Genomic DNA, 72089 nt, shown 5'->3' on the forward strand with positions numbered 1-72089 from the left:
ACAGCTTGTGTGAGCAGACCTATGAAAGTGAATAGCTCGACAACAAGCTTTTATGTGAAAAATGATGTGAAGTAGCTTTTGCTACAAGTGAGGCACTTATGTGTAAAATTCTGACGTATCCAATAATATTCCTAAGTGTTCAACCGGAAAATGATTAAGTGTAAAAGAATGTGAATATGTGGTGGGCAATGTGCGCGATATGTGGTCAAACTTGAATGAAGTTGATATGGAACAAGTGTTACAACGAAGATTTGTAAATAATTGATGATAAATAGCTATTGGCATGGCTAATTATGAATATACTTTAGTGTTATGTGAGTGTAAGTGAGAATTAATGCAAAGAAAACATGATTGAGTAAAATTAACAATAAAAATTGTATGGACAACATGCAATGGTATCACTTTGGAAAATCACCAAAAATAGTGGAAAGTGAATTAAATGTTGAATAAAATTTTAAATTCAAGCTTACTGAGTCTATTTTTATATGGAAGAAATAGAGTAAGTAAAAGAGTTATAAATTTTGAGATATTTAAATTTTAGTAAGATAGTGTCAGAATGATTTCGAAATCCCTGTTTCAACTTTTGAAAATCACTATAAATTGTAAAAAATAATTATGGTTTGTAATTTACATGCTTAAATTCCTAAATGAGTATATATTTAAGGAAACAAATTAGAAAACCATTTGAATTCTTTACTAAGAGATAATTAATTTTTAGTGAAGAGAGGTTAGAGTTGTCGAGCAGTGGAACAGGGGAACTTTAAAGAATAAAATGTATCAATTGGATACACCAAAAATTCTGAAAATTTTATGGTAAAAATATATATGAGTCTAGTTTCAGAAAAAAAATACGGATCTTAATTTGAAGTTCTGTAGCCTCAGATAAAAATAATTTAGTGACTGTGATGCAGAAAAACAGCTTGCTGGAATTTGAATGTATAGTGAATTTATAAGTGATTTAAATTATGTATCTATGGAAACGAGTTAAAGACTTGTTTATTGTTTACATACTTACTTACTAAGCTATATGCTTACTCCTCTTTCGTTTTCCTTATTTTATAGTGTTACCAGTCAGCTCGGAATTCTGAAATAGTCAGGAACTCATCTACACTATCCACAACTTTTGGTATTTTGTAATCAATATTTCTAAATTATGGCATGTATAGAGACTTGATTTGGATGTTATATGTTACAAAGTATTTAGCCTAAATGTTAGTATATGTTATTTGATAAATTATTTTATACAATGCTAATGATGATAGTTAAAATGATAAGTATGATTTAAATATATTTGAGAATATAAATGTTGGTTGAAACATTGGAATTGGCTGGGTTACGATCTGAAAATTTGCAGGTGAGGTTACATATTTATAAAGGGGATTATGTCAAAATTTTCGTTAAAAAAAACCAGTTGGAACGATAACAAGTGTTTGTGTCTAGTAATACCCCATACTCTGTTTCGGCGAGGAACACGGGTAAGGGGTGTTACAACAGGGTTGACTTGATACAGTTGATGCTATTAGTGACACAGACCACGAGATCTTTACTAATCTTAATGTTGAGTTATGGATCACTTGGAAAGTTAAAAATGAAAAGATATTTAATCATATAACTCATAATCCTATTAGCACTGAATTAATAAACTTTTAACAATCATTCTAAATGCCTTCAATCAGAGTAAATCTGAGTGTTTTAAAACCTAACCTCCTAGCCAGAATCTCCCTATAATTTATTCTAACAAAACAATATATCATTACAATTATGACCTACAAAATAACAATATAGAACACAAAAAATTTAACGAGGCTCAGCAAATTACGCCTACGTCATCTAACAATACCAAATATATTTCATTACAAAAGATATAAGTGGGATTGTGCTATTTCAACTATACAAGATATTGATACTTTTTTTATTTTTGGAAACTCTGCCATAATCATCTTCCCAAGTGAATGGAGCTACAAAAGGGCTCAATTAATGCACTTTCAGGATGTCTTTTATTTTAGGAGCATAATGAAATTGTCGAGAAGCTATTCAAGGAATGTAATTTTGCTAGGTAGTTTGGTTTTGATGCCATCTGTCACTCAGGTTGGATGTGTTACGTCACATGACATTATTTCAAAATCTACAGGGTTGACTTGATACAGTTGATGCTATTAGTGACACATATCACGAGTTCTTTACTTATCTTATTGTTGGGTTATGGATCATTTGGAAAGTTAAAAATGAAAAGATATTTAATTATATCACTCATAATCCTATTAGCATTGAATTAATAAGCTTTCAACGACCATTCTAAGTGCATTCAATTAGAGTAAATCTGAGTGTTTTAAAACCTAACCTCCTAGACAGAATCTCCCTTAATTTATTCTAACAACACAATATATCATCACAATTATACCCTACAAAATAACGAAAAAAGAACACGAGAAATTTAACGAGGCTTGACAAATTACGCCTACGTTACCAAACAATACCAAATATATTTCATTAGAAAAGATATAAGTGGGATTGTACTATTTCAACAATTCAAGATACTGATACTTTTTTTATTTTTAGAAATTTTACCATAATCATCTTCCCACATGAATGGAGCTACAGAAGGGCTCAATTAATGCACTTTCAGAATGTCATTTGTTTTAGGAGCATAACAAAATAGCCGAGAAGTTATTCAATGAATGTAGTTTTGCTAGGTAGTTTGGTTTTGATGCCATCTGTCACTCAGATTGGATGAGTTACGTCACATGACGTTACTTCAAAATCTACAAGGTTGACTTGATACAATTGATGTTGTTAGTAACACAGATCACGAGTTCTTTACTTATCTTATTGTCGGCTTATGGATCATTTGGAAAGTTAAAAATGAAAAGATATTTAATCATATCAATCATAATCCTATTAGCACTGCATTAAGAAGCTTTCAACGACTATTCTAAATGCCTTCAATCAAACTAAATCTGAGTGTTTTAGAACCTAACCTCCTAGACAGAATCTCCCTATAATTTATTGTAATAGCACAATATATCATCACAATATTGAACACGAGAAATTTAACGAGGCTCGACAAATTACGCCTACGTCATCAAACAATACCAAATATATCTCATTACAAAAGATAAAGTGGGATTGTGTTATTTCAACAATTCAAGATATTGGTACTTTTTTTTTATTTTTAGAAACTTTGTCATAATCATCTTTCCACATTAATAGAGCTACAAAAGGGCTCAATTAATGCACTTTCAGAATGTCCTTTGTGTTAAGAGCATAACGGAACTGTCGAGAAGTTATTCAAGGAATGTAATTTTGTTAGGTAGTTTAGTTTGGATGCCATCTGTCACTCAGATTGGATGAGTTACGTCACACGACGTTACTTCAAAATCTATAGGGTTGACTTGATACAATTGATGCTATTAGTGACACAGATCACGAGTTCTCTACCTATCTTATTGTCGGCTTATGAATCATTTGGAAAGTTAAAAATGAAAATATATTTAATCATATCAGTCATAATCCTATTAGCAGTGAATTAATAATCTTTCAACGACCATTCTCAATGCCTTGAATTAGACTAAATCTAAGTGTTTTAAAACCTAACCTCCTAAGCAGATTCCCCCTATAATTTATTCTAATAACATAATATATCATCACAATTGTACCCTACAAAATAACAATAAAGAACACAAGAAATTTATCGAGGCTCGATAAATTACACCTGCGTCATCAAACAATACCAAATATATTTCATTACAAAAGATATAAGTGGGATTCTGGTACTTTTCTATTTTTGGAAACTTTGCCATAATCATCTTCCCACATGAATGGAGCTACAAAAGGGCTCAATTAATGCATTTTCAGAATGTCCTTTGTGTTAGGAGCATAACGAAACTGTCGAGAAGTTATTCGAGGAATGTAATTTTGCTAGGTAGTTTGGTTTGGATGTCATCTGTCACTTAGATTGGATGAGTTACGTCACATGACGTTACTTCAAAATCTGCAGAGTTGACTTGATACAATTGATGTTGTTAGTGACATAGACCACGAGTTCTTTACTTATTTTATTGTCAGCTTATGGATCATTTGGAAAGTTAAAAATGAAAAGATATTTAATCATATCACTCATAATCCTATTAGTACTGAATTAATAAGCTTTCAACAACCATTCTAAATGCCTTCAATCAGACTAAATCTGAGTGTTTTAAAACCTAACCTCCTAGAAAAAATCTCCCTATAATTCATTCTAGTAGCACAATATATCATCACAATTGTACCCTACAAAATTACAATAATGAACATGAAAAATTTAACGAGGCTTGACAAATTACGCCTACGTCATTAAAGAATACCAAATATATTTCTTTACAAAAGATAAAAGTGGGATTGTGTTATTTCAAAAATTCAAGATACTGATACTTTTTTTATTTTTGGAAACTTTGTCATAATCATCTTCCCACATGAATGGAGCTACAGAATGGCTCAATTAATGCACTTTCAGAATGTCCTTTGAGTTAAGAGTATAACGAAACTGTCGAGAAGTTATTCAATGAATGTAATTTTGCTAAGTAGTTTGGTTTTGATGCCATCTGTCATCTAGATTGGATGAGTTACGTCACATGATGTTACCGCAAAATCTACAAGGTTGACTTGATACAATTGATGCTATTAGCGACACAGATCACGAGTTCTTTATTTATCTTATTGTCGGCTTATGGATCATTTAGAAAATTAAAAATAGAAAAATATTTAATCATATCACTCATAATCCTATTAGCACTGAATTAATAATCTTTTTTCAACGACCATTTTCAAATGCCTTCAATATTTTAGAATTATAAATCATTCACCTAATTAAAATTATAAATAATAGTAAATGATCTTATAGGGTTGAAAGATTTTAAAAAATATATTTTCTTTATATTTTCCTTATTTATTAAAATTTTCAACCTAATATATCAAATGGCCCATGAAGTTAACCACCTTTTTCAATTTGGTACCAGTGTATTAGAAACATGTCATCATATTGAGCCACATTGTTCTTTGATAATTTTAAGTACCAAATTAAAAAAATATATCAAAATAAATCTAATTACTAAATTCATGATAAAAAATCACATTAATTATTTTTCTAAGATACAATTTGAGACGGATTAATTTTTGTAATTACAAAGGAGTATATTTATTCTTAATAATTACACATTTTACTATTGTTTTATGTTGTACGAACACATTCTATATTTTAATACTATTTATGAAAAAAATGAATAGTATTTATAAACATTACATTATCCACTCAAAAGAGAAATGTTGTTTCACAGAATCTGAAGAGAAAATCTATGATGCTTAACAACTGTAGAAGGAAGGTCATAATAAATCCATTAGCTTCAAATAAGGCAAAGACAGAAAGTGGAAGTGGAATGAAGAAGGAAGACCCACCAGATGAGGGGGCGATCCGATAGGACAAAAGGGATAAGGTCATAAAGGAGGGTGGTCACTGACTCACTGGTCAGATCAGGTCAGGTCAGGTCTACAAGCAGCCCAGTCAAAATTGAATTCAATACTGAGAAGGTTCTTCTTCTAACAATCCCATCCAGTAGACACAGGGGAGAGCTTGAAAACAAGGGTGACTGGGGGAATTGTTATTATCCATTAGGCTACTCGTGGCAGTAAAAGATTGGAAGTTGGATCCCCATACCCCCTCCCACGTACCAAAAATTTCAAAGCACGATAAAAGGCAACCGGAAAACATAAAACGCTTTTTAAGGTAGCACAATGAATGATCGTCGTCAGCCACAACTGCCTATAAATTGTCATTAATGACCCAAATATGAGTTATTTTTCTTGTGATTTCTTTCCCTCTTATAAAACAGAGCTCAAGCTTCACGTGTATTTCCCTTCTCTTTTCTTTTTCCCATCCTTTATTTCCGTTGTGTACTGTTTTCTTCTTCTACTCATTTGCTTTGCTTTCCTTTCTTTTTCCTCTTTTCCTCTCAAGTTCTATCCCTCTCTCTTTCCGTTTTGTTTCTTTCCTTTTCTCTTAACCGTTCATCTTTCAAACGTTTCTCTTTCTCTCTATATATACGTGTCTCACCTTGTTGAAGAGTACTAACAAGAGAATGGAGGGAAAGAAAAATGTCGAATCGTCCTCTTCTTCCATCACCTCAAAGCTCTTCGGTTCAAAAGATTCACCACCTTCATCTTCCGCTGGAATTTTCGGCTCTATATTTGCTCCTCCATCGAAGGTATTTTTATCGCCTTTGGAGATTCTTTCTTTCCCTTTAATCTTTTTATGCATCATTTCTTTGGTACTCCATATTCTTGGCAATGGGGTTTTCAACTTTTTATTGTTTAGGTTCCGTGGAGGTTCAAAGATTCAATCTTTTTTCAATTGGGTAATTTGAAACGGTTTAAGAAACTATTGTTCCAAAGTTGTTTGTTTTATAATCAGAGCTTTACGAAGGGTGGTGAATTTGAAGGGCTTTTTGTTCTAAAGGCTTTTGATGACTTGACACTCTTCTCGTTCTTGGTTTTGTTCCTATGCTTTCTTCTTTTGCAAATGCATGCAAGTTCTCTATCAAGACAACTTGACCTGTTCTGCTTCTCTTTTGTCTGTCCTTATAGATTTTGTTCAGAAAGTTTTAATTTCTTCAAGGTGGTGTAGGCTCAGATTTTCGGAAGGGAGTCTCTACGTCCTGCTGGGGCTAAAACCCAGCATTCTCCAAATGAGCCTTGGAACACAAAGCCCGGAGCCTCTGGTTTGTGCATCAGTTTTACCTTTTACATGATTTGCTTCTATGAGTAGGGCATGATTTTGATATTTGAACCTATTATTGCAAACATGAAAAGATAAAAGGTTTTACATTCTTGCTATTTTCTTTCCCTTTTTGCCGTTCCTTCCTTCTCTTGCAAGAGCCTTGAGATGACTATGGTAATTGAACTAACACTGTTTTGTCAAATCATATATTGTTTCTAGTTTTATTTATCTAATTTCCACCTTAACTTTTAGTTTTTAATTATATAGATATAATCAGAAGTTTAATGTCTTTGCTTGATTATACAAATTAGTTCTTTTATTATGTCCATTGATTCTGAAGCACAAGGTGTAGTTGTTGAAGGTGAAACTGGCAATACGGGAAATCAAGACAAGAGTGACAAGTATCAAGAGCAACGAATATATCCGTGTCATTTAAGTTCATCCATCTACTATGGTGGCCAAGATGTGTACTTGTATCCCCAGGGTAGCCAGAGCTCTGAACTGGACTCTGTGGTGAGTGTATCAACAGCATTGCTCTCTTTAGTTTGATGAGTGTTTGGATTTAGGAATCTGTTAACATGTTTGCATAACTTTCTAGTTCAAGAAAGATGACGGAGAAGACGATTCAGGGAGTGCAACAAGAGGAAACTGGTGGCAAGGTATGAAATTGTCTAATGGGGTATACTGGACCAGTACCATACCGAATAACATTTTGAACTGTAAGGCTGACAACTTTTTTTTTTTTTTTTTTTCATGCAGGGTCTCTATACTACTAAGAGTTTGATCGCCAGTCAACATGCTTATATCAAGGTACCTTTAGTCACATATTCATAGTCACTGAGGTTATACATCATCACATATATGCTTATTCCATGTTGTTGCTTTGTTTGTTGATTTATCCTCGGCAGGTTCATAGGAAGATATAGATATATGGGAGGAGGATTATAGTTATCAAACGTTGCAGACAGTTAGCCTGTACTACTTTCAAGAGCCAAGCAAATATAGCTATTTGGTCTCCCTTCTTCTCTTTAAAGGATAATGAAACTTGCTCTTTTTTTCTTGTTATGCATATGCTTCAGTGACTTTGATATGATAATACTATATATGATGAATTTACTGCTTTTGCTCCATTTATCACTCGTTTCTGCTTTTCTATAATTAATATGAGTTTACGTTTCCATTAGGAATAATCTTTATCTTGTTATCCAAGTCTTGTCATGATTTTCTTATAAAAAAAAAAGTTCTACCTTGCTTGATTAAGAAGTTGGGTTGATTTTGGATAAGATGAATTTGGGTTGAGTTTAAAATCAGCTTATGATTCGGGTTATTTCAAAATCGGGGTACTTTGGGTTCGGGTTTTTCGACTCAGATCATTTCTTGGCATTTTACAATCCAAAAGGAAATTAAAGAAACAAAGTTTTAGTTTTGCTTTCTAAACAAGTCAAAAAGAATGAATCAGGTACATAGCTTTCACTTTGAAACTGTCATTGAGATACCTGAAACCAATGAAAACCCCCCATTCTCATTTCACGACCCTCAGATGGTATCTAAAGATGCCACGCACCATAAACAGTTAAAAGCAACCATCAATTAAGCGTGGCCCATATGCCACAATTATCTACCAATCCATCCAAAATAGTCTGTCTACTCTACAAACTGCCCTTTCAATTTCGACTCTTGAATTAAAAGCAGTCTCAATCAATCTGTGGGGTGGGACAAATGCTTATGCTTTACATACAATGGTCGTTAAAGAAACTTCTGGTTCGTTAAATAAGACTTGATAAAGTCAGGACAAAAACTATGCAACCACATTTTTTACTCTTTTTTTTTTTTTTAATTCAAGTACTCTTTTAAGCATCACCTTGTAAATGTCAGCTTGAATTTGATATGATTTCTCTTTCAAACATGTATCTATTAGGAATGATATTTTAGTTCGATAAGCAATTGGAATGTTTTTGTTTCCATGTTAGTTGAAACAGTTTTGATCCAGAGGGTAATGTGGCAATTAAAAGCAGAAACATGGATGATTTTATTGAACTTCAAGATTGGATATAATATAAACATGCTTTAAGCTGTTATTCATACAAAGGTAAGCTTAAAGCTACATATTAAGTGGTACAACAAGTGAGCTCCAGCACTTTTTATGTCTCCCAAATTTTCCATTCAAGGAAGTGTATATGCTGCAAAACAAGCAATTATAACATCAGAAAATTTTCTAAAGGGAGGAGTGAAAATGGAGCAATGAGAGAAATCAAGACTCACCTCCACATTTGTAACCGACTGGACGGTTGGCTATGTTGCAGCGTTTAGGGATGGTTACGGCAATCTCAGGCTTGATTCCAGATGCTTTAGCAGTGTTAGAGAGCATAACGGCACAGAGACATTTCGGACTTTGGCCGATTTTCCTCACCTGGGCGCAGCAACTGGTTGAAACAGGGGCATTCTCGTCTTGTGCAGCTTCAGCACATGGGGCTAGCTTCATTGCCTCATTATCAGGAGATGATTTCCCACATTCCCCTGCTGCATCAACCACCTTTCCCAGGCTAATAAGCACAATCAATCCCATAACAGAGATGAGTTTCATTGCAGCTGCCATCTTTTGTTATCTGAAAATAATCCAACAACCCTCAGCTGAACCTGAACCTGACTCTGAAATCTGAATGCAGATTGGCCTCTTCTGAAGGGGGGTATTTATACTGAAACTTGAGCATGTAATGGAATTGTAGCCTCATCCACTAATGGTATAATGGGGGTGGCACTACAAGGAGAGACAATTTTATAATTGTAGCACTTCGGTTTAAGAATTATATATTTGTTGTTTTAATAGTTTTAGTCCCATCATATGTCAAAGCATTCATCCATCTGTAATCATCTCAACGACTGTGTAAAACCCTCAAAAGCTTGACATTTCGACACTTCAGCTGCTATTTCTGGAACTCCACAATCCATTGCTAACAACAACGACCCAACAGAGTGCGTGTTCCAATCATGCAACTTTTTGTTGTGGCTACGTGTAATCAACTTATAAGCAACTACTCCCATCTTTATTACCAGTGTCATCAGGCCACCTAAGTAATGATATTGTATATGTAGATAAGTAATAGGTAGTTTGGCAATTTCTATTCTATGTTTGATCCTCAAAATATTGAGCTATAATCAAATTTGAGACCATAAATGATGCCATGACAAAGCATGAATCACTCAACTTATTTATCATTTACAATAACAGGGTGAATGTTTGTCATTCTCAAGCATCTTCTAATTCCTACCAAATTTAAAACTTAAAGAAAAGATATAAAATTGATTCATGATGTGCAACATTAGGGCTCTTTCTCAGGAACTGGCTCCAGTATCGATAAGCTCACCGCCTCTTTTAGACATTCAAAAGATACTGATGCTTCTTGAGTTATGGTTGAACCTGATTCTGTTCCTTCATCTGGATTACTGTATTCCTTCGGCCTTAAATCGATATTAAGATAGTCTGTCAAGACCTTTGTCACGCCCATCCCACGCTGAGGAACTTTGCTGCTTGAAAGAAATGGTGATCTATCACCCTTTGCAGGGGTAGCTAGCTGTGCTGGTGAAAAGTTCGGGGTTGAAAAAGCTGTTCTATAAGGAGTGCTGGGGAAGGGCACTGAGTAAGGAACCGAAAGACTCTTCTGACCAATAAGTCCGATCCTGGACAGTGAAGAGAATTGATCTGAATGCTTGGTCAAGTCATCCACATAGAGCACATCATCAATACGTGCGATAATGTTGAATGCAAGACTTTCCAAAACTCTCGAGTAGCTCTCGATTATGGATTTTCCAACATCCTAGTTAACACCATAATGTTCATTTATCAGCATGAATTTTGTAATTAAAAGCATTCATAAGAACAAGTCTCAAATTCAAACTATTGACACAAACCTTGTTGTACTGAATTTTGCTCATATCTAAAGTGGTCTGGGGAAGACCGGGGAACCGCTGCTTCAAGCAAAGCAGGAGGCTCTGTGCTCGATCTGCAAGCATTTCTCTTTTGTCAGAATCGATCATTAGGTCCTTGACCAAATCCCATGATGACTTAGAACTGGACCGATTTGTGCTAATAGGCTTGGAGTTTGATTTTTTCCGCCATAAATATATTGAGGCCTCCACTCGGTTGGCAATCTCAATAGCTTGATGCTCGGATGACAAATCAAGGCAATCAAGAAGGCAATCAGGTGTAAACATATCCGATGAAATATAGCGATAAATGAGATCTCCTAAGCTCGTTCGGCTATTCTGAAACAAATTTGTACCAAGATTTTAACAACAAAAACTTCCTAAAATACATAATGCCAAGTATTTATTCATTGTCTTTTACCTTTGGAAGAGATTCCAAATATGATTCAGGGACTTCCATGTCAGCTAGAGTAATACTATTGATTGCCATGGCAGCTTTTAGGATCTGGTTTGTGCAGTCACGTTTGTGCTGCAACTGCTTCCTTGAATTTTCATGGAGTCCCCCCGGTGGCACTCGAGACACAGGAAGCCACCATTTTTCCTCTTGACGTTGAAAAGCTTTTCGGAACGAGGTGGATCCATCAGCCTCTGGGGCTAGAATCCCTTGATCAACATACCAGAACTCTGTATCGGTGAAAGTATCTAATATCTCCTGTAAAAATGATTGTTATATTAAAAATACAGTTCTGTCAACAGAATAGTAACCACATTGTTATAGAGTAAATGGATCTCACAAGTAGCATGTTGTCCAATTTTCTTAAAGCCGGGAGATTAATGTAAAGATCCGAACGAGGTCTGCAAGTCATGACCTGAAATCACAACAAAAACCAGTCATGAATTCGAATTAGACTATATAATTATAAAACCTTTTTTCATGATTATATAACTATACAAGTAGCTTAGGGAGGCTCTCATTACCAATAGCATTTTATTTGAATTGCCAGAAACTAGACATGGCATTCTAAACTAAAAATCTTTCATTGGATACAACTTGTTCCCTAGAACTCAAAAACTGTCCTAATGTCACATTTTCAAAACATGGGAGAAGTTTATGGGGAAAAGTATTGATAGCTTTACCTCGAGCTTGCTTCCATCCGGGAATGTCTGCCACGAAGGTATCAACTCAACAATGTGATCACTAACAGAAAGAAGCCATTCCATCTCTCGACGCCACATTGCTTTCTTCTCAGGAGGAACTGGTTCTAACCTCCATATTTGCCCAAATAACGTAGCTTCAAATGGAATTGAAAGGGAAATAACCATCAAACTAGAGAACCAATAGCAATTGACCAACATAAAATCAGAAACAAATGCCCACATAGGTAAACAGAATAGAAGAAACAGCATACCACAAAGATTGGTGATGGCATTTGAAATAGCTAGGGCTGTGCAAACGCCATTTCCACACCCAGACATATCTTCTCCAAGCAACAATTTTGCAAATCTTTCCTTCATCAGCTCAATCTCTGAAATCCCCATTATTAACCAATAAAAAAGAAATTCAATTGAGAGACAAATTCATATGATAATCAATAATAATACCTGAAATTGTGGAGCCTTGTTTCTCTAATTTCCTATTATCCAATGGGGTTTTCTTTCCATCTTCACTACAATTAGTACTGGTGCAGTCTTCTGTCCCAGCATTTTCCTTTACAGGCCAACCTAATGAAGGTGGTGAAGCAGACCCTTCCTCGGAACTACTGTGACTGTGTTCCTCCTCATGCCCGGTTGTTTCAGATGTTAAAAAATCAGAACTTGAACTACTTTCCCTACCCTTGTCTTCAAGCAACTCGGCAAATGTTCCCATTTGAACCCCATTCTCACTAAAGCTTTCATTTTTCTCTTTAAAGCTTCCTTCTTTCTCAACCAAACCCTCCATTTCAGTTTGCTGTTCTTCAAAAGGACCAGGTGAAGGACAAAACACAGAGTTATTTACTATCATACCACTATACTCTAACCTCTGTGAGCAACACACATTGGACTCTATAGCTTTGTAACACAAGCTTCTAAAAGATTTTGAAACCCAAAAGCTCTTAGCTTTTAGCTTTGGCGCAGGCATACAAAGCTTCAACTGGTGATATTGTTGTTGCTGCTGCTGTTTGGTAGAGCCTATTTACTCTTGGTTGGTGAAAGCTCCTCCACCCATAAGGTCGCCAACATGTCTACTTCAATGGGGTAAAGTGGAAGCAAAAAAAAAAAATGCAGAGAAATTTGGTGTGGGGTTTTCCTTCTTTTTCCTGTATCTTTTTTATGTGACAGAAAAAAGGCAGAAGCTTTATGTTGTTAAATATATGGAGTCAAGCTATTGATGATTACTGAGGCCTGCTCAAAGACATGACTGGGGAGCCTTTTGCTTCACCTATAAAACTATTTAAGACCTCCTCATATTTCCCATTTTTTTTTCCATTTTCAGAATTTTAAGCTACTTCCTGTTAATATTTTCTAACCATATCAAAACAAACAAATCTTAAAACTTTCCAGGCTCTGTTTGAAAGTTAAAGATAAAATGTAAGTTAATGAGGAGTCGTGTAGGGGACGGATTTATCATTTATCCATGATATCTAACCTCTTTTTGGCAAAAAAAGAACAACCTTTTTAAAATTCTAAACCTTCAATTAAGTTGTTAAGTTCCAAGGACACCAAATTTTTGGCTTTCAAAAACTGTTCCATTGCCGGGTTCTCCAAGTTACTTAACCACCCTCTTCATGGCCATGTCCCAATGTATTAAACAAAACCATGGTATCTATATGCTTGGGAAGTATAGGAAAGTAAATTACGAGCTGAAAATTCCTAGAAAGAGGTGGTGGGTTCTTTGGCAACCACATTGTGATGGATATACTAAGGATAATGGAAAAGGATGCCTTTGTCTCTTGGGCAGCATCAAAATGGAATACTATGCAGGGCAGGCGAGTTTAGTAATTTCAGAGAGGGAATCAGGGACTATTTTGTAATTTTACAGGATCTCGATCCCATTTGAGGGGCAACCGCATCATGGGATATGATTATTTAAATAAAAATCACTTTTTTTAAAGAAAATATAATATAAACATAGTTAGGGTTTTAAGGAACATCTTAGGAAAATGAAAAATAAATGTGAGGGCTATATATTGTTTCATAAAGAAATCATTGTTCACTGATTGCAGACATATGGTGTTAGCCTTTTTATTATTATTATTTTCCTTATAAACTATGACATTTTAGGGACATTTTTTTAATGGTTTTTTAGTTTCTTAAACAGGTTTAAGGATTGGGAGCAGAATTGAGATAAGGGAAAGTGACAATGGAGTTTAAGTGAAGTTGTCATAATTGTTAAATCATTCCTTCCCTCTCTTTAAAACACTTCTCACTATGCTCTTTTTCAAACTTTGCTTGCAAGGCTTAAGTTTGGTTGTTCCAACTTAAGATTTTGTTTGCTGATGTTGACTTCCTAATTGAAACCACTTATCAAATAATTACTCAACAGTATTCCCTTTCTCGCTATTTATTTTGGTTTAAATATGCTCTCTATACTCTTTTGAAATATAAATTTTAGTCTATATACTTTACTTTTAAGACATTGAATCCTACTACTTTTTTTTATTTAAAATCTTCATCTCTCCATCTAATTTTATCGTTAAAGTTAATGATGTCCAAGGTAAAATAATTTGTTAGCTCTCAATATTTACATTTTTGTCAATTTAGTCCTTACCTTTTAAAAGTACTTAGAATTTTTTAAAAAAATTAAAAGAATGAAAACTCTACAAAGTTATAAAAATAAATTAAAATAAAAATTCAATGTTATATTGACTAGATCAGGCCGGCCATTCAAACTAGGAATCGATTGGAGCATGGATCATGCGAGAGGTAAAAAACCAATTAACTCGTGACTGGTATAAACTAGTTGAACCTATTTTCAATTGCCAGTTCAATTGATTCTTGATCCAATTCGCGACTGGTAAAAATTTTGAATTTTTTTTATATTTTAAAATATTTTTAAAAACAATCTTTTTATGTTTTATTTTTGAATTTTAAAGATTTTTTTATGTTGTTTTAAATATTTTTTAAATCATAATGGTTTTTGTTTAAAATAAGAAAAAATATTTTTCTAAAAAAATACATTCGTTTCAAAGTTATGGACCAAATTGACAAAAACTGTAAATGTTGAGGGCTAAAAAAGTTTAAAAATTTTAAAAATTAGTAGACCTGTGAACCAATACAGACTGGTTGAACAGGGCTAAAAATTTAGTTGAATTGACAACTGAACCAATTTTTATATATTTTTTAATAATTTATTTGCTTGAGCCAATCAGACTAGTCGTTTTGGGAACCAATTGGTTACCATTTCGAAATTGATTCAATCAATTTTTTAGCTCGGTTCAATCAGTCCATACCGATTTACAGTCAGTTACTTTTTTACCTCTCACCAAACTAATACCCCCAACAAATTCCCAGTCCAACTGGTTGGTATAGTCTAGATTAGATAACATTGAATTTTGGAATTTTTGTTTATATTCTTAAAAAAAAATTTATTCTTATTTTTTTCAATTTTAAAGAGTTTTTTTCATCATTTTTATTTAAAAATAAAATTTTAATTAAAAAAATATTTTTTATTTTTATGTTTTATTTAAAATATGGAAAAGGAATTTTATGGATCAAATTTACAAAATATATATATATATATATATATATATAAAGAGGTAAAAGGATTATTTTACCTTAGAAATTGTAAATTTTAACGGGAAATAAAAAAAAATAGAGAAAGTTAACATCTGGAAACTAAATTTTAAATTCCAAAAAGTAGAATAAAATTAAAGCCTTGGTATTTTATGGTCGTCTTCTTTGAAATAACTCTCAAATATTTGAAAATTGAAAGCAAGGCATTTAAGAAAGGGAGCCTTTTTTCTGTTAGAAGCATAAATCGGGTTGTTTAGAGTTATTGCTTTGTGTTGAGCTGAAAACAAGCTTTTGAAATTTGAATAAAATTGCTTGATTCTATTTTTCACATTAATTACCTCAAACATTCAACCCTTGGACAAGAAAAGCCCAACAAAAATTAAGGTCTCCAAGGCCCAATTTAGTCTCAAACCAACACAAAAGCTGATTTCAACAAGCATATGATTTATTTTAGTAATATTGAGTTAAATGACATAATTCAGTAATAAAAGTATTTTGTCTAAATCAACAGGTTTATTTATCAAGTTAAATAAACTAATATGAATAAGATTTTAAGGCTCTTGTATTAGACAAACCAAAAATGAATAAAGCTTGTTTAGTTTATTTATTTATACTCTTGAATAAGCTCGTTTATGTTCGCTACAGCTCGTTTAAAACTCATTCACTATTTGATTATTATATATTAATACAATTATTTCATTATTTGTGTGCTTGCTTTTTATTTATAATGTAGTTATTAATATTTATATTTAACTATTTTATATCTAAAAGCTAAGATATATACTTATTTATTATTAATGAATATTGTTCATGAATATATTTACAAATATGTTATTTTAATTTAATTAACCAAACATAAACATACATTATTTTAAATAAACAAATGTTAACACCATTTTGAAATTATGAACTTTAATTTTCAACCCTATGACTATACTTTAAAAAAAATTATCCAATATTCGCTTTGTCCATGACCATGTTCATATTGCTTTGACTGAGCTGCATTTCTTAGACAACTATAATTTTCAGAGTTGAACTTTTCCTCCATGTCCATGTTCATATACCTTTGTCATTTGTTGACTTTCCATTATGTCCTTAACTTGAAGATTCTAACTAGTTGGCTCTCAATTGATTAGGTAAAGGATGACTAAGTTGACTAAAGCAGGCGTATATCTCCGTTCCCAATGAAACTAGCAAATCCTCCCTCTATAAGAAGCAAGAAACCAAGGTCACCCTCCAAGCGAGGAACAAAGGTAGCATAATGGGCGAAGAAGTGAAGGTTTTTGGATTTTGGGCAAGCCCTTACAGCCACAGGGTAGAGCTGGCTTTGAGCTTGAAAGGTGTTCCATATGAATACATAGAAGAGGATATCTTAAAGAACAAGAGTGATTTACTTTTGAAATATAATCCCATTCATAAAAAAGTTCCAGTTTTTCTCCACAAAGGGAAACCAATTGTAGAGTCTATTGTTATACTTGAATATATTGAGGAAACTTGGAAAGCCAATCCCATTTTACCACAAAATCTTTATGACAAAGCCATCGATAGGTTTTGGATCAAGTTCATCGATGACAAGGTAAAATTTATTTATTTTTAGTTTAATCTTTCTTATTCAAACTTCATATTTGTTTAATCTCTCAAGTTCATTGGGCCAGTTTTTAGTCAAAATGTTGTATTTTTCTTTCAAAGTTTGGGTGCATATAAACTTCTGTAGGTCAATTTCGTCTCTCATGAAGTTGAATTGTGTTATTTTAGTGATAAAATAGTAAAAAATAACTATTTTGATCATAATAATTATTTTATATTTTAAATGAGATCAGAAATTTTGAATTTTGTTTTTTTATAAAAAAAATTTAAGTGCTTTAGTGATTTGAATTTTAGACTAAAGAATAATCAGATATTATATCTCAAACAGTAATTGATCCATTTGTGCCTCACTTCTTTTTGTGGTGTACATATAGTGCTTGCCTGCGATTAGGAAAGCTACATTTAGCCCTGAGAATGAGCGAGAAACGGCGGTGGAAGAAGCTTGTGAGTGTCTAAGAACGCTTGAAAGTGCACTGAATGGAAAGAGATTCTTTGGTGGGGATGCGATCGGAATGGTAGACATTGCTGCCAACTTTCTTACCATTTGGCTTAGGACCATTCAAGAAGCTACGGGATTGGAGGTGTTGTCAGTTGAGAAATTCCCCGACTTGTTTAAATGGACTGACGACTTCATAAGTTGCAGTGTTGTTAAGGAAAGTTTGCCTCCTACAGACAAACTATTATCCTTTGTCAAAGCTAGTCTTTCCCAATGATTGACATCTTTTTATTAGCTCGTTTTGTCTGCAATCTTCGTATATGTTTGGATGTGCTACTTGATCTTGTTTTGAGCCAACAATAAATTAACACAGTCTTCATTAAAAGGTCATTTTATTTGTTATTTCATCATTTCTAGATACTCCATTTTTCCAATTGTATTTTTAGGTGCTTATGCCAACTGCTTTCATTATTTTCATCGAATAATATTATGTGATTATTTTTTAAGTTTTTACAATTTAATGAATATTATAATTTTTTAACTTGCAAAAAAAATGTTCAATGGTAGAAAAATGTCAATGTGTATATGTCATATAATCAAAGGTTTTAAAAATAACTTGTGTTCAAATATTATGTCATTTTACTTAACTAAATTGATTGTAAAAACACTATATTGATATCTACATGCTAATGATCAATGCTCATCACCTTGCCAATAACTGTTAAATACTATTTAGCATGTATAAAGTACACTAATCAATCATCATGTAAATTGAGGAAATCTTCTGAAACAACATGTGACTTAAGAATCAAATCTTAACACGTGCAAAGAAAACCCCACAACTCCTAAGCACTAATAGGAGGGCATTTATCTAGGGAGTATATATACTCCCACTTGTTACGGAGAAAGGCAAAGTCTCCTTTTCAGTCTTATTAGCACAATACTTTTGTGTGAAATAACACTTTTAATCTTTATTTATTGTATTAATAATTGATGGAGTGAATATGGAATAAACATGAGTTCATCAAGTTATTCTCGATCATCAAGATCAAAACACAACAATAACTCTAATGGGAAATCCAACCATACAACACGTATAACCCTTACAACAAAAATGCTTTTTCAATCATCTTTCCACCCCACCACCAAGATCATGTTTTTACTCTAACCTTAACAATTAAACTACACAAAACCCAAATTCAAACTCATAATTAATCTTTGAACTCGAAGGGCGAGTGAAATCAGGAGTAATTACAACAACGACGACAACTCTACTCACAAAAATGATTAACTCATGCAACACCCCATTAGAGTAAAAGATCTTCCCATTTAATTTGGAACAAACAATGTTCCGCAAAGAGGAAATCCTTTAAAAGACCAAACGGATATGATAAGAAGAGAATTGCAAGCACTCCAATGGAAAGGTTTGATGATGTAGAAGTGCAATAATAGTCAGTTAGTCTGTTAAATACATGCTCCAAATTTTTAAGCCACTAAAAGAAAAATAAGATGGTAAATGACACCCTCATGACCACACATGGAAATTCTGGGTGCTACAAACCCGCTTAAATGCAAAAGCTTTCTTATGACACTAATAGATTAATAAGTGCTAAATCCAGCATAAATAAAAATTCTATGCTTAAACCAGAAATTAAATAACAAGAAAAGAAACTAATTGAAGGGATTTTTATTGAAAAATAAAAGAAGAATATTTAAAGCTTAAAAAATTAAACAACAATGGCCAAAGTCTGGACATTCCAAGTTCCAACCACCCCACTAATATAATATAACAATATTCACACACTAAAACTATGACAAATGGCGCAATTATATCTAATTTTTATATTTTTATTATCCATTTATAAATTATTTTTATAAATAATTAATTAAATAAAATGTATTAAATAATTTCTATAGTTTTTAAAACTTAGATAAATATTTCGTTAGATAATTCATCAATTTGATTTAACTTAAATATATCTATGTTAAATTTTGATTTTAACATAAAAATTTTAAAATTAATTATCATATTTAAAAAAATTGAATAAATTTATTTTACCTGTAAAACTATCTCCTTTACATTTTTATGAGATAAATTTATTTCAACATTAATTATCATTACTTTCAATAATTATAAATCTATTAAAATTATATAAAATTGGAATCATAATTATCTTTAAATTTTATTTACCCGCCAATAACTCTATAAGTACTGACCTAACAACTTTTGTTTTCAGAGTGGCACTTTTTTTTTTCTTATAGCTTTCATTAAAAAAAAAAAGAGAAAATCCTGCGATAAGTTGTTAATGTTCGACGAGGCCAGCGGATTTATGAATTAGAATAAAAAGTGGAGGCTGAAGAGTAGTTGTTGGGTTCAGACAAGTTTTCTTTCTGTACATAATAAACAAATGATGTTAATCATGCAAACTTTGCCAACATAGCCCTCCTCGGCTGTCCATAAATTATGATGATGTTGATTGCAGCTTTCTCTCAACAACATGTCCAATATTGGAGGAGAAGGGTAGGGATTTCGGTGTGGACATCGATTCAATACCTTAGACACCAATAAACTGACTGTTATACACGACTGCAAAAAAACAAGACTACTAAACAGGTAAAATAATTCTTTTGGTGAAAGTGGGTTCAAATACAATCATTTTAGAAAAATGAAAGGAATTGTATTTTGTCCCTTCAAATAAAACATGAGTACTCTAAAAATTCCCTTCATTTCTAAAATGCCCCTTTTTTGTGCTAAATGCTAATGTCATGGCCTGACGCCACAACCTTTGTTTTTGAATAGCATACTAAACAGATTCACCATGGTTTTGTGCCACGACCTTCTAATCGTAAAGAAAAATGTTGTTCATTTTTCACGGTAACAATTTCTTCTTCATTTCTTCTTCTCTCTAGTTCTTTTTTATTTTCCTTCCATTCTTTCATTTTCTTTAAGATCTTCAAGGTAAGGTGCTCTGACATCTTCTTGACTTTGGTATTATATTTGGTTAGATTAGATGTAGGTATTTTATACAAATCAAAAGGTTTGATTTAAAACAAAGGGTCTTTATAGTTGTCTCTTCAGAATAAGAACTTGGGAGGATATGAAAATAGAACCTAAAACTTTAAATCATGAAAGAATTTACTTTGTTTAAGGTTATTCTTAGTCTTATTTATGTTAAGGAAATCTGAAGAGAAAATAAGAAAGCAGAAGAGTAGATTAGAATGGAGAAAGTAACAGAAACAGAGTCAAACATCAACATGCGATTCAAATTAAAAACATTATTATAAAAAAAGGTTTATGTTCCTTGTTTTCAAATTTAAATTATAATAATATTTTTTAAATAAATCTCAGTTCAATTATTATATGCATCTAAGATTAATTTGATTAAGGCAATTTTACTTTGTTAAATGAAAATATTCGTAAGCATGGTCTGATGGATAGCAGTGAAGTCAATTATAAAACAAAATGCTTAAGAGTTGATTTCCAGTATGAAGCTATAAATTTAACTTAGAAAAAGTTAATTAACTTTGTAATTTTTAGTAAAGAAATAAGGATCCAAAGTTATTTTTGAAAGTTTCATAGAATAATGTCTTCAACACATGAATGTGTAATGGATTTTGATTTGTTCCTCCCCCAAGCTAAGATGGATCTTTCATGGTGAGGTATCCAACTATTCTTTTAATTCTTTTTTTCTCATTTTTTAGTAGCTGCAACTAATTACACAATTTAGAGTCGAAAATTCATTTAAAGTTTAATGCAATGATGAATTTATTTATTTTTTTCTGTCTCTCAAATAAAATATACTTATATGACATTTGATTTTCTTGATTGCTTTATTGGCTGAAACGAGAGTTAGTGGTGAAAAAATCAAAGCATGGTGGGATAAAAGATTGATAGAAATATTTTGTGATATTTGTATTAAATAGATATTGAAAAGCAATAGACCTAATACTCATTTCATAAAAGATGGATAGTTGAAAGTAATGATCAACTTCAAGAAAGAAACAGGCAAAGCTTATTCACAAAGACAACTTAAAAATAGGTGGGATGCCTTGAAAAAAGAATGGAAGGCTTGGAAGAAACTTAAAGACGGAGATACTAGTCTAGGGTGAAATCCTATAAAAAGAATTGTTGATGCATCGGATGATTGGTGGGAGAGTAGGCTAAAGATACATTAATAATTCTAGATATTTTTGTTTTTCTTATTTATGAGGTTATTGATAATTTCTTTTATTAAACTACTATTTTATATGTAGGTTGTGCGTGAAGCTCAAAAATTTAGAACATCAGGCATTGATCCTGAATTCAAAGGGAAGTTGGACCAAATGTTCATGGGAGTAGTTGTAACAGGTGATAAACCATAGTCACCTTCTTCTGGTACACTCTATAGTGAATTTTTTGAAGATGTTGACAATGACATGCCTGAAGAGAATGAGGAAGAAAATATGAGAAATGATATTCACATTTCAAATGATGTTCACATTGATGAAAACAGTCAAAAAAGGAAAACACCTGAGATATCAACTTCATGTTTTAAATCTGGAAGGAAGAAATCCTCAAAGCTAATTGGAGGGGCTGCAAGATTGTCTAGTCAAATAGAAAAAATTATGCAATGCAGTTGACAATATAAGTCAAGCCATATCTAGTTTTATTCCTGTTATGGATCCATATGGTATTTCAGAAGCAGTCAAAGTGCTTGATAGCATGTCAGAGGAAGTTCCAGAAGCTAGTCCGCTATATTTTTTCTCACTGAGATTATTACTCAATAAGGACAAATGAATTATGCTTTTATCAATTAATCCCAAAATTAGAGCTTTGTGGCTTAAGACGGAAATGGAGGATAGTTGAAAATTTTCTAGTCTTCTAGGGTCTAGAGATATCTACTATGTGACTAAACAACAATACTAAACTAGTTTTATCAATTATTGTTTATGTTTAGTTTTTAGATATTAAATTTATATTCTACTTATTTATGTGTAATCTAGTTTTATCAATAGTTGTTTATATTTTATTATGGATATAAAATTTGTTCACAGGTGATGAGTATGGTTGACAATTTCAGCTGTGATGAAAGTGATGATAAAGGGAAAAGAAAGAGATTTTACAACACATGGAATGTTTTAATCGATTATTTGTTGTTGCATCTTCTTCCATGCAATTATATTATGAGAAGTATATATTGAAACAACCATGCATGGATTCAAAGTAGTCAGGTGAAGCATAGATCCGAGATATCTTTGATGGTCATGAATCACGTTGTATGATTAATTTTAGGATGTCTAAAATTGTATTCACAAGTTTGCTGAGAGTTTTGGAGACAAGATACAACTTGCAAACTCCAAGACACATATATTCTCTTGAAATGTTTGGAATTTTTTTGTACATCTTGGGCATCGGTGCAAAAGTTTCCCAATGTCGAGAAAGATTTCAAACGTCTAGAGCAACAACAAGTCGAAACTTTGCAATTGTGCTTGAGAAAGTTTCAATGATGGCCATTAATCTAATTGCACCCGAAGATCTTTTTTTTAGCTCAATACTCAAACAAATACGTAATGATTCTAGATATATGTAGCATTTTAATGTTAAAATTGAATATTATATTATTATATTTTAATATTTTTGGTCAATTAAAAATATGCATGAGACTAATATGATTATTTGTTCAGGATTGCATATGTGCAATTGATGGTACTCATATTATTGCTATTCTTCTACCAATTGAACAAATCCCCTATATTGGAAGAAAAGGTGCCCCAACTCAGAACGTTATGGCAGTGTGTGATTTTAATATATGTTTTACCTTTGTTATGGCTGGATGAGAAAGATCTACGCATGACACTAGAATATTTCTTGATGCAATTCAAGATCCAAAATACAAATTTTCATACCCACTAAATGGTAAGATATTTTGTTGACACTATGTTTTTGATAAAATGAGATTGACTTAGGTTTTGAGAAATGAAATCGAATGTAGGAGTCGCCACCAATCTTTTTGATAGAGTGTGATCGGATCACCTTAAAAAGTAGTTGTTTTTAATAAACGATTTGATTTTATTAAAACAACGATTTTCGTCCACGAAATTCAGAAAAACCGGTTCGGGAGTCGATTACATACGAGGAAGGATTAGCACCCTCGAAACGCCCAAAAATTGGTACCTAGTTGATTAGTTAATGTCTTAATGTCGAAAATTAAAGACTTGGAAGAATTTTAAAAAATACAATCCTTCTATTAAAATGTTGAAAATTGTCGGGAAAAGGGCATACTTCACGTTAATCGAGAAAAAAATAATATCCAGTAAGTTAGAACACGATGTCTCGAATCCCCGATAAGCGAATAAATGCCAAAAATTACTTATTTAAAAAATATTTAGCTATCTCGGATTTTTAAAAAGGGGACCAAGCCCAGTAAGTTAGGACTTGATCTTTTCTTAATTTTCGAGTTCGCTTAAAGCTTAACTTTGAAAAAGATTCGTGTATTTAGATTCATCGTGAAAATCGAAACCGAGTAAGTTAGGGTACGACTTTCTCGAATCTAAACACACGAAATGCCATTTATTTTGAATAAATTTTGACACATTGAGTAAAATGAAACGTGGTATCGTGACAAAAAGAATGCGAAAACGGATGACATTGATATACATAGCAAACATAATGAGTACGATGGTGTAAAGATAATATGAGCAACAGTAATAATAATAATAATAATAATAACAAACTCATAATGTACAAAACAAATATACAAACAAATAATATTAAAACACTCTAAAAGAACAAAAATAACAATAATAATAATAATAAAATAATAAGGATAAAAACATAAATAAATGAATGAATTAAGAAAATGAATAAAATGTAAAAAAAATAACATATATATAAATATGTAGATATATAAATTTTAAAATTTATGTGCGCGTATATACATTATAAAAGATGTACGTATGCATGTATATAATAAAATTTGAAATTAGCAAGACATAAATAATAATAATGATAACAATAATAATATTAATAATAATAATAACAACAAAAATAATAATGCAAAACTAATAAAATAATATAATGATATAATAATGAATAGATAAATATAAAAAGAAAATATGAATAAAATGATAAGCAGATTAATTAATAATAACAAAATAAACATAGATGGACTAATCAGGGATAAAAATAAAATTTAAGTGTCAAAACTGAAGTAAAAATAAATACGGAAGGACCAAACTGGAAAAGCATGAAAGAACGGAGGGCCGAAAGCGAATAAACCAAAATTCCAAGCCACGTGTCACTTCCCCAGGGGTCTGACTGTTGAGGACTCAATTGAAAAACAAGACGAATTTTTCGAACTAAATGAAAAAATAAAAAAATCGAATTGCATTGTGCTGTAAAAGCAGAGGGACCTATCACGAAAATAACCCTTCAAGGCTAAAACACGCGGGTCCTGGTCGGACGGGTCGGGTTGGCGCGAGGATCCCAGGGGTAAAACGACGTCGTTTAGGGGCTTAAGGACGCCAACCAAAACGGCGTCGTTTTCCTGAAGTATAAAAGGCAGCATTTTGAGAAAAAATTTCATTTCAAACACTTTGAAAAGAAGAAAAAGGAGAGGGGGCCTCATAATCTCCGGACAAAATCCATATACCGGCCAAAGGGGCCACCGTGGCTCCGTCGCGCCACCGTAGCACCGCCGCCGTATACGGTGGTCGAAACCCTAGGTGAGTCTTTTTCTTCGTTTTTTTTTTATATAGATATGTATACAATACGCTTGAAGAAGAGAATGTAAAAAATATAAGTAGATATGTATGGAGCTTCGAAAAAAATAAAAGAAAAATGACAACCTTCCGATTTGCCTCTTCCGTTCTATTGTTTTTTTTTTTTGAAAGCTCGTAAAAAAAAGGTCCCTTACAAGCCTTAGTTCTTCCCTTTTTATAACCAGATATACATGATTTATTTTCGAATTTTCTTGTTTTTGTTTGCTGCTTGCGTGTTTGCTCCGTTTTGCAGGGTGGCTGATAGGCAGATGGAGCTGGTGGAGTAGGTGGAGCGGCGTCAGAAGGCGGCGGCGGGAGTCCAACAGTCAGCAGTTGCGGCGCTAGGGTTTCAGATTCTCTGAAACCCTAGTTTGACTAATGCGTCAGATGTCTTGGGCCGTATTTTTGGGTTAATTTAGTTGGGCCATGGATTTGGGTTTCATTGGAATTTGGGCCTGCTGTTGAATGTAATTGGACTGTTAATTAATTTTGGTTTGGTTTATTTGGTTTGGTTGTATTTGGGCTAGTTGGGGCCCGGGCAAAATGGGCTTATACATATTTCATTTATTTCTTTTTTTAAAATAATAAAGTATAAGTTCTTTAATTGATAATTTTAAAAAATAAATAAATCTTAAATTAATTGTTTGTTATATTACATATAGGAAAATATTATCTTGTTGATTCTGAATATCCTCAAATGAAAGGTTATCTTGGACCATATAAAGGTCAGTAATATCATTTACCTGACTTTTGTAGAGGTAGACTGATATCTGGTAAAGAAGAGATATTCAATCATTTACATTCATCATTACGTAGTGTGATTGAATGAACTTTTGGTGTTTTGAAAAAAAATGTCATTTTAAAGGATATGCCAAGTTATAGTTTTGAAAAGCAAACAATGATCGTTGTTGCTACAATGGCGATACACAATTTTATTCGAAAATATGTCGGTCGAAATTATGTAGATTTTATGGAATACGAAAATATTAACAAAGCATATGAGAATATTATTGATCCAGAAGATGATGATGATGGAGGTGTTGGTGAATCAAACAATTCAAGTGGTTTTGAAATGGAATTAACAAAAGATGCTATAGTTTCTAATTTAATGAATTCACTTTAAATTGTAAATGCTAATGTAAAATTTTTTATAATGTATTTGGTATATAAATATTACCCTCTTTGAAACTTTAATCCAAATTACATGTAATATTTCAATTTGTTAGGTTTATGTTTTCTATGTTATGTTAATATCTAATACGGGTTATATATTTAAATTACATTTTAAAATAAAATAATACAAATATGTTAAAATCATTAATTAAAATTAAAAAAATATTTTTAAAAATAATACAACTGTGTTAATATCTAATTACAAATATTTAATGATTATATTTAAATATTTAAAATATAGTTTATATATTCTAATTAAATTTTATAAATAATTAATATTAGTTACTTAAAATATTTAAAATTAATATTTCATATATTAAAATATTAACAATAAGTTATAATAAATTATTTTTATATTCTTGCTAAAATATCATAATATTAACTAATTTGAACATTATTTAAATGCATATTTATTACTTTATAATACCATATCTAAAATAGATATTTTATTTCTCAAAAGCACGACAGTAATGTTGAACACTCAAATCTTAAATCAAACTTTTCAAAAGTATTTGTCCGCTGCACTTTCTAAAAACACTTTTTAAAAGTAATATTAAACTAACCCTTCCAGCATGTTTGGTTGAGTGTAATAGCATAGCCATTACAACCCAATTCTGTGGTACGGGCCTATTCTATTACGTGTTTAAGCATGGAATAGGGGGCATTTTTATTCCGTTTCATCACCACTGAATACTCAAGGAATACAGGTCTCATTTCCATTTTACCCTCCCATTTTCTCAGCTCAAAAAAGCTCCCACTCTTATCAGTGATTTTCGTTATACCTTTGGTCATTTCGCCAATATCCAACGCCATCTCTGTCTTCACCATTTTCAGTCACGATCGAAATCTGTTGGGGCCTGGGGGTTTTGTTTCTCCTTACAAATTGACACAGTGAAATCAAGTTATTCTTCACATTCTCTTTTTACTTTTCTTGGATAAATTTGTTTGATTTTCTCTGCTGAATTTTGTATAAGTTTTTTTTCATTTTTATATCCCATGTTTGCTTTGGAGAAAATGAAGAATCCAGGTAATATAGATCATACTATTGTAAGTAGAAAGTGTAACACCCCTTACCCTTATGCAACACCGGAATAGGGTACGAGGCATTACCAAAACACATACACTTGTAAACGTATTTAACAGAGTTATAAAATTTCTTCTAAATTAAAACTTTCAAAATTATTAACATGATTTTATAACTCTTCACAATATATCCTCAAAATATTATAATCTAAATAAATAGAATCTACGAGGCCCGATACATACTCATGCAATTGAATGCTTCATTTCCATTTCATTCAATTCACAATTTCTCATGCTCACAATTTAAATCATATCACTAGCAATTTCCATTTAATTCACGTACAATTCAATGACACTAAGTTTAACACTAATACGTATTTACCATTTAACTCAACGTTTATCGATTATACCATTCATTAACACATTTATGAAATTCTCAATTTTGCAATGAAAATATCACTTTAGCTTAAATAACAACCTCATCATGGTATAAATACACTACCAGTTATCCATTTACTTTAATTCTTTTGGGCCAATTTGTCACTTACCATCCTTAATCAAATTAGGGAACGGTTACGGAAAATTGAGTACTTCACTTCCACTTTGCCATAGTATAACTATGGTCTTACATATGATCACTTATCACTTGTCTCTGATCAAATAAGTGTAGCTAAGTTACCACTTATCACCTGCCATTTGTCGCTGATCAGATAAGTGTAACTAAAGCTATCACTTATCACTTGCCACTTGTCGCTGATCAGATAAGTGTAACTAAAGCTATCACTTGCCACTTGTCACTGATCAGATAAGTGTAGCTAAAGATATCACTTATCACTTTTCACTTGTCACTGATCAGATAAATGTAGCTAAAGCTATCACTTATCACTTGCCACTTGTCACTGATCAGATAAGTGTAGCTGAAGCTATCACTTATCACTTATCACTTGTCACTGATCAGATAAGTGTAGCTGAGGCTATCACTTATCACTTATCACTTGTCACTGATCAGAAGTACTAAAATTCGACGTTCCATTCCATTTGATTATTTATTCGGTTTTCGCTTTGTTATTTTATTTTCAATCCATCAACAAATATATATCATCATACACTATATAATTCATGAAATTAAAATTTAATCGTTAAATTTCAGCCATATGAACTTACTATTTCATTATCTTTCTACACTCGTTTTCTATGCACATCACACAAGATATAAACATATCATTCAACCATAGTCGCAAGCTAGTATATTTAAACATAACTCTTTTTGGAACTAACCACATGGTAAACCATTTCACTAGAGATTACATAATTTAAACCTTACCACCCTTTTCATGATCACAGGCATATTTTCAATTAGGCACTTACCATTTCAATGCATAACTTATAAATTTAACGTGGCATAATCTAGCCACTACTTGGCCAAAGCCTAAGCATGTACACCAAATATGTTAGCCAAATACACATATAGCATAAGCATTATAAGCATGGATGAGCACAACATTTATTCATATCATATACCGATTATACCATACACACGTACTATGAAACTTTATTTTCACACATGAGCTTAAACAATGACCAATAATGCACAAATATAAACATCGTTTCTATTTCATCGTTTATCAATTATAATCAAGCATATGATCAATTATACACAAATCATTCATATATTTCCCAATTTTCCTCCTCCTCCTCTCCATTCCACATCCTTAATGTATATAACACACTTAAACAACATTAACTATAATTTTACTATTCACTCACATGTATATTCAAAGTTGTTTATCCGAGTCAGAGTCACTAAATTATTTTTATCCGGAGCTAAAGAGCTTCAAATTAAGATCCGTTATTTTTCCTGAAACTAGACTCACATATCTTCTTACTATAAAATTTTTAGAATTTTTGGTTCAGCCAATTAGTACAATTTATTCTTTAAATTTTCCTCTGTTTCGCTGTCTGACAACTCTGACCACTCTTCACTAAAAATTAATTATATCTTTGTACAGAATTCGGATGATGTCCTCGTTTATTTTTCTTGAAAATAGACTCATTAAGGATTTTAAATATATAAACTCTAACCCATAATTATTTTTGTACAATTTTTAATGATTTTTCCAAGTCAAAACAGGGGAACCCGAATTCATTCTGACCTTGTCTCACAAAATTCATTATATCTCATAATTTACAATTCCATTACGTACACCGTTTCTTTTATGAGAAACTAAACTCAATAAGCTTTAATTCCATATTTTATTCATACTCTAATTCGATTTTCACAATTTTCAATGATTTTTCAAATTTAATCTACTGCTACTGTCTAAAATTGTTTCTTATAACTTATTTTACAATTTAATTGAACTAAGTTTACTTACTTTCCTAACTCAATTCTTACTTCTTTTCTATTCAAATTCCATCCAAACTCAAATATAACTATTAAATTTTCAGTATATTTTTCAAATTTTGAATTTTCCTCAATTTAGTCCCTATAACATAAAACTTATAGCATACTTTTTAATTTAATCATTTTATCAATTCCAACTTGAAATTCATTCAATTAGGTCCCTAATTCCTGTTTTTGCTCAACATAAACTATACTTGAGAACTCTTAAACTTTCAATATGTCAACTTAGTTTCATCAAAACCTTATTCTAAAGCTTCTAAAATATCAAAATTAAAAAAAAAGATTTGATTGACTTACCAAAATAAGCTCCAAGCTTCAAATCTCTAATTTCCCCTTATTCTTTTCTTTCCCTTATTTTCGTTGTTTCTTCTCTGTAACTCTCTTCTTCCTTTTCTTTTACTTGATATCTTATATATATATATAGTTAATAATAATAAATATCTAACTAATAACTAATACATATATTACAAATGTATACAAATATTTTTTACACTTGTACTTAATCTTTATCTTACACTTGTCATGAATTAATTTATTAGTTACGTAAAAATCTTATAATTTAATTATTTATCAAATAAATATCTTTTACATAATGATAATAAATAAGTAAATAAATATCTATTTAATAAACAATATAAATATTACACTTGTACATTTACATATTATTACACATGTGTTTTATCATTACCATCCATTTGTCGTATTTTAATTTATTTCATAATATAATAACAATAGTATTAATAATAACAATAATAATAAAATAATAAAATGTCATTTAAAAATTCAATTAAAATATTAATAAACTAATATTTATTTATTTATTTATTTAATCTAAAATATCTCCCAACATTATCATTATTTTCTAGATTTCTCTTTCTTCTAATTGACCATTTTGCCCTTTAGATCTTTTAAAATTTCATCCTTGAGTCATCACTTAATTTGGTAAAATTATAATTTAGTCCCTCATAATTCTTCATCTATTCAATTTGGTCCCAATTCATCCATTTTCCTTAGTTTCTAGATTATTCCACCCTTAAAATATTTACACTATTGGTCCTTCAACTTTTTCATATTTACACTTTAACCCCTCAACTTTTGAGTATTTACTCTTGGGTAACAAAACTTTTCTCACTTTTGCGATTTAATCCTTTCTTGAATTAATATGTCATAATATACTTCCCAATATTTCCGTAACTCAAAATTACCCTTTTTAGCACTTTATTTCCTTATTTTACTATATCAAAGATATTATCTTACTTTCCTTACTGTAGAAATTTTCGGGGTATTACATTTAAGTGAATGTGAGCCTTTTTGTGGGCAATCGTTGTAGCGGAATGGCTCTCAGGCTGGTAACTAAGAATCTCAGCAGTCGAAATTTGCCCAAGCTATGTTCTACTTGTCTGTTACATTCACATGCCACAAGTTTTGGTATTTGTCTGCTTCTTTCTTTCTGTACAGAAAAATAAATAAAATAAAAGAAAGAAAAATAAATATTGATTCTTGCTTATTTGATTTATTTATTCAATTTTGCTCATCAATAGATTTGAAATGCTTAGCATATCTTTATGCATGTTTTCAATGTCTTCATCAATACCTTTGCGGTTCTTCCCAGAGGCTTTATGTGGTTTTGTTTGTGCCTTGAAACATGAAGATCTGAATTACTATAGGCAACATCACTTTAGATGGAAATATGACACTATATTTTGTAGCACACAAATTGGAAAATAGATGGCTGATGTGAAAACCATGGAAGTATAGGTTTCGGAAGTAGCTATTTCTTATCACAAAAAGATCAACTATGCATATTTCGTATCCATATACCATATGCATATATGCGATTTTCTTTGCTCTTAATGCTCAAATCTCAAATACTTCACCCTATACATGTATCTGAATTCCTACAACCTCCCTTGTGTCACAATCATTATGAATTTTACGAGTGTTATGTTTTCAGGGTTTAAACAAGTACGAGAAGAAGAGAAAAGCCAAATGATTGGTAAAGTCTTTAGCAATGTTGCTTCAAACTATGATCTCACGAATGACTTTATGAGTGGTGGACTACATAGACTGTGGAAGGATAGGTTGGATTTTGTATGCCTTTTTGTTCTTATTATTTCACTTTTATCATCTTGTTGCTTTCTCTTCTTTACGTCTTCTGCCCAATTTATCAGATTAGTTTCCAAACTGAGCCCATTTCTAGGAATAAAACATCTTGATATAGCAGGTGGAACAGGTAGGCTTTTTTTGTTGAACAAAGTATATGTGCATTTCCTGTAGTGGATAAAGCATAAACACCGGCAAACAATAAATATGGTGAGGTTACGGGAAAATATAAGAACTGCAAAAGTGAAAAAAGAATTAGGCTAGCTGTTGTAGTTCTATTGGTTGGATGATTAATTTGGGCAATGTGAGTATAATGAATAACACTCATAATAGTATGTCCTTGAAAGTGGACCTACTGCCATGAAGTGGCACAGATTGTTCCATAGCTGAATATGGTTTGTGTTATGAATTATAGCGTCTATAATGTTGTGCCCATCTCTCTCTCTCAGGGTTTTGAAACGGGGAGGAAGATTCCTTTGTGTCAAACTGAGCCATGTTGACATTCCTGTATTTAAGGAACTGTGAGTATCCTTCACCCTTTTCATATTGAATGCAACTATTCGATAAAAAGTTCTTTTAGAACATAAATGATCTACACAAGTTCCCCAAAAAGTGAAACTTTTGTTAAGACTATACCATTTTGCTTTATATAAATTTTCATTTAGCTACTTTGTTCTTGAAAATATTTTAGCTTAACACAATAGAGTAATTTTTCTACCATACTAAATAACCTTTTAAGAAAGTGATAAATTCTAGAAAATAAAAGCTAGAGAATTTTTGACATGATTCACATTTAAATTACATGTCAAATAAACTACTAATTGTAGAAAACTAGTACATCAATGGAATCCTCATTTTCCAACTAATAAGTATCCATCTTGTTGACTTTCAAAAATTCATGTGAGATTTCATTTTACAGCTGGTCTTAGTGGAGCTTTCTTATGGCACTTAATGTATGTTCTTCATATTTTATCAGATTCAGGTTACTCTAGCCTTATTCTAAGAACTTTTTACCCTTCATGCAAGTATGACTTTTTCTTTCTTTGTTATCCCACACCACAGTTCGATTCTCAAAATGCAACAATGAATGCTACTGAAAAAGCTTCTGACCCAATGGTTGGCATTACTATCTGTTAACATTAGATAATACAATGTTGTAACTTTTTGATGTTGTAAAATTTTATAATATATGGATTATGACATATAAACTAATGAAATCATGTAACTTTTTGTTAATATATGAATATTATGTTTGGATATGAAATATAATTCTCAAGTTATTTATTACTTCTAATATTTTATTTTTATTGTAGAATAATTAAATTATTTGTTTCAATAATGATATTTTAGCACATTAAATATGTATTGCAATTTAAAAATAATAAAGTAGATTATATATTATTTTTATAGTATTATATATTATGATTTTTCAATTCATATAATAATTATATTAAGAATTTTATTAAATTATATTTAATAATAATTATGTTAAAATATGGTTAAATTATTTATTATTTTTATTAAATTATTTTTAATAATAATCTTATTAAAATTTAATAACAATAATCATCTACCTAAAAAAATTATGTTAAGGGTATTCTAGTCATTTTAGCTTTTTTTTCTTATGCTATTATAACATCATTCCATTCAACCAAACACAAGAATACTATTACAGCTCTATTCCATTCCATTCAACCAAACAATTGAATTACTTATTACAGCTCTATTCCATTACAGTGAACCAAACGTACCCTTAATGTGATACAATGCCGTGGCTTGGCCTTAGTTGTCAATATTTCCAAATTTTCCGCCAACTCTTTGCCACCAACCTCATCCATTTTCAACCTGCAAATGTAAATAATCAAGAATGTAATTTGAAAGTATGTTTCTAACTAACAATATTATTATCTAAGAACCTATACTAACACTAAGCTACAATTTTACAACTTATGCCACGTAGCTAAATGGATATTTTTGCTTTATTTTGATGAGAAAAATGATGAATGAGAAAATCTTTTAAAAGACTATATAAATTATAAATGTTACTTTTAAAGAAGTTTTGATAAAAATTGAAACAATAATAAAGATCTTTGATGATAAATACAATTTTTAAAAGTGGTGGATAAGAATGAAACATTGATAAAATGTTGTGGATCATAAATTTTACTTTGAAATTCATGATTGAGTTGATGTGATTTTGGGGAGGGGGTTTACAAGATCAAGAACATTAATGGCCAAAAACTTATGAAACTTTTAGAAGCTTTCTTAGCCTAGTGATGCACCTGATTTCCCAGTTGGTGGTTGTCTGTGGGTTGTTGAGCAATAATGACATGTTGAAGAAGGAATCTAACATCCTCAAAAGCTGGTTGGAGTTTCCATCCAAATTTTGGCGCGTTCAACAATCATGTTGCTCCATTTCTTGTCGGCACCCAGCAAACTACAAGAATCAATATTGTGAAACTAAAGTAACAAGAGAATAGCACGAAGGGTGAGAATTCTGACAAGAAGTTTGCTAGCAAATTTGAAACTATGGATAGACATCAGCTGGAAACCGTTAGAATTATGGATGATGGTTGATCCTCTAATCATGTTATTTTGTCTATTTTGAACCATGTTGAGAGCGAGAGAGACCATTGTGAGGTGCGAGCATCCGAAATAGAAGCCGAATGTGTTGTGGCAGGAGGTGTCCGGGAAGGAATTGAGGACGATTGAAACATGTCAAAGATTCTTTTAATCGCACCAATGGGGCAAGGGATGGTTCTTCGAAATAGGAGTTTATTTCTTGACTTCCAGATTATTCAGAGAGTGCAAGACATAGCAGGGTAGAAATTTCTTGAGTACTCAAGCGAGAGATCATTTCATTGAAGCCATTGAAGAATCCAATTGGATATAGAATTTTCGTTTACGGAGTCAATGCGAAGAGCAAGAGGAGAGCCAAATCAAACTGCTCTCACAAAGTTGCAATTGAAGAAAATAGGGTCAAGGGTTTCTCTATTTTCCTTACAAAGAGGACAAAGAAAATCACTGGTTGAAAACCTTCTTGAAAGGAGGTTTTTTGTGGGGAGGTTATTGTTGCAGATCTTGCAAAAGAAGAAAGATGATCTTGAAGGGGATTTTAAGTCGCCAAAAATTTGTCCATGTTGCTTGGTGAGTTCTATGGGTAGCAATATTGGAGTTCCTCCGGTAAGAATGTGCATAAGCCATTTTTTATCGAAAATACATTTGAAATCAGATTTTCAAAGTGTGATATTAATTGAACCAATAAAAATATTAAATTAAGTTAATAGTATAGTAAAAATATTTATTCCTTTCAGTTTTTTGCAATAACATATATTTAAAATTATTCTTAAAAATCAAATCTATTTTTCAGTAAAATTTAGTCATCTTTGACTTCAAAATTTAAATTCTCAAATTATTTTGTTAATAATTTATCTTAAATTTTAAAATCTTAAAAAAAAAAAACTACAAAACTTAAACCATACGTTAACCTGCTAAGAAAAGCACACACAAACAAAATATAATTACGACTTCAAAAGAAAAATATATATATATACATATAAAATGTATACGATTAGGACGCACCATTTTAATAATATGATTATATGAAAAATAAAATTATATTCTATATGCCGTCATAATTGACTTTGACTGACCTGCATATATGAATAGTGAGTAGTCAATTTTTCTTTTCCAATTTCGACCATGCAGCCTGCCATCCTATTTTTCTAAATATATTATACGAATGGTATTAAATCATTTTCTTTATTATTAAATAGATTAATTTAATTTTATATTATTAAAAGAAATAAGTTGAAAAGAGTTAATACTTATGGTATAAAAATATTACTTATAATTTTATAAATGAAATCTTTATTTTAAAAATGAAAAATAATTTTAAGACATTTTTATACATTAAATGTTATAATTTAAACTTATTTGATTCTCTTTAATAGTATAAGATAATAAAAGAGCTAATTTAATATAATCCCTATAATAAACTTTTAAAATTCACTTTGTTGAGCTTAAAAAGAAAACTCAATAACTCATTATAAAAATATATATTATAAATTAAGGGCTAATATGTTTGATCATATGTGCTAAATAATTTTATTTTTATCTCGTTTTTTTATGCATATGTTTGATTGTAACGGCAAGTGTATTTTTCCACATTCTAATTTCACATCATGCATTAGGTTAACATTAAGAGATATCTTAAAAGAAAAAAAAGTAAGAACCACATTTTTAACAAATGTTTAAAATTTTGGTAATTTTAAAACTAAATTCAAAATAAATTTGAAAATTTGTTTGTCTACTTGATTTATTTTAATATTTATGGTACATTTAGATTAACAATTGTTGTTGATGTGAATTGGCGAGTCATCATCACAATAGCTAATTCAGTATCATCAAAAAATTAGTTGATAAATATGTCTTTATATTTATCCACCCATCCGATCCTACTTTCACTCTAAATGTTTTTCTTAATTATATATTTTATTAGTATTTCATTTTCATCCATAACTTTTATTAATATTTTCTTTTCATCTGTGTTTAGGAAAAATAACAAATTTATTTTATTTGAATATATATTGTTTTAAATTAATATTTAGTACACTATTTATATATTTTAAAAAATATTTATGCGTTTCCATATATTTCTAAAAAAATAAAACATATGTTTTGAGTAAAATAAATACAATTTGTGAACCATGTGGATGTTAAATACACATGAGACAGAAACCAAAAAAAAAGGACATAAAATGCATTTCCATGTTGACCTTGATGAGCTGCCCATTTTTATTTATTCTTCTTCAAATTGTCTATACCTTAATTTTTCTTGTTTTACTATTTTCAGAGTTCAACTTTACTGTATTTCCATGTTGGTTGCTGTGTCCTTGTTGATAACTTGAATATTATAACGCAGCCTCGCTTGACCGGCACCTGCTTCAATAAAAGACGTCGTCATCAATTATTTAAAAGATTATATTAACTTTTTATAGTTTGCGTGTACCTTCATCCACATCAAAACAACCAAATCCTCCCTCTATAAGTAGCACCCACTCAAGGTCACCCTTCAAGTGTGGAACACATTAAAACAGAGAAAGAAAAGCAGCGTAATGGGTGAAGAAGTGAAGGTTTTTGGATACTGGGCAAGCCCTTACAGCTACAGGGCAGAGCTTGCTTTGAAGTTGAAAGGTGTTTCTTATGAGTACATAAATGAGGATATCTTTGGCAACAAGAGCGATTTGCTTTTGAAATACAATCCGGTTCATAAGAAAGTCCCGGTTCTTCTTCACAACGGGAAACCAATTGTAGAGTCTCTTGTTATACTTGAATACATTGAGGAAACTTGGAAGCATAATCCCTATTTGCCACAAGATCCTTATGACAAAGCTACCGCTCGATTCTGGATCAAGTTCATCGACGAAAAGGTATAATTATTTAATTTTATACTTTTCATTAGTATTTTTTTTTTTGTATGTTTGACAATCCAAAATAAAAAATAATATGATAAATTTTTTCTAAAAGAAATATGAAATAATTAGATAAGTATTATTTAATGAGAACATTTTTAATTTATATTATATTATTTTTTTATTTTAATATTAAACTATATTATAAAAACTTTAAAACAATAAGCAAACAACTTTTTCTCTTCTTTTTTTTAGTTTGGTGTTTGTCGTAATATAAGCCAAAATATTTTACCTATCCAAAAGCTGCCAACAACAACGTTAAACAGAACACTATTTTTGGTCATATGTTCTAAGTTTGGGTGTGAATATACATTTTATTTTCAGTGCTTTCCTACCCTTTGGCTAGCTGCATGGAGCGCCGAGAATGAGCGAGAAAAAGTGACGAATGAAGCTTGCGAGTATCTGAAAACGCTTGAAAGTGCGCTTAATGGAAAGAAATTCTTTGGTGGAGAAACCATTGGAATGGTAGATATTGTTGCGAGCTCTGTTGGCTATTTCATTAGGGTCACTCAAGAAATTATGGGGCAAAATCTGCTGTCAGCTGACAAATTTCCCCAATTATTCCAATGGTCTGAAGATTTCGCAAATTGCAGCATTGTTAAGGAAAGTTTGCCTCCAAGAGACAAACTACTTCCCTTTGTCAAAGGTCTCATTGCCAAATATCAGCAAGATAATGCTAAGGCCTAAGCCCTCCCAATGAACGTCTTTCACAATGATTGTCGCATGCAATTTGCCATTTTTGTATTTGCTGCTTTTGTGTGTAATGAGCTACTTGCTTTTATGTTCGAGTGAAAAAATAAATGAACTCATTGTACTCTTAAATAAAATTGATTATTAAGTTATCAATGAGTTTTTCCATAATCCCTTTATCATAGTAATAAATAAATATATAATTTTTTATATGTTTAATAAATATGTTTTAGGTTATAATAAACTATTAAAATATATATTTTAAAAAAAGAGACACACCATTTCTCTTTTTTTTTAAAGTTGTTTGTGAAATAATAAAAAAATACACTATCAGTCTACTAGATACTCAATCATGTTTATATATAGATCAACCTAAATTAGTTTAAGCTAAACCCTTTATGAAAATAAGTTGAAATGAATTTAGGGCTCCTTTGCATGGGTAGTACGTTTACATGAGGTTAATGTAAAAACAGTAATAGCGGTGAGATTAGATATTGTAGCGTAAGACAAAAACAAAGTAAACGCACTACATTAAAAATAAACGCCCACCCAAATGAGCCGTTAGACAAGTAAATACGATCATATGTTTAGAATTCAATTACTTTGTATTTACATTTTTAAAATTTAAATTCGATTGTTAATAATTTAAATAGAGTTAGAATACTTTGACCCTATTTCACCAAAACAATGGGAGTTAGGGGTTTTGGCACAATGGCACCAAATAGTCAAAAGGAAGGCCCAACGTAGGTGGTAGAAACTAAGCTTTTGCAGCTCCAAATCCAAATGCCAGTTATCTCTTTACAGAACCCCCCATTAGGCCTGCTTTAATGCCTGAAGTTTCAGGCTTATTAGGAATTAATTCTAATGGATTGAGTTTTAGCAGAGTTAATATTTATACTATTATCAATATAAGAGGGTGTAGATTTAAATGTGTTAAAAGCGTATTTATCATTTTATTTAAAAGTTAAAGATGAATTATGAGTTAAGGGTTTACATCCTCAATTAATTTTATTTCTTTTCAGACGAACATTGGGCTCAAAACTTTCCATCATTCAAACCTTCAATCTAATTTAGTAGACTTTCGTGAAGCTAAAATCCATTTTCTTAAAATAATGCTAGTTATTTAATCACGCGGATTCAATTTTTTTTTTAATTTCAGTCTGAATACTGAAAAAAATTAGAAGCAATAATTCAAGAAATATTTCCTTTTCTTAATTTTGATAATGAGAATAGGGTTTTAACTAATTTTTGGTTAATTACACCTTTAGTCCCTAAACTTTATTGAATTTTTTAATTAAGTCTTTTTCTTGTTTTAATTTCCAAATTTCATTATTATATATATGACCTATTAGGCTTCCAATTATGATGACAACAAATATAATCTATTTCAATTAAGAAATAATTATATCTATAGATCATGAGTGAGATGTAGTGACCCAACTTGACCTCTAATTATTAGAAGAGTCAAAAGTGATTCGACATGGTCTTTCAGTGTCCGGTACTTATGCATAATTTGATCTCTCAATCATACATCTCGAATAAGCTAGAATGTGTGGCACAGTATTTACACTGGCTTATCCATATTAATCTTACAACTCCTTGAATTAACTCAAACTAATTGTGCTGGCTAATGACTTGTGCTTAATGCGAGTCAAAGAACAAAAAAGATATACCCTTCATATTATTGTTAAAAATGATTTATAGAATTTGATGCAATCAAAGCACGTTATGAAAATAAAGCATATTTAAAATGTAATAAAAAATAGTATTTTCATATCCATTTTATACCCAACACTTACTAATAAATGTATTACTTTTTTAAATACTTAATTCAAACTTGGTATAATCGTTAACTATTTTGGATTATTGTTTATTTGTTTTTTAATCTTACGGATGTTATTGGAAAATTGTGTAAAATAAACACCATTATAGTGCAAAATATTTGGGAAGAAGAAGTTCATAAGAGAAGGGTAGAAATTCAAGACGACAAGTATGTAATTACAAAAAGCTGTTTTCTTAATGCGTATACAAATGGTTATCTCATTTCACCATTTTCCTTTTATTTTTTAAAACATTCATAGTGGGAAGTCCATGGAGATAACACTCTGAGGTGGAGTTATCTATCAATTTGATAAGAATATAATCCATGATGTTGTGATTGTTACTGCAACAACAGTATACATTATTTTCTTCAGGCATGTCAGAGAAAAAACCAACTCAAAAATTTTGAAAAACAAGAAAGAAGACAGGCCTAGTAACTGTATCGCCGTCATTATCATATACAGTGTTTAATATAGTATTTTCAGAAATTGAAATGTCTCCTCCATTTTCACGTTCAGTGCTTTGTCCCTGTCAACTTTTCACTATGTTGACAAACTTGAATCTCACAGACTCGATCGTCACTGCTTACGTAGAAGATGACAAACCCCTTAGTTATCAGATAAAAAATGATTAATTTCACTAAGTCAGGCCTGTATCATCTTCCCCAAGGCCAACGAAACTACCAAATCTTCCCTCTATATAAGTAGCGCCAAACCAGAGTTACACTCCCGAGAGAGAAACAAGTAATAAAAAGTGGGGTGGCATCAATATTGATATGGGTGAAGAGGTGAAGGTTTTTGGAGCATGGGGAAGCCCTTTTAGCAGTAAGGTAGAGCTGGCTTTGCGGTTGAAAGGCGTTCTATATGACTACATAGAAGAAGACTTGAATAACAAGAGCTCTTTGCTTTTGCAATACAATCCAGTTTATAAGAAAGTCCCGGTTCTTCTTCACAATGGAAAATCAATTACAGAGTCGATTATTATACTTGAATACATTGAGGAAACTTGGAAAGCCTATCCCATCTTGCCACAAGATCCTAATGACAAAGCCATGGCTCGATTCTGGGTCAATTTCATTGATGGCAAGGTATACCTTTATTTTTTAAGTTTAATTTTTCCCATTCCAGCATCATATTTGTTTTCTCTATGTTTTATTTATAGGGATAATATAAATAATAATATGAGAACCTGAATTTAAAATATAAATATTAAATATCTATAACAAAAAGACTTTGACTAATTCATGACTCACTTTGGCCATATAGTGCTCGTCTGCCATTAGGAAAGTTGCATTTAGCCCTGAGGAGGAGAGAGAGAAGGCAGTGGAAGAAGCTTGTGAGTGTCTGAAAACAGTTGAAAGTGCACTGAATGGAAAGAAATTCTTTGGTGGGGATACAATTGGAATGGTAGACATTGTTGCCCTTTTTATTGCCTTTTGGCTTTAGACCCTTTCAAGAAATTAAGGGGTTGGAGCTGTTGTCATCTGAGAAATTCCCCAACTTATTCAAATGGACTGACGACTTTGTTAGTTGCAGCATTGTTACGGAACTTTTGCCTCCTAGAGACAAATTAGTAGCCCATATCAAAGCTCATCTTTCCAAATGATTGTCTCGTTTGTATTGCCTGCTTTCCTGTGTAATCTTACTTGCTCTTGTTTTCAACCCAAACATAAATAATGCAATCCTGATTACAAGGTCATCCGTATTTGGCATATAATTTCATCATTTCCAGACACTTTACTTTTCAAATATGATTTTTTTACTGCTTAAATCAAAATTTTCACTAATTTCTTGATGGGGTTTATTTTTAAAACATATATATATATATGATGACATGGAATATATATGCTTCACTTTTTTCTACAATTTGACAACTTTATTTTCTTTCTTAAATGTGCAAAAAATACATTTTCTTGCCTTGTTACCAAAATCAATATTATTTGACTTGAACCGAATAAATCAGTCGAATATCAATTTGGAAAAAAGTTTTGAACCGATTAAGCTGAGAATCAATACAAATCAATTCAATTGATCTAAAAAATCGATTGAAACGGTTTTTAATATTTTTTTTCAAAAATTTATTTGATCGAACCATCTAAACCAATCAAACTAGTTTGATAAATAAATTAATTGGTTGACTAGTTCAACTATCAATCTGATTTCGAAAAGGTTGACCAAAATGCGAGTAAATTTGATAAAAATGTTGTCACACATTTCATCTTTCGCCTTAACTCGTACATTTCATCTATTGTGTCGGGATAGAACTATCACCTTTGATGTCCATCGCATTGCAACCTAAGCTACCAGTTCACAATGGTTATACGGTCACGGGTTGAAGTATAATTAGGCTCTCAGTTGAAAGTGGTTATGTGGTCAAAAGTTCAAGATTCATGATACCGGAAGAGGATGCTTTATAAATCCCATACATAAGTTTGAGATCATAGTCATAAGGAAAAATAAATGTGCTTTTCAGTATAATCAACTTATTATTTTTCTCCATCCCCACCAAAGTAGCATTCTTAACCTAATTGTTTGAAACTTATGATAGAGTTCAGGGCAAGAGGACTTTAAGGGGGGAGAGACTGTGGCGATGGACAGAAAGCTAAAACTCGAGTCGAGACAGCAACAATTGTAGTTATTAATGAGTTCTTCAATCATAGGTTTCAGACAATGAAATTAAGGATATTATTTTGGTGAAAGATACACAAAAAGAATAAGTTGATTACACTGGAAAGCCTTTTAGTTTTTTTCCCAATAATTATAGTTTCAAACTTATGTATGAGGTTTGTAAATGATTCTCTTCCCGTGGCATTAAACTTGAACACGTAATCGTATAACTACCATCAACTAGGGCCAAGTTAGACTTCAACCCGTGACTGCATAACTCTAGTCAACTAGGAGCCTAAGTTATACTTTAACTCGTGATCGTATAGCCACCATGAATTAAGAGTTTGAGTTGCAATGCGATAGGCTGCTAAGGTGATGGTTCGATCCCCACATCGCATGTAACACCCTAAACCCAGCCTGGACGTCTAATCCAAGTTTAGAAAGTTATCTCATCAACTATCAATTGTCACACAACAACACAATAAAGTTAAACCATGCTTCATAACACATTCATCATAAAATGGATTCTGTATATAATTTTCATATTTCACATTATAATAATTTTCTGAAATCCTAATATACTACTTAAGGGAAGGTAAATGTTTGACCGAGCATCCGCTGCGCTGACCCACTCAAGATTGGGGATCACTTGAAATTCAATCAAAAACAAAATGAGTTGTGAACTCAGCGCTTAAAATAAAGTTAAGTTTATTCAATTAATGTTCATTTATAAAGTAGTTTCTAATTTAGAGATTTGGTTCGGTACAGAACTATTTACAATTTAGATTCAAAACAGATCAGTTATATACATATATTTATATATATATAAATTCATATATATATATTGCAGATCAGATTCAGATGCAGATATTCCTAAACCTCATCCGCTACACTCCATCTACGACCATCCCAACACACCGTTAAGGACATTCAATACCCATCCAACCCTACACACCACAAGTGTCTGTTTGACACGTTTACAGTAGCACAGCTTAGCTGCTGGATCATAATGCGTCAAGCACCAAAATCGAAACCATTCACATAGTAGCTTAACCACTGATTCAAAATAGATTACTTCCTTCTTCATAACATCCCAACCCATGCAAATGTAGAGTACAATTATCCATAATACACTTAAAATTATAATATTCATATGTCCGTTACAAAGTATCAGAGAGTTCTCATTCAATTAAATTCAGATCATTCATACAATGGGGAAATCATTATCTGTCATAAACAATATTTACAGCCTCAAAAAGGGATTCGGGCCTCTTTTATAATGCCATACGGCGTTTACACTCACGACAGAGTCCTTGCCGTTGCACACGCTCGTGTGGTCCTAAGTCAGAAACAATGAGTTATACAGCCTGGACACAAACCCGTGTCCCATACACGTGTGAACCCTACACTAACATGGCCACACACCGCCTTGACACACGCCCATGTGCCTTACCCGTGTGGCTCCAAATAGATGAACAGTGAGTTACACGGCCACCCATACGGTTTTACATACAGTCGTATGGTATCGACAGCCACTATTTTTGGTAACCGAAACTCGCAAAAATTAAGGGTTTCGAATGCACCTAATTTTGCTTTGACGGAGAAACGTTATGAACGCTACCCAGAACCTAAATAATCATTCACTAATCAATTAAACCATCAATTTCAATATTTGTCTAAAATTATGTACAATCAAGATCATGTCAAAAATTTCGAAGCAACCCCAACTCTAATCGCTTACTTACCTTGCACGAAACAGAAGGAAACCAGACTAACACAGCGGAATAACGTCTCTTGCACTATCTTCGCCTAAAAAGTAACCAATCGAGTGATTAAACAAAGTGTTCAAAAAATCGAAAAAAACTTGATTCGACATAACATCGTTAACTCGGTGAAACTCACAAAACGAGAGGACAGTGACAGTAAAACTTACTCAATAATCGCACAGTCGACCTTACAGGCAACGAAGAATTCTCAATTAACGTAGAATTGAATACCGATGAAGAAAATAAAAGAAAAGAAGAAAAATTGGGAAAAAATAAACTAAGAGAAAAAGAACATAAGGAATGAGATACCAGAAATTCTTCAGACTATTTAAAATTAACCACCTCCTTCTTGAAATAATAAAAATATTTCCTATCGTATACTACAGGATTTTAACTCGGGACCAGACAGAATACAAATAGATGATTAAATAGTGAACCAGCAAGCTCATTCTTAACTCTGGTTTACCTAAAATTGGATTTAACTACGAAACAAATGGATAAGGGTTGATTTATTTTTAAAAATAACAAATATTTTAGCAAGACAATTCAAACTCCAGACCTTAAACCGAAAAGATGAGTACAGAACTAGAGATACAGAAATTAATTATTGCAGATCCTCACAAATAAACTCTTAAATTTTTAGGGTGTTACAACTTTTTTCCCCTAAAAGAAATTTCAGCCTCAAAATTTTACCTGAGTAAAAAAGATACGGATACAGCCGTTGTATTGATTCTTCCAGTTTCCACGTGGCTTTCTCAATACCGTGGTTCTGCCATAGGATTTTCACTAGAGAAATAGGTTTTCTCCTCAGCATCTTAATATCATGTTCCAATATCTGGACAGGCTCTTCTTAGAATGTTAAGTCCGGTCGTAATTTGATCTCATCAATAGTAACATTACGTAACGGATCTGATTGATACCGTCTCAGCATCGAGACTTGAAATACATTATGAATCTAATCTCGCTCCAACGATAATTCTAAGTTCTACGCAACGGGTCCAACACGCCTTAAAATACGATAAGGCCTAATAAACATCGGGCTTAGCTTACTCACGCGTCCAAATCGAAAGATCTTTTTCCAATGTGATACCTTTCGAAACACCTGATCACCTACCGAAAATAAAATATCCTTGCTTTTTAAATTTACATAAGACTTTTGCTGATCAGATGTGGCTTTCAGTCAATTCCGAATTACTTTCACAATGTTCCCAGTTTCAGAAACCAACTCAGGACCCTGTATATGGCGTTCACTTAACTCTATCCAACATAATGGAGTACGACACTTACAACCAAATAAAGCCTCGTAGGGTGCCATTTCAATACTAGACTGAAAGCTATTGTTATATGCGAACTCCGCCAACGATAGATACTCCTCTCAGCTACTACTGATGTCTATCACACAACCCCAAAGCATATCTTCTAACTCTGACTGTTCGTTGGTCTGAGGGTGATGCGCAATACTGAAATTAAGTCGAGTGCCTAAAGCCTTATAGAGTTTTTTCCAGAACCGAGACGTAAATCGCAGATGTCTATCAGAAATGATCGAGATCAAAATTTTGTGTAGTCTCACAATGTCAGTGATGTACAGTTTAGCTAAGTTCTGTAAAAAGTAATCTATTCGGATAGGAATCAAATGGGCTGACTTGGTTAACCGATCAACGATGACCCAAACTAAATCTTTCTTAGTCGGAGCTAAAGGCAACCCCGAAACAAAATCTATTGTTACCCACGCTCATTTCTACTGTGGAATCTTAACTAGTTGATGCAGTCCAAAAGGCCACTGATGTTCGGCCTTAACCTATTACTCTTTGTCATTGGGATACAAAAGTGACTACTGCCCGTTTCAGTCCGAGCCACCAATAAAGCTCTCAAAAATTCTGATACATCTTGTTCCCTCTAGGATAGATAGCATATGGACTATTATTTTCCCTCTACAGGATCGAATGTCGTAATTTTTTGTCATTAGGTACACAAATTTGGCCCTTGAAGCATAATATATTATTGTTGTTCAAGCTAAAATCAAAATTCTCGTTCGACTCAAAATCTTGCATACGCTGGACTAACGACTCGTCGTTCAATTACTTAGCTCAAATTTGTTCCACCCAAATCGGCTTTACTTGCAATTCAGCCAACAATCCTCTGTCCTCAACCAAACTCAGACGAGCTAATATTGCACTAAGATCCGTCATTACCCTACAGCTAAGGGCATCAGCTACCACATTAACCTTATCTGGATGATATTCTATCGTGCAATCAAAATATTTAAGTAACTCAACCTATCAGCACTGCCAAAGATTTAACTCTTTTTGGGTTAACAAATACTTGAGACTCTTATGATCAGTATAAATAATACACCTTTCACCATATAGAGAGTGTCTCCAGATTTTCTGAGCAAATACAACCGTAGCTAGTTCAAGATCGTGCGTAGGGTAATTGCCATAGTTTGTCTTCAGCTACCGCGATGCGTAAGTGACCATCTTACCGTCTTGCATAAGCACACATCCTAACCCGACATGTGAAGCATCACTGTATACCACAAACTCTTGACCCGATTCCAATTGAACTAAAAGAGGAGCATGTGTCAGAACGGACTTGAGTTTATCGAAACTAGACTGTTGTGCCTCTAACTACACGAATGGAGCAATCTCTAACCACACGAATTGAGCATTCTTACGCAATAGCTTCGTCAGTGGTGACGCAATCAGAGAAAACCCTTCAACAAACCTTCTGTGGTAACCGATTAAACCTAAGAAGCTATGAAGCTCAGATAAATTTTTCAGTTGTTGGCACTTAATAACAGTTTCTATTTTATTCGGATCAACTCGGAACCCTTCCACCGTCACTACATGACACAGAAAAGTAACTTCCTATAACCAAAATTCACACTTACTAAACTTGGCATATAACTATTTTTCTCGGAGTATCTGAAGTACGACGCGAAGATGATCATCATGCTCAGGTTCAGCTTTAGAGTAGATCAAGATATCATCAATGAAAATAACTACAAATTGATCAAAGTACAGTTGGAACACCCGATTCATTAAATTTATAAATATCGTCGGGGTATTCGTTAAATCGAAGAGCACTACTAGCAACTCGTAATGCCCATAAGGAGTCTTGAAGGTAATTTTGTACACATCAATCTTTTTAACTTTGAGTTGATGTTAACTAGAGCGTAGATCGGTTTTAAAAAAGACGGACGCTTCCCGAAACTAGTCGAACAAGTCGTCAATTCTCGGTAATGGATACTTGTTCTTGATTGTCAATTTGTTCAATTGTCTATAATCAATGCACATTCCCATCGACCCATCTTTCTTCTTAATAAAAAATATCGGTGCCCTCCACAGAGACACACTCAATTAGATAAATCCTCTATCCACGAGTTCCTGAAGGTTCATTTTTAATTCGGTCAGCTTTTTCGGTACCATGCGATAGAGCGCAGTGGACATAGAAGCAGTTCTTGGTAACAGATCAATTCCAAACTCCACCTCTCTATCTGGAGGTACGCCGGGCAATTTCTCGAGCAAAACATCTGAGAATTTCTCACGTTGAGAATATCTCCCACTAAAAGCTTTTCGGGAGTAGAATCAGATACGTGAGCAAGGTATGTCTCGCACTCCTTTCGGACTAACTTGCATACCATAAGAGCGGAGATTACAGTAACGAGATAATTTCAACGCTCACCAACCATGACCACCTCGTCATTTGCAGTCTGTCTCAGAGTAACCCTCTTATTTCCATAATCCAGACTAACCTGATACTCAACGAGCCATTTCACTCCTGGAATTAAATCAAACTCATTAAAGGGTAATTCCATTCAATCAACTGGAAACACCATACCCTAAAGCTTTAAAGGTAGGGTGTGCATTCGGTTAACCGACCCGAAATAGCTATAATCAAATTAACCGACCTTCTAAAATTTTTAACCTTTAATCGAAGCAAATTTTTTTAAAAAAATTAACCAAACCGAATTTTTTTCAGTTAATTAGGTCGATTAACCGAATTAACCAAAAAATATATGGTTTTTATTTTGGTTAAAAATTAACTGAATTAACCGAATTACCCGAATTACCCGAATTGAATCACTACATAATTAAAAATATTACATAAGTCTTTGAATCACTACATAATTAAACATAATTCTTGAAATTAACACATAGTTAAAATGTAAGTACTTAATATTCTCCATTTATATCCATTTATTCTCTCCAAAAAATCTCGATTTGCATTAAACCTAAAAAAAAAACATGCGTAATTGGGTAGATACTTAAGAGTTAGACTTTAGTTTTATTTTTATTGGGTTGGTAATCGGGTAAACTTTAGTTTTAGTTTTATTGGGTTGGGTTGGATAATTTTATTTATTAATTTTTTCGGTTAACCGACCGATTTAAAAAATTAACTGTTAACCAAAAAATCATAAAAAAATTAACCGATCTCCAACCGAAAAAATTTGGTTAACCGACCGATTAACCGAATTCGGTCTGTTAACCGATTTTTTTTGTTTTCCCGAATTATGCACACCCCTATTTAAAGGTACCTGTCTGTATACTTTTTTAACTCGAATTGACTGACGCAACGGACTAATCAAAGAAAACTCTCTAGCAATATTCTCAGCAGTTAAACCCTGAGTTACAGAAACGATACTAGCTATGTACGACTGAGTAAAGCCAATATCAATGAGAGCATAATACAGAACAATATGAATAAAGAAGGTACCTGTAATGACATCAACATCATTGCTCTCCTCGCGGCGTCTCGTCGCATAAACTAGTGCCGACTAATGAGCCTCAGCCTGACCAGCACCTCTACCCGGTGTTCTTTATCCTCTCCCAGCTCCATTACCACCACACTTACTAGTACTACGACCTCTAAATGGTTGTTGAACGTCATTCGGAGGCCGAACAAAATTTGGAGACAGAGTTTGTGCCGTAGCTAACACCAAATTTAGTCGACAAGGGCAATCTCTAACTTGATGCTCCATCGACCTGCAACGGAGACACGCTCCTAACTTCCTCCAACACTCAATCGGATGGCATTTCCCACACTTACCACACAACTGAATCTTAGTCACTATAGGTGGGGTTTCGGCCCTCGGGGGCCTATCAAACATTGCCTGCTTCTTAGAGCGTTGATTAGAACTAGAAGGACCCGAATCCCTTTTAATTTTATTCTGATCATTCTTACGATCACGTCGTTCGCGCTAAGTACGCTTCACTTCTTCCACTATTTTTATTTTATCAACTAAAATCGCGAAAACCCGCTCCTTCTGAAGAGCTATCAGAACCCGCAAATCATGTCTCAGTCCTTCTTCGAACCTCACGCACTTGTTGTAGTTAGATGCTACCAAAGTTCGTGCATATCTACTTGGATGCAAAAACTCAACTTCATACTCAGCTACATATCATTCACCCTGAACTAGGCTCATAAACTCGCGTCGGCAAGCCTCAACATAACTCGCCCTCACATACTTACCCTGGAAGGCGTTCTTGAAATAGTCTCAGTTCACTTGTTTAGGCTGAGTACCCTAATCAACTATCAACCACCACTGATAAGCTTGTAAAAATTAAGGGTTTTTATACGCACCTAATTTCGCTTTGACAGAGAAACGTTATGGAGGCTACCCAAAACCTAAATAATCATTCTCTAATCAATTAAACCATCAAATTCAATATTTTTCTAAAATTATCTACCGTCAAGATCATGTCGTAATTTTCGACGCAACCCCAACTCTAATCGCTTATTTACTTTACACGAAACAGATGGAAATCATACTAACATGGCGGAATAACGTCTCTTGCACTATCCTTGCCTAAAAAGTAACTAATCGAGTGATTAAACAAAGCGTTCAAACAACCGAGAAAAACTCGTTTCGACATAATATCATTAACTCGGCGAAACTCTCAAAACGTGAGAAAAGTAACAACAAAGCTTACTCAATAATCGCACAGTCGACCTTACAGGAAACGAAGAACTCTCAATTAACGCAGAATTGAATACCGAATAAGGAAAATAAAATAAAAGAATAAGAAGAATTGGGAAAAAATTATAACTTAGAGAAAAAGAACGTAAGGAATGAGATATCAGAAATTCTTCAGATTATTTAAAATTAATCATCTCCTTCCAGCAATAACAAAAATATTTCCTAACGCATACTACAGGATTTGAATCCGGAACCAGACAGATGCTTAACTAGTGAACCAACAGGCTCATTCTTGACATTAATTTACCTAGAATTGGATTTAACTACGAAACACATGGATGAGGGTTGATTTATTTTTAAAATTAACAAAACTTTTAGCTAGGCAATTCGAACTCCAGACCTTAAACCCAAAAGTAGAGCACAGAACCAGAGATACATAAATTAATTACTGTAGATCCTCAAAAATAAACTCTTAAATTTTTGGGGCGTTACATCACAAATTAAATGTGAGGGTCTCCAAGCGCCATCACATTATCATGAACTCAAACACGCCTTAAAACTTTCACACTATCTCCCTCAAACACAAACACGAACACAAATAAATCTTTCCGTCTAAAAATTTCAACACTAAAAAAACAATTTAAAAGAGAATTTTTATTTTGTAAGAGACGGTAACTAAAAAAAGTTGATGGAGTGGGGGAGTAAAACTCCGCTTAATATAGGCAACGGGGGGGAATTAAAGAAAAAAAAACAATATGGGAACCCATGATCAAATGGTGAAAAAAATCAGGTTATGCCCTAAATGTCGAAAAATCGATGTAAATCCTAATTATTTTCTAAAAAACAGCATATATTGCTAATTTACCCACCAAAACGCACCTAATAATAAAATAGAAGGTCTTATCCAAACTAAGCTCAGGCCTACTTAACTAGACCTAAGTCGAGTCGTAGGCCTATAGAATTTGATATTTTGCTCGATTGTTGGGCTACCAAAGACGAAGTAAACGATAGCCTCTTGGTTCGCATTGATGTGGCTAAGCAACATTACCCTCATCCAATTCTCCAATGTTTTGATTTATTCTTAAAGTTTTGTCTGCCACACAAATTAAAATACGGTCTCAACATTTAAATTTCAAAATCAATTTTTATAATCTCATTATTCCTTTTTGAGAACATAAGTAATTGGAGCCTATCAGAGCAACATTCTTGAGTACACAACTTGTTGGTTTTGTTTCATGCATGACAGCCACCGGGAGAATTTTAAAACAAGAATAAAAAATACCAACACAAAGGACAAATTGAAAACGCTGTGTGAAGCATTTGCAGCACTATGGGAAGAAAAGGCTCCCTCAAAATATAACTGTATCACTGTCATTGTCATCTCAGATGATAATCATGTTTTCTATTAATTACTCATTAATAATGGGTTTTTTAACACTTTGGCCCCATTTTGCTTGCTAATCAATCTTAAGGTGGGACACTTTGTGATTAAAAATGTAATTGCAATTGTACCCTGTCTTCCACTTTAATCGGCAGATTTAAGTGAAGTGCTACAGATTTGTGTGCTGGGGAGAGCTTGCTACTGCCTAGCAAAGGAGACAAATGGTCAAAGTTTTGAGACACTCTCACCATAACAAGTAAAATTTTAAAAATAAAACTAAAAGGAAACGACAAGTTTGAGACACAAAACCCCATTTGGTTTCCCCGCTAATCAAGGTGACACGTTCCTCGATATTCCCCTTTTCTTCCATACCTTGGAAAACCCTTTTGGTTGCAGTATCCAATTTTTATTTAATTAATGATTGATTACAAGTAATCAGACATGTTTAAGGTTTTGGCTTTACAGCTGGTTTACTACAACTCGCCAGTCATTGCTCTTAAACCGCCGCTTTTTGATTTGATGGCTGCTTTGTTGCTTACCATTATTCCTCAAAATCTGCCCCAAAACCCTACTGCCCAACATCATACTTATTTTACTCTACTCTGCTTCTGGATTTAGTGGTTTGGATTCTGTATATTCTTAAATCGTTTCTTGCTTCTCCTGTCTTTTATGTCTTTCATGAGTTTAAAATTTTAATGGATTAACTCAAACTTGAATTAATTTAAATCTAAATTTCATCATTAATTCCAACATAAAATAATTAAAATTCATAAAATCCTAATTGAATGATCCTACCCAGACTTAACCCAACCTACCAAATTAATAGGTTTCTACAACCACATTGTTTCCATTTGATATTAGAGAGGTGAAGGGAAAAGCTTAAAACTTGCTCATTTTCATTTGGATTTAAATTACCTTAATCAATTTACTAATCATCGATTAACATTTTTCATCAAACTATATGGATGGGAAACCCCTCTGTCTAAAAAAACTACTATATCAACAATGCACTGTTCCATTGATTTGATTAATAATTGAAGAGCAATCCATTTTCTGGGCGTTTGGCAGGGGGTGGAGTGGTGCCTTTCCACGTTCACTTCCTTCTAGCTTTTTACAAACAAGGGGCGGTGGACTCCGATTCAAAAGACTGCCTTTCTCACGTAGGCATATGCATGTGAGAGCTATGAAAAAAAAAGCTCAATTAGTGATAAGATCAAGTGACTATCCATAATATAAAAGAAAAAGAAAAAAAGAAGGCCAATTTTTATCAATAATAGAAGATCCCCCCATGTGCAATTTCTGCCCACCCCAATTTGATCCTTTAGACCATGACTACACGACACTTCCCTCAACATAACATAGAGGGTATTAAGACAATTGAAAGCAAAACCCATTTTATTTTATTGATCTACATCAAGTGCTCGATGGAAGGATTTGGAAATAACCCTCTATTTCCATGAAACTACAACTCATGCAAAGCTAACTACATTAAATTTTGGATTCAAATCTTTCGTGTGTTGAATACCATATGAACAATTAGAGGCATATGAATACGTGGATTATGGCATGGAAACTGAAAAAGGTAGCTAAAGGTATGAAGATCTTCCCACCATAAAGGACTCGATGGGGAAAAAAAGTGGAAGGAAACGTAAGCAGGATGTATACACACCTTTACTTTAAATATAATCAAATAAAAAGAAGAAAATGGTAACGGGGTCTTCCATTCTTATTTGATTGATTTTTTTTTAAAGTACATGGGGGTTGACTCAAGGGCAACCTTCCTTTTGCACCTTCAACGAAAAGCTATCTTGATCCTATCCTACCCCAACCTTTTAACCTTTTGAAATTTGATGCATAACCAAAGTTCTTTTTATTATTCTAAAACTTCCCAAGATTCTATTTGATTCAATATGGTGTTGATGGTGAAATTGAGGGGAGTGTTAGAAGAAAGAGCAGGGTATTGTATTCATAGGTAAAACCTGAGTACAGTCCTTAGAGTCAAAGGGTCGTGCGAGCTTTGCTTCATTTACTTAAATTGCATTCATTCTTTTTCTTTTATTTATATATTAATTTGGATATGGATATGTATGAAAGAAATCAGGTTATCATCGTGATATAAACGTTATAGCCGATACAAAGACCCAAAAAAATCCCACTTCTCACAACTTAGATATAGATATTAGAATGGACTTATACCAGCACATACTTAATCAAATAACTATCACCACCACTTTAAAACAAACTATATATTTTTATCAATAATCTTTATATATATCATTAATTAGTTAATTACAATGTGTCACCTTATTCATAATGTTTAAGTTGTGTAAATCATGTGTGGGTTTTAAAAGTGTTCCTGGATCAGGCCGAGCTTAAGTATAATATTAACATATTTTATGCTTATCTAAATTCGATCCGGCCCGAAATATGAGTATAAAGTTTTGTCCAAACCTGCTCATATTTGCAAAATATTAACTCAAGCCCATATTATTTTTAATTTTTTTTAAATATTTTATTTTATTTTAATATTTAATATTTTTTTATTTTTTATTTATTTAAATTTTTTATATAGTCATTATTATTATATATTTAGTATAGGTTTTGTTAATGTGTTCTAAATTACATAATATATAAAAATAACATAATATAAAATATTATAAACTTAAAAATGGGTTGGACCGGGCCAGGTTCTGCCCTAGAAGGTTCAAGCCCGAGGCCAATCCATATTTTAAGCGGGCTTAATTTTTTTGCCCAAACCCTCTAAAATTTCGGGTAGGCCTTTGGGCCTAGACGGGTAACCCGACCCATGAACTGGTCTAGTAGATTCTCTTCATATTTTATTTCAGTTTAAGTCCGATTATGAGCGGATATAATTTGAATCGTGATCTAAGTTTGAATATATTTTAACTATCGGTTTAATGATGGTGTATTATGTGTATTTATAATTATAATTATACTTGTAAATTCTTAAAAAATTTAAAATATATTCAAAAAATATTATTCCTATTAAATATATGTGTTTGGGTCACATTATGTGTAATTTTACATTACGCTTTTGAATCAAACATTTTCACCATCCCCATGATTAAGATTACTCTATAAATTGGAAACATTTGTATGGACCCATAATTTCAAATTCTCAGATGCAAATACTTTATTTATTTATTTGTAGGAGGGAGAGAATAATGGAAGTCAACTTAAGGAAGACTCAAAAGAAAAAAGGATAGAAGATTAGTTGATGATATTCTGATATATTTATCCACACATCCCTCGCCTTCCAGGCAGATTGGGGAAGCACCCCCACCGCCCTACCTCGACTCCACTCACGCCTTCACTATTTTCAAAATCAGCCTTCTCAAAAAAAACGACACTTGTTTTCACTTAATTAATTATCTTTTATTTTATTTCAAGGAGAATTTAATCAAATGTTAAAATATGTATTATTTTAATGAATGGATTGTGATTTCTAAATAAAAAATATTTAAGAATGTCCGGAAGCAAATTTTATATAAAAAGATAATCACACCCTTGTTGTTTTATTTATCTATGTATTTTTCATTTCGTTTATTCATTTTTCAGTATGAGAAATTAAATATATTTATTTTATTTTATAAAAAAACTATATTTGACTTTGTTTAAAATTAAATATTTTGAATTTATATTAATTCATTGAGATGAGCTCATTAAATTATTTTATGTAAAATTAACTAGTTACATTATTTAGAAGAATCTAATGAAAAGGATATTGACTATAAATTAAAAATAAAAAAATGAATTATCTCAAAATTAATATTATAATTAAATTAAAATTTAAATATTAACATATATTTGCATAAAGTTTATTAAAAATAAAAAATTAATAAATATAAATTAGTAATTAACTTGATACATTAAAATCATAAGTAATTTTATCTATTATTTATAAACACATACAAATTAAACCAATCTCTATTCTCAAATTTTAAGTTGTAACTAAATAAAATAAAAATAATCAAACACATATACTTATATTGAACTGTAGAAATTTAATATAAAATACAATGTGTTTAAAATCCTTTAATTAATAAAATACATTATTTAAGTTTATAGAGGGAGGCGGCAAAGGCGACGGCATGCCATCCAAAAGCGTGTCACCGTTACGATTACGAGGATGCCTTAAACATTATGGTTGTCTAATGGTTGACCCACTTTTTTTAATGAAAAAATATCACATTGTAACCATTTATTAAAAAAAGAAAAATTTATTTATTTATTCTAATAAGAGATAAGTGGTACTTTAGCGATTTAACTCAGATCAACAAAAAGATTATAACTAATGTAATTAATTTATATCACCTACAAACCTTGCTTTTCTTGAAACAAACTTAATTACGTTCAACTTCTACTTACTAATCTTAATTAAGAAAGGCAAAGTTTTAATTTTATTTTACTTCATTAGTCTCATATCAATTTTCTTTAAACATGCATTTTTTCCCCTTTTGTGGGAAATTATATTAGCGTGTTAAGACACGAATAAGACTTACAAAAGGGACAGATTTGTGCGTGGAATGCATGTGTCTGGTCTGTCCAAATCCTCTCTTTTACTTCCCACTTCTTACCTTACCTTTGCTTTGATTTGTATTTTAGACCTATACGGAGCTACTTAAATTCTTCTTTTACTTAATTGACAACTATTACTTTTTTTTCAGGTATCTAACTAATATTGTTAAAATACACCGGTATGACACCGAAGACACATGTCAAAATGCGAGATGACCACGGCTTACCATAAACATTAGATATATTATTTTATGTTTTAAAAAATACATTTCAATTATTTATTCAACAATGTTAGACTTAAAAATATTAGATTATATCACATCCGTAATGTGAGTGAAAGAAAACATTTTATGTAAAAATATTATTTTAAAATTCATTCAAACAATGATTATAGACGGAGTGGTAAACAACATGTGCATGTATCTTACTAAACATGTGTTTGGCCATTAAATATATAATTTTTAATTCTTTTATTTAAAGATTATATAAAAGTAAAAACAAAAGCACCATCATAATAATTTTAATTATTATTTAAAGAAAAGTAGATTAGTTTTTTTTTTCAATTGAGCTCGTACCTAAACCTACTATATCAACTCGATTAAGAATTTTATAGTAAATATAGATAGATTATGTTTGTATGTATACTTTTTGTCACTAATGCAGAAAATAAAGAAAGGGAGTGATTGTAAATAAATATGTATACTTGCTTTCATACCATTTTTTTAAAGTTATCATATATAATTGGTTTATGTAAAGATTACGATTAGGTACCATCTACTTTAAAGATAAAAATCCCCCTTACAGTTTTGTTATTTCACAAAAAAAAAAAAAACACACCTCTTAAGAGAAATGTACAACTTGTTTTATGTAGCCACGATTAGTCCATGTTGAATCATTTTCCGCTCCCTCCTAAACACGGACAGTGCAATTGTCTTCTTTGGAAGTGGAAACAATACTCATGGTTTTGTCGTTTTGAAAAAACACGTCTCGTGTAGGGAAAATGATCTTTTAATTTATGATCTTTTTTCAACATAATTTTGAAAATTCATCTTTTTCTTTTCTCTGATTGAGTTTCGATCCAAAGATCATCTAGACTTGATTTTGAACGGATATGAGTTATTTTATGTGTCGTGATGACCTTTTTGGAATGGGTTTGGACCTTCTTTCTTTCGTCGAATCGGAGAGAAAGGCAGTTTTATTTAGAAACAAATTGTGACTTCCTCTCCTCATGGACTTCTCTTTAAAATGGGTATGGTGTTTATCAAAATTTCTTGAGACTTTTTCAAAGAATTTTTAGATTTTTTGAACTTGCCAATGTGTTGAATGGCTAAAAGAGTGTTTTTGTAAAAATTAACTTCATTAATAAAAAATAAACCTGAAACAAATATAATATTATTATTTTCACTTAATTTAACCCATTAACACATGACATTTTATAACTGATCTAAAAAATTATTCATCGATGATACTTTACCCCATAATATCTCGTAACTGAATGGTTCCAATTCCATTAGGAGGTTGGTCCAGATCCCTGGGTAGTGCTCATCTTTGCCATGTGGGCCGCAATAACAATCAGGGCAAGGCTGTTTCAACAGAAAATTCAACTAAATTCAGTTCCCTATATATACCTTACTTTAAAAAGTCATAAACATGAAGCCTTTTCAATAAAACAGTAATTACTTTCATTAACAATAAACCAAGTTTCAAAATTTTAACTTAATTACACTTTTTATCATTTGCAATCCAAATTCATAAAAACAACATGTTAAAACATGAATAAGACCTAGAAAGGGACAGGTAAGCTCATCAAATGCGTGGGTATGGTCTGTCCTACTCCTCTCTCGCCAACTTGTCATTTCAGAAAAAAATATTCTTAGCTTTGCTTTCATTTGAATTTTAGACATTGTTGATGGTACACCTTTAAAGGGCGAAGAACTGTCAAGTACTGAAGACGATGACGAATGGAGTAGAGGAGAGGATGAAAACTTAAGGTTCCAGGAGAGAATCGACTGCGGGGTACGGGGGAGTATTTGATTGAACTAAGGGAAAATTTTTCGAATTAGTTAGGTCGATGAGTAATTTGATTTGAAATTTTTTCAAATCGAGTCGAATGAAATAATATTGCAATTAAATTGAACTAAATAATTTTGTCTGAGTTAAACTAAAAGAATTAAACAGACTAAATTGAAATATTGTTGACAATATTACAAATTTCAAGTTGGAGAACATCAATACCATATATAAAACTCTTGTAAAACAAATTACGAAATAGTTAGTATGATAAACTTGATTTGAAAATTTATTTGTTTAAAGCATAAAATTTATCATTTTGGATTTTCTTTAAAGAAATATAACCTTAGCATTATGTTTTTTTGAATTTTATATGTATTTTATAAAAATTTGGGAAAAATATCTTTATAATTATTTGAGCTTTTTTTGTAATTGTTAGAGAGACCAATTTGTATATTTTTAAAAGTGTCAGGAACTCAAGGGGTGTTTACATTAATTTGTTATTCGAGCTATTCGACTAATTCGAAAAACTCAAGTTGTAAAATTCAATTCAACCCTCAAAAAAAAAACAACAACAACAATTTTTTTTAATCTATCGAATTTTGCTGATCTCTAAAGTTTGTTGTGTTTCGCTATTCTCAAAAGTGAGAAGGAATTCGTATAGGAGTATATTTAAGGACACATGCGGTGGTTCTCAATTAGTCCATTGGTCTCTTTTAAGGATCCTAGCTAAAAGACTATGGAACGTTGTAAAGCATGCAGATGATAAATGATGGTTGTCTTATCTGAATAAATTGTTTATTCAATTACTTAATTACTATTGGACGAAAGTGACTTAATAACAAAGATATTATATGATAGACGTGAATAAAAATTATAATTAGAAGAAAATAAAAGAAAATTTTGTTATTTATCACTCGAATTGAGTTACTCACTTAAAATTAAATAAGCATTAAATATAAGTAATTAATTAATTAGTTTAAAGATAAAAACATTAACTTTGATCATAATGATTTTAAATTAAACCGACAAGGGTGGATGTGAAGAATGAATCATATGAAGCCGTATTCAAATTCCAAATCTTGCAATTTGAAAAAAAGACTCAGCACCGAGTCAAAAGAAAAATGCTATCACTGCTTGTGCTAATATGAAAACTATGGTCCTCCTTTATTCCCCCCGATTCTCTTTTCTTTCGGCGCCAAAGTTGAGATTATATTTATTAATTTTCAGTGAACTAATCATGTTTTCAAGCCATTTTCATTTTCTTCATCAAATAAAGATTATGGGAACCAAAATTAGTTCATGTCTGGCACGCCGACTAACTGAGAGAATTTCATCTCCACGCGCTACGACAGTGAGGATAGGTTACGAACGCTTGATATTATCGAAATTTTTATTGTCAGGAAAGTGACGGCTGTGATGGCGAGTATACGTGTGCCTCATGATGGGTGTACGGCCTCTGGTTTTTACAGCTGAGTAGTCCTTACGAGCTGTGAGCTGTCCCTTTTGCAAGCAACCAAAAAATTTCTTCTTTTTTTGAAAAGAAAATTTATTAGGGAATGGATTTGAAAAAATAATATAAAATGGGGTTGATAAAAGGATGTCGTGTCCACGAGGGAGGCGCCGACTAACGCCGGCGAATGGGTGAAGTGGAAAAGGACACGCCGAAATTACGTGTACATATAACGACGCACGTTAAAACAAACGGTGGGAAGAAAAGAAAAAGTTTGAGCAACGACAGATCAGACAGTTATAACTGCCGAATCAAATGATCTCCGCCACGGTCCACGCCATCATCTTTTGCTTAATGACCTTACTCCATGAAAGTTAATGGAAATGTCCTCATTAATTCATAGGATTTCATAAAATTCGAAGCTAGTCTTTATATTTTAATAGAATTTTTATAATGAGTTTGAATATTTAAATTATATCATATTGTAATTAATTCAAGTGATAAAAAAGATTAAAATTTGAAGTGTTCACAACCTCGATCCATCTTGATAAAAGAATCTCACATTAAATATTTAATATAATAGATGATTTAAATTTGATAAATGTGTTTGTTTTGTTTGGAGATATTGCATAATATGATTGTATAAATCATTAGATTTGATGTTTGGGGATCAAAACTATTTTCAATGTGAAACTTGTTTTAAGATTTCCAACATTTCCTGTCCTCTTCCCATCATTTTGCTTGGTTTAAACATCGTGTGTGCCTCCATTTTCATTGACAGAAGACTCATGTAACAAATACTAGGACCTCCTCCTCATGAAGTGAGATGTTTAGATGATTATTATTTACCATGTTATTCATCCCCTTCAAATTTATTGGTTGAGAATATATAAAATAACCTGAGAAGTGAGGTCCAACCAGATATTTTCCATTGCCTCCATAGTTGTTGAGATTAAATCTTTACATAACTCTTTAATATTTATATATTTTGTTAATTTAATATTTTTAGTTAAATTAAAAGGAATTGAACTTAACTTTCAATTTTTTAGAAAGAGTCGAATGATTTTCCTTGACGACAATACTAATTAATACATCAAACGCAACACTCTGTAAACTTCAAACTTTTTTTAAAATTTTTAATTAATGTGGCACAAATAGTGTCGTGTCAACATTAACTATACATGGACTGCCACAAGGGTTGTCATACCAACACCGTTAAAAAACTAATGTTTTAGTCAATATTTCTATCACAAAACAATTTATTGATTCTTATTTTTTTAAGTTAATGATCAAATTTAACTAAAAATTATTAAAAGCCAATTTAACAAAATATCAATATTAAAAACTAAATTTGTCATTATACCATAAATCTTTGTCCATAATAATTTTAGGCGGTCTAAAAGGAAGCATAACAAAATAGCTCATGAATTAACTAGTTTGAGTTTGGCATTAGATTGCTGTGAACCCTGAATTAATAATTTCCCCTTAAGCCTTCTTGTTAATACATATAAATCTTAATTAATTCTGTGGTTGTAAGTTAGTGTCTTTCTATATATCTTTTTATTATATTTTGTTAGAATGTAGTGTGTTAAGCAGATTTGTGCCAACATTAGAAACTAAAATATTTTGGCACAACACTATCATGCAGTAAAAATAAAGTATTGAGTTGCTTCCAAAATATGATGATTGAAACATCATTGTAACCCATTAAATCTTAAATTCTTGTTTAATGCCTATGAATTTATTAAGCATTTTATATGCTTGCTTGGTTTATTTTCTCTTTATTTTGCAGATAGTCACATTGCGGAACACATCAAGTTAGATCATCTCAAACTTCACACTAGCTAGTCTCATCTCAGTAGTTATTTGGTCAGCTTGAATCAAGGATTGTGGCATGTATATAAGTGTTTTGGTATACACCTTAATGGATAAGATGTATTGATGAGTTTGATAACTACGGATGACTTGGTGTTTTGATTCATATACGGAGATGAATATATATATATATATATATATATATATATGCATTTCATAATTAATAGTATGATGGTCTAAAGATAAGTGAGTGGCATATGGAATGGTATGAAATGAGGTAGAATTGGTAGTTTGCTTAATTGGTGAACGAAGTGAAAATGCATTTGAGCAATTGTACCTTGTAGCATGCTTTTGAAAGATGGCCTAATCTAGATAGTTGTTGACAATGCTTCATGCTTATATGCTCTAAATGTGTATATGTGTATATAAGTGCTTGAAATGAAACAGAATTGGCACGTTTTAAGGATCTTCAGCATAGGTACACATTGATAATTGAATGACTTGGTTGGTGATTGATTCATGGCTTGAAATGTTAAGGTTTAATTGATGTTTAAGTGATTAATATGTCGATAAAGAGTTGAACATAGATGTTTGAGCTTGTTTGTTATGTTTTATTAAGTTTTGATTCAAGTGAAATGGATATTGAAGAACATTTTGGTTGGTTTATTTGGAAACTTGAAATAGGTACCAAAAGGTTCAAATTTTATCAAAAATAGGATTTTCGTCATAAAGTCGGCCGATAGAATGTGACATTGCGACATCATGACGTGAAGTAGATGATGCCACGACGTCAACCCTTAACTTTTAAAACTTTAAAACTGAAAAAATTGGTGGGAAATGAATTGTAACTTTAATTTTAAGTCCCCGAATGTGAATGTGATCCACTTATATAATTTCCATGCATCTACATTCTTAACGTTGAAGAATTCACAAAAGGAATGCAATAACCATAAGGGAAATAAAATACATATATATCTTTAAAAAGAAGAGAAATTTAGCAGTAGTAACAAACACACGTGTGGACATTGGCAAATTTTTCAATGACATAAACTTCAAACAAAGCTAATTCTAATGCAACTTTGCATAACCAAAGACAACTTTAAAATGAAATTCATTTGCTTACGTGTATCAAACAATATCTAGGGGTATATAGTCTAAAGAAAGACGAGATAATTTTCATATAAAAAAAATCGAACCAACTCACTGATATTTTAAATTGGGTAAACTTTAAAAATAGTTATTTTTGTTTCTTTCAGAATATATTTTAGTCACTTATATTTAAAATTTTACGTTTTAGTTATTTATATTATCGTTTTGTCATGAAGTGGTCACTCTATCGTTAAACTCCGTTACCTACCTAACAGTAGTCTTACGTGGCAGTCTAAATGGGTTTTAAATGCCAACTTGAATGTCTAGTTGTTAGGACGAAAATATGTTTTTAATTAAATAAATTTAATTGGATTGCCGCGTAGGACATAAAAATTGACGTTTAAAATCTATTTGGAATGCCATATAGGATCGTCGATAGGGAGGTAACAGAACTTAAGACCACTTAGTAACAAAATAATAACGTAAGTGACTAAAACGTAACATTTTAAATATAAATGACTAAAATATAATATGAGGCAAATAAAAATAACTATTTTTAAAATTTATAAAATATAAGGATATAAATTAATTATATTAGAGTTCTCAAATTACGATTTAAATTTTAAACTGAATCCTAAATTTAAAAATATTAAAAGGTATAAACATAGTTTGAGGTTATTTAATGGAAATAGAGAACAAAAATATTAAATTATGATGTCTATTATGATTGTCTCAATCGGGGTATGCTAAAAGATCTGGTGCGGCACCCGAAGCTGACCCGACCACAGGCTTTAACCGAAAAATCTGAAAATGGAAATGTACATACAGTTGGTGTCGTATCCCCAAAAAGGGGTAGGAAGGTTGAAGCCTTAAAGACTAGTACTGTTTGTAACGTGAGCCCGTAAATACAAAAAACTTTTGGGGACAAATACGTAAACAACGTTTAACACTATTTCTTCATTTTACTGACATTAATCTTATTCTTTAATTTTTTAATAAGATTATTAGTTCAAATAAATAAGTGTGAAATAATTTTCAAATGATAATTTGATAAAAAATTAACATTATGGTAATATATATTTTGATGAAAATAATAATAATTTTAATGATGAGACTCGATTTTTAAATTAGAAAATCGAAAGGGTCCAAGTTTGAATCATTTAAGTACAAAGATAAGTATAATAATCAATAACATATTTTTTATAATAACGAAAGAAATTACATATTTTAACCAAAATAAAATAACATTAATAATTGTAGCGAACACAGATTGATTTAAATGTCATTTGATAAATGATCTATAATTATTATTTTTGCCATCTATTAAAAGCTAATAGTCGTTACTCTAGACTACCAAAAGCTTAATATCATATCATTGTATTTCTTCATGTAGATGTCAATTATAGTCAACCTCATGTGAGAATAGTATAATCAAAATGTCAAGTTTGTAATTTTGATGAAAATACTAATAATTTTACTGATTGGGATGTGATTTTTAAATTAGAAAAGCAAGAGGGCTAATGTTTTAACCATTTAAGTACGAGTCTAAATTTTAAATCTTATTCAAATATAATAACCAATAACATATTTTTATAACAAAATAAACGAATAATAACATGCTTAGACCAAGTAAAATAACATTAATAATGGCAACGAACACGGATTGGATTGAGTGTCATTTGATAAATGATCTGTAATTACATTTTTTAGCCATCTATTAAAAGCTAATAGTCATTACTCTGGACTACCATAAGTTTAATACCATATCATAGTCTTTCTTCATTTACGATGTTAATTATAGTCAATCTCATGTGAAAAAAGTCTAATCAACATGTCAAGTTTGTAAATTTTGATGAAAATACTAATAATTTTACTGACGGGGTTGTGATTTTTAAATTAGACAGGCGAAAGGGCTTATGTTTTAAACATTTAAGTACGGAGAATAAATTTTAAATCGTATCTATGCATAGTGACCAATAACATATTTTTATAATAACGAAAGAAACAACTAATAACATGTTTTAACTAAGTAAAATAACATTAATAATGGTAACCAAGACGAATTGGGTTGGGTGTCATTTGATAAATAATCTGTAATTACAATTTTAGTGATCTATTAAAAGCTAATAGTCGTTACTCTAGACTACCATAAGGTTAATAGCATGTCATAGTCTTTCTTCTTGTAAGATGTCAATTATAGTCAACCTCATGTGAGAGTAATTTAATCAATATGTCAAGTTTGCAAATTTTGATGAAATTGCAAATAATTTTAATGATGAAACTGTGATTTTCAAATTAGAAAAGTCATAAGCCTTAAGTTTTAACCATTTAAGTACAAATGCTAATTTTTAAATGTTATGCAAGTATAATGACCAATACCATGTTTTTATAATAACGAAAGAAATTACAAATAGCATGTTTTAACCAAATAAAAATAACATTAATAATGGTACCGACCACGGATTGGGTTGAGTGTTATTTGATAAATGATCTATAATTACCATTTTTAGTCACCTATTAAAATCTAATAGTCGTTACTCTAGACTACCATAAGGTTAATATCATATCATAGTCATTCTCCATGTAAGTTTGTAAATTTTGATGAAAATACTAAGTATTTTCCCGATGAATGTGATTTTTAAATTAGAAAAGCGAGAGGGCTTATGTTTTAACCATTTAAGTATAGAGACTAAAATTTAAATCTTATCTAATTATAATGACCAATAATATAGTTTTTTTATAATAATAAAAGAAACGACAAATAACATGTATTAACAAAGTAAAAATAGCATTAATAATGGTAGAGAACACATATAGAGTTGAGTGTCATTTGATAAATGATTTGTAATTACAATTTTAGCAATCTATTAAAACTAATAGTCATTACTCTAGACTACCACAAGGTGAATATCATATCATAGACTTTCTTACAGATTCAATTATAGTCAACCTCATGTGAGAGAAGTCTAATTAATTAACATGTCAAGTATGTAAATCTTGATGAAAATATCAATAATTTTACTCATGGGGCAGTGATTTTTAAACTAGAAAAGCGAGAGGGCTTATGTTTTAGCCGTTTAAGTATATAGATTAAAATTTAAATTTTATCTAAGTATAAGGGCCAATAAGATATTTTTATAATAGCGAAAGAAACGGCTAAAAACATGTTTTAGCCAAATAAAAATAACATTAATAATGGTATCCAATGCGGATTGGGTTGAGTGTCATTTGATAAATGAATTGTAATTACCATTTCTAGTCATCTATTAAAAGCTAATAACCCTTACTCTAGACTACCATAAGGCTAATAGCAAATCATAGTCTTTATTCATGTAAGATGTTAATTATAATCAACCTCATGTGAGAGTAGTCTAATCAACATATTAAGTTTTCAAATTTTGATGAAAATATTAATAATTTTAGTGATGAGACTATGATTTTTAATTGGAATAGTGATATGGCTTAAGTTTTAAAACTAAATTTTAAATCTTATCTAAGTATAATGACCAATAACAATTTTTTAGAATAACGAAAGAAATTCCAAATCGCATGTTTTAACCAAATAAAATAACATTAATAATGGTATCGAACACGGATTGGTTTGAGTGTCATTTGATAAATGATCTATAACTACCATTTTTGTCATCTATTAAAAGCTAATAGTCGTTACTTTAGACTACCATAAGGTTAATACCACATCATCGTCTTTCATCATGTAATATGTCAATTATAGTCAAAGTCATGTGTGAGTAGTCTAATAACATGTCAAGTTTTTAAAATTTAATGAAAATGCTAATAATTTTACTCATGGGCATATGTTTTAGCCATTTTAGTATATAGATTAAATTTTAAATCTTATTTAAGTATAAGCACCAATAACACATTTTTTATAATAACAAAAGAAACGACTAATAATATGTTTTAACCAAGTAAAAATAACATTAATAATGGTAGCGAACACAATTTGGGTTGAGTGTCATTTGATAAATGATATGTAATTACCATTTTAGCCATCTACTAAAAGCTAATAGTTGTTACTCTAGATTACCATAACGTTAACAACATATCATGGTTTTTCTTCATGTAAGATGTCAATTATAGTCAACCTCACGTGAGAGTAGTCTAATAAACATGTCAAGTTTTTATATCTTGATGAAAATACCAATAATTTTTAAACTAGAAAAGCGAGAAGCCTTATGTTTTAGCCATTTAAGTATATATACTAAAATTTAAATCTTATCTAAGTATATGAACCAATAACATTTTTTTTATAATAACGAAAGAAAAAAATAATAGTATGTTTTAACCAAATAAAAATAACATCAATAATGGTAACCAACGTGGATTGGGTTGAGTGTCATTTGAGAAATGATCTGTAATTATCATTTTAAGCCATCTATTAAAAGCTAATAGCCGTTACTCTAGACTACAATAATGTTAATATTATATCATAGTCTTTCTTCATGTAAGATGTCAATTATAGTCAATCTCATGTGAGAGTAGGCTAATTAACATGTCAAGTTTGAAAATTTTGATGAAAATACCAATAGTTTTACTCATGGGATGTGATTTTTAAACGAGAAAAGCGAGAGGGCTTATGTTTTAGCCATTTAAGTTTATAGACTAGATTTTAAATATTATCTAAGTATAAAGACCAATAACATATATATTTTTATAATAACCAAAGAAACAACTAATAGCATGTTTTAACCAAATAAAAATAACATCACTAACGGTAGCCAACGCGTAATGGGTTGAGTGTCATTTGTTAAATGATTTGTAAATACCATTTTTAGCCATCTATTAAAAGTTAATAGTCGTTACTCTTGACAATCATAAGGTTAATATCATATCAGAGTCTTTCTTCATGTAAGATGTCAATTATAGTCATACTCACGTGAGAGTAGTCTAATTAACATGTCAAGTTTGTAAATCTCGATGAAAATACCAATAATTTTACTCATGGGGCTATGATTTTTAAACTACAAAAGGGAGAGAGATTATGTTTTAGCCATTTAAGTATATAGAATAAATTTTAAATCGTATCTAAGTATAACGACCAATAACATAATTTTTTTATAATAACCAAAGAAACAACTAATAACATGTTTTAACCAAATAAAAAGAAAATCAATAATGGTAGCCAACGCGGATTGGGTTGAGTGTCATTTGATAAATGATCTGTAATTACCATTTTTAGCCATCTATTAAAAGCTACTAGCCATTACTCTTGACTACCATAAGGTTAATATTATATCATAGTCTTTCTCTATGTAAGATGTCAATTATAGTCAACCTCATGTGAGAGTAGGCTAAATAACATGTCAAGTTAGTAAATATTGATGAAAATACCAATAATTTTACTAATAGGGCTGTGATTTTTAAGTGAGAAAAGTGAAAGGGCTTATGCTTAAGCTGTTTAAGTTTATTGACTAAATTTTAAATATTATCTAAGTACAAAGACGAATGCCATATATTTTTTATAATAACGAAAGAAACAACTAATATCATGGTTTAACCAAATAAAAATAAAGTGAATAATGGTAGTCAACGCTGATTGGGTTGAGTGTCATTTGTTAAATGATTTGTAATTACCATTTCTAGCCATTTATTAAAAGCTAAAAGCCGTTACTCTAGACTACCAAAAGGTTAATATCATATCATAGTCTTTCTTCATGTAAGATGCAAATTATAGTCAACCTCAAGTCTAATTAACATGTCAAGTTTGTAAATTTTGATAAAAAATACTAATAATTTTACTGATGAGACTGTGATTTTTAAATTAGAAAAGCGAGAGGGCTTATGTTTTAACCATTTAAGTTTATAGACTAAATTTTAAATCGTATCTAAGTATAAGGATCAATTAGATGTTTTTTATAATAACGAAAGGAACAAACTAAAACATGTTTTAACTAAAAACAAAAATAATATCAATAATGGTATCCAAAGCAGATTGGGTTGAGTGTCATTTGTTGAATGATCTGTAATTATCATTTTTAGCCATCTATTAAAAGCTAATAGCCGTTACTCTAGACTACCACAAGGTTAATATGATATTATAGTCTTTCTTCATGTAAGATGTCTATTATAGTCAACTTCGTGTGAGAGTTGTCTAATTAACTTGTCAAGCTTGTAAATCATGATGAAAATATCAATAATTTTACTCATGGGACTGTGGTTTTGAACTAGAAAAGAGAGAGGGCTTATGTTTAAGCCATTTATGTATATAGATTAGATTTTAAATCTTATCTAAGTATATGGACTAATAACATTTTTTTCTAATAACAAAAGAAACAACTAATAGCATGTTTTAACCTAGAAAAATAATATCAATAATGGTAGCCAACGTTGATTAGGTTAAATGTCATTTGATAAATGATCTGTAATAACCATTTTAGCAATTTATTAAAAGCTAATAGCCGTTACTCTAGACTACCATAATGTTAATATCATATCACAAGATTTGTTCATGTAAGATGTCAATTATAGTCAACCTCGTGTGAGAGTAGTCTAATTAACATGTCAAGTTTTTAAATTTTGATTAAATTAGTAAAGTAAGAGGCCTTATGTTTTAACCATTTAAATATGGAGACTAAATTTTAAATCTTATCTAAGTATAATGACCAATGCCATTTTTTTTATAATAACGAAAGAAACAACTAATAGCATGTTTTAACCAAGTAAAAGAACATTAATAATGTCATCAAACACAGATTGAATTGAGTGTCATTTGATAAATGATCTGTAATTATCATTTTTAACCATTTATTAAAAGCTTATAGACGTTGCTCTAGACTATCATAAGGATAAAAGTATATCATAATCTTTCTTCATGTAAGATGTCAATTATAGTCAAACTCATGTGAGAGTATTCTAATTAACAAGTCAAGTTTGTAAATCTTGATGAAAATACTAATAATTTTACTGACGGGCTGTGATTTTTAAACTACAAAAGTGAGAGGGCTTATGTTTTAGCCATTTAAGTATATAGACATAATTTTAAATATTATCTAAGTATAAAGACCAATAACATAATATTTTTATAATAACCAAAGAAACAACTAATAGCATGTTTTAAACAAATAAAAATAATATCAATAATGTTAGCAAACGCGGATTGGGTTGAGTGTCATTTGATAAATGATCTGTAATTACCATTTTTAGCCATCTATTAAAAGCTACTAGCCGTTACTCTTGACTACCATAAGGTTAATATTATATCATAGTCTTTCTTCATGTATAATGTCAATTATAGTCAACCACAAGTGAGAGTAGGCTAATTAACATGTCAAGTTTGTAAATATTGATGAAAATACAAATAATTTTATTGTTGGGGCTGTGATTTTTAAACGAGAAAAGCGAGAGGGCTTATGTTTTAGCCATTTAAGTTTATAGACTAAATTTTAAATATTATCTACGTATAAAGACGAATGCCATATATTTTTTATAATAACGAAAGAAACAACTAATATCACGTTTTAACCATTTTTAGCCATTTATTAAAAGCTAAAAGTCACATCATGAGACTACCAAAAGGTTAATATCATATCATAATCTTTCTTCATGTAAGATGCCAATTATAGTCAACCTCATGTGAGAGTAGTCTAATTAACATGTCAAGTTTGTAAATTTTGATAAAAATACTAATAATTTTCTTGATGAGACTGTGATTTTTAAATTAAAAAGTGAGAGGGCTTATGTTTTAGCCATTTAAGTATATAGACTAAATTTTAAATCTTATCTAAGTATAAGGACCAATAACATATGTTTTTATAATAACGAAAGGAACATTTAATAGCATGTTTTAAATTAGAAAAGCAAGAGGGCTTATGTTTTAAACATTTTAGTATAGAGACTAAATTTTAAATCTTATCTAAGTATGATGACCAATAACATATTTTTTAATAATAACGAAAGAAACTACCAATAACATGTTTTAACCAAAGAAAATAACATTAATAATTGTAGCGAACACAGATTGGGTTGAGTGTCGTTTGATAAATGATCTGTAATTACCATTTTTAGCTACCTACTAAAAGCTAATAGTTGTTACTTTAAACTACCATAAGATTAATAGCATATCATAGTTTTTCTTCATGTAAGATACCAATTGTAGTCAACCTCATTTGAGTGTATTCTAATTAACATGTCAAGTTTGTAAATCTTGATAAAAAAATCAATAATTTTAGTCATGGGGCTGTGATTTTCAGACTAGGAAAGCGAGAGGGCTTATGTTTTAGTAATTTAAGTATATAGACTAAATTTTAATTCTTATAAGACCGATAACATATTTTTTTATAATATTGAAAGAAACGACTTATAGCATGTTTTAACAAAGTAAAAATAACATCAATAATGGTAGCGAACGCGGATTGGGTTTAGTGTCGTTTGATAAATGATTTGTAATTACCATTTTTAGCTATATACTAAAAGTTAATAGTCGTTATTCTAGACTACCATAATGTTAATATTATATCATAGTTTTTCTTCATGTAAGAGTTCAATTATGGTCAACCTCGGGTGAGAGTAATTTAATTAACATGTCAAGTTTGTAAATTTTGATGAAAATGCTTGTAATTTTACTGATGGGGCTGTGATTTTTAAACTAAAAAAGCAAGAGGGCTTATGTTTTAGCCATTTAAGTATATAGACTAAATTTTAAATCTTATCTATGTATAAGGTTCAATAACATATATATATGTTTTTATAATAACGAATGAAACAACTAATAACATGCTTTAACTAAATAAAAATAACATCAATAATGGTAGCCAACGCGGATTAAGTTGAGTGTCATTTGATAAATGATCTGTAATTACCATTTTTAGCCATATATTAAAAGGTAATAACCTTTACTCTAGAAGCTAATAGCCGTTACTCTAGACTACCATAAGGTTAATAGCCTACCATAACTTTTCTTAATGTAAGATTATATGGTGGAATAGTGAAAATGCTATACTACCTTGCTTGGTTCTTTTGGTCGAAATGTAATATTTTGATGTTTGGTTGATGTAATGTAAAATTACCTAGAAGCGTATTTTTACTAAATTGTGCTTGTTATAGAAATTGTTTTTATAACAAGTTTAGATCATTTAATATTTTTCAATCTCAACTTTCATAAACATGTGATACATTATGATAAATTGTTTCGTATGACATGTTATATATTAACGAGTGAATATACGATATTGAAATAAAAATTTATAAATTATAATTATTGTCTTAATTAATAGGTGAAAATATAAATATTTATGTTAGAGTTGTGACTCAAATTCTTATTAAAATAAAATGTAAGTGGCAAAATAAGGGAATCCACAAGGGTGAAGGCCGAGGTTTCCTTCATCTGTTTGATTTTGATTTGAATAATGTATTTCAACCTTACTACATTACTTCTAGTAGATGTTGATTAGAATAAGATTTCTTAAACCTATAGACGCAGTCTATATTTCTTGTAATCAAAATATTTTAAAAAATTAATCGTATAATAATAAATCAAAATTGAATAGACAAAGAAATATGTGGAAACCCTAGTTGGGAAAGGGATTGTATCCCTGCACTGCCAAGTGGACAGAATATGCAGGACAAATGTCTGCAAAGTTGGTGAACCATAGCCCCCATGTCGTGGCCCTAAGGCCATTAAGAGAAACTCGTGAATTCTGGGATTTTATTTTTTG

General features: G+C 31.2%; 7 protein-coding genes across 11 annotated transcripts; 4 read left to right on the forward strand and 3 right to left on the reverse strand.

Annotated features, from left to right (window-relative positions):
* The first annotated feature begins 5566 nt into the window (after positions 1-5566).
* LOC105799897 (uncharacterized) lies at positions 5567-7882 on the forward strand. Of its 3 annotated transcripts, none has more exons than XM_012630709.2 (6): positions 5567-6236; positions 6656-6749; positions 7089-7261; positions 7347-7407; positions 7508-7558; positions 7657-7882. In XM_012630709.2, exons 1-5 carry the CDS (start codon positions 6111-6113, stop codon positions 7522-7524), a joined length of 471 nt encoding a protein of 156 aa, XP_012486163.1. In that variant the 5' UTR covers positions 5567-6110; the 3' UTR covers positions 7525-7558; positions 7657-7882. The 3 variants fall into 3 exon arrangements, with proteins under 3 accessions (XP_012486163.1, XP_052476882.1, XP_012486165.1); XM_052620922.1 differs by having other exon boundaries at positions 7110-7261; XM_012630711.2 differs by having other exon boundaries at positions 5590-6236; positions 7101-7261.
* Positions 7883-8753: 871 nt separating this feature from the next.
* LOC105799898 (putative lipid-transfer protein DIR1) lies at positions 8754-9423 on the reverse strand. The gene is made up of 2 exons (XM_012630712.2): positions 9011-9423; positions 8754-8928 (listed from the first exon to the last, which is right to left on the reverse strand). The coding sequence occupies exons 1-2, from the start codon at positions 9342-9344 to the stop codon at positions 8912-8914; spliced, it is 351 nt and encodes a 116-aa protein (XP_012486166.1). The 5' UTR covers positions 9345-9423; the 3' UTR covers positions 8754-8911.
* A 470-nt stretch (positions 9424-9893) lies between these two features.
* On the reverse strand, positions 9894-11995 carry LOC105799895 (rop guanine nucleotide exchange factor 7). Its single transcript, XM_012630708.2, has 5 exons — positions 11810-11995; positions 11467-11541; positions 11094-11384; positions 10658-11011; positions 9894-10563 (listed from the first exon to the last, which is right to left on the reverse strand). Exons 1-5 carry the CDS (start codon positions 11993-11995, stop codon positions 10069-10071), a joined length of 1401 nt encoding a protein of 466 aa, XP_012486162.2. The 3' UTR covers positions 9894-10068.
* Positions 11996-16557: 4562 nt separating this feature from the next.
* Positions 16558-17914, forward strand: LOC105799899 (glutathione S-transferase U8). The gene is made up of 2 exons (XM_012630714.2): positions 16558-16961; positions 17347-17914. The coding sequence occupies exons 1-2, from the start codon at positions 16647-16649 to the stop codon at positions 17683-17685; spliced, it is 654 nt and encodes a 217-aa protein (XP_012486168.1). The 5' UTR covers positions 16558-16646; the 3' UTR covers positions 17686-17914.
* A 12688-nt stretch (positions 17915-30602) lies between these two features.
* On the reverse strand, positions 30603-35073 carry LOC128032475 (uncharacterized). 3 transcript variants are annotated; one of them, XM_052620684.1, is made up of 3 exons: positions 34134-35073; positions 33603-33696; positions 30603-31198 (listed from the first exon to the last, which is right to left on the reverse strand). In XM_052620684.1, the coding sequence occupies exons 1-3, from the start codon at positions 34202-34204 to the stop codon at positions 31040-31042; spliced, it is 324 nt and encodes a 107-aa protein (XP_052476644.1). In that variant the 5' UTR covers positions 34205-35073; the 3' UTR covers positions 30603-31039. The 3 variants fall into 3 exon arrangements, 2 of the variants coding, with proteins under 2 accessions (XP_052476644.1, XP_052476645.1); XM_052620685.1 differs by lacking the exon at positions 30603-31198 and adding an exon at positions 31523-32019; XR_008188674.1 differs by lacking the exon at positions 30603-31198 and adding an exon at positions 32096-32356.
* A 1843-nt stretch (positions 35074-36916) lies between these two features.
* On the forward strand, positions 36917-38186 carry LOC105799900 (glutathione S-transferase U8). The gene is made up of 2 exons (XM_012630715.2): positions 36917-37283; positions 37650-38186. The coding sequence occupies exons 1-2, from the start codon at positions 36969-36971 to the stop codon at positions 38010-38012; spliced, it is 678 nt and encodes a 225-aa protein (XP_012486169.1). The 5' UTR covers positions 36917-36968; the 3' UTR covers positions 38013-38186.
* Positions 38187-40478: 2292 nt separating this feature from the next.
* LOC105799901 (glutathione S-transferase U8-like) lies at positions 40479-41534 on the forward strand. The gene is given in 3 exon segments (XM_052620573.1): positions 40479-40923; positions 41102-41278; positions 41280-41534. Coding segments are annotated over 3 exon segments (651 nt in total). The 5' UTR covers positions 40479-40611; the 3' UTR covers positions 41442-41534.
* The last annotated feature ends 30555 nt before the right edge of the window (positions 41535-72089 follow it).

The sequence above is a fragment of the Gossypium raimondii genome, chromosome 9 (genome assembly GCF_025698545.1).
Source record: "Gossypium raimondii isolate GPD5lz chromosome 9, ASM2569854v1, whole genome shotgun sequence".
In the NCBI taxonomy this organism is placed as follows: Eukaryota; Viridiplantae; Streptophyta; class Magnoliopsida; order Malvales; family Malvaceae; genus Gossypium; species Gossypium raimondii.

Coding starts and splice junctions, on each gene's coding strand:
- LOC105799897 (XM_012630709.2), top strand. CDS start 6,111: ATGGAGGGAAAGAAAAATGTCGAATCGTCCTCTTCTTCCATCACCTCA. Junction 6,237..6,655: donor TATTTGCTCCTCCATCGAAG/GTATTTTTATCG, acceptor AAGGTGGTGTAG/GCTCAGATTTTCGGAAGGGA. Junction 6,750..7,088: donor CACAAAGCCCGGAGCCTCTG/GTTTGTGCATCA, acceptor TTGATTCTGAAG/CACAAGGTGTAGTTGTTGAA.
- LOC105799898 (XM_012630712.2), bottom strand. CDS start 9,344: ATGGCAGCTGCAATGAAACTCATCTCTGTTATGGGATTGATTGTGCTT.
- LOC105799895 (XM_012630708.2), bottom strand. CDS start 11,995: ATGGTTATTTCCCTTTCAATTCCATTTGAAGCTACGTTATTTGGGCAA. Junction 11,542..11,809: donor CGGATGGAAGCAAGCTCGAG/GTAAAGCTATCA, acceptor TTGTGATTTCAG/GTCATGACTTGCAGACCTCG. Junction 11,385..11,466: donor AATTGGACAACATGCTACTT/GTGAGATCCATT, acceptor TCATTTTTACAG/GAGATATTAGATACTTTCAC.
- LOC105799899 (XM_012630714.2), top strand. CDS start 16,647: ATGGGCGAAGAAGTGAAGGTTTTTGGATTTTGGGCAAGCCCTTACAGC. Junction 16,962..17,346: donor TCAAGTTCATCGATGACAAG/GTAAAATTTATT, acceptor GTGTACATATAG/TGCTTGCCTGCGATTAGGAA.
- LOC128032475 (XM_052620684.1), bottom strand. CDS start 34,204: ATGTTAGATTCCTTCTTCAACATGTCATTATTGCTCAACAACCCACAG. Junction 33,697..34,133: donor ACCACCAACTGGGAAATCAG/GTGCATCACTAG, acceptor TTACATTTGCAG/GTTGAAAATGGATGAGGTTG. Junction 31,199..33,602: donor GGCATTGTATCACATTAAGG/GTACGTTTGGTT, acceptor TTTTCTGTACAG/AAAGAAAGAAGCAGACAAAT.
- LOC105799900 (XM_012630715.2), top strand. CDS start 36,969: ATGGGTGAAGAAGTGAAGGTTTTTGGATACTGGGCAAGCCCTTACAGC. Junction 37,284..37,649: donor TCAAGTTCATCGACGAAAAG/GTATAATTATTT, acceptor TTTTATTTTCAG/TGCTTTCCTACCCTTTGGCT.